The 72089-nt window shown below is 48.6% G+C and overlaps 1 protein-coding gene across 1 annotated transcript; it reads right to left on the minus strand.

Moving 5' to 3' along the window:
- Nucleotides 1-17016: 17016 nt before the first annotated feature.
- Nucleotides 17017-35790, minus strand: LOC147689204 (uncharacterized). The gene is made up of 2 exons (XM_086939891.1): nucleotides 34859-35790; nucleotides 17017-17386 (listed from the first exon to the last, which is right to left on the minus strand). The coding sequence occupies exons 1-2, from the start codon at nucleotides 35788-35790 to the stop codon at nucleotides 17017-17019; spliced, it is 1302 nt and encodes a 433-aa protein (XP_086796017.1).
- Nucleotides 35791-72089: the final 36299 nt, after the last annotated feature.

Here is a 72089-nt window from a genome sequence, read left to right on the forward strand (position 1 = left end):
CAATGACTCCCAGCTCCAACATTTTCTGTACTTCACTCTTGATGCAGTCTCTAACGTGATCAGGCTGCCGGTAGATTTTACTCTTGACGGGCAAGCTGTCACCAGTGTCAACCTCATGGGTGCACCAATCGGTCTGACTGGGGGTTAGAGAGAACATATGTCTGAAAGACTGAAGAACCTGTTTACAGTCTTTCTGCTGATGTTCGGAGAGGCTGCCACAAAAGACAACACCATCTACCGATCCATCGTCAGGGTTCTGAGTGAGCAGGTCGGGGAGAGGGTCACTCTCCTCCTCCTGTCCCTCATCTAGGGCCATGAGCAAACTCATGTCCTTCCTGTCGACATATGCCTTGAGCCTGTTGACATGAAGCACCCTGTGGGGGCTCCGGGGAGTTCCCAGGTCGACCAGGTAGGTGACCTCTCCCTTTTTCTCCAGGATGGTGTAGGGCCCGGACCATTTGTCCTTGAGTGCTGCTGGGGCCACTGGCTCCAACACCCACACCTTCTGTCCGGGCTGGTAAACAGTCAAGACAGCCTTTTGGTCATGCCAAGCTTTCTGGAGTTCTTGGCTGGCCTTAAGGTTTTCTGATGCCTTCTCCATGTATTCAGCCATCCGCGAGCGGAGGCCAAGCACATAGTCCACTATGTTGGCTGCAGGCTTTTTGAGAGGTCTCTCCCATCCTTCCTTCACCAAACACAGGGGTCCTCTTACAGGATGCCCGTACAAAAGTTCAAAAGGGCTGTAGCCAACCCCCTTCTGTGGGACTTCTCTGTAGGCGAACAAAAGGCAGGGGATCAGGACGTCCCATCTACGCCGAAGCTTTTCAGGTAGTCCATGAATCATCCCTTTCAGGGTCCTGTTGAATCTCTCAACAAGCCCATTGCATTGTGGATGATAGGGTGTAGTGAACTTGTAGTTGACACCACATTCCTTCCACATAGCAGTTAAGTAGCTCGACATAAAGTTTGCACCTCTGTCGGAGACGACCTCCTTAGGGAAGCCCACTCTGGAGAATAGTCCAACTAGGGCTCTTGCCACAACAGGCGCTGTAGTGGTCCTAAGGGGAATAGCTTCAGGATACCTGGTGGCATGATCCACTACCACCAGTATAAACTTGTGCCCTGATGCTGTTGGTGGTTCCATGGGACCGACGATGTCAATCCCCACCCGTTCAAAGGGCACCCCCACCACAGGCATTGGTATAAGGAGGGCCTTTGTCGTGCCACCTGACTTACCACTGGCTTGGCAAGTGACACAGGAGCGGCAAAACTCCTTCGTATCTTCGTTCATATGAGGCCAGTGAAAGTGTGAGACGAGCCTGTCCCACGTCTTCGTCTGGCCTAAGTGACCTGCTAAGGGAATCTCGTGGGCCAAGGTAAGTAGGAAACCTCGCTGAGACAAGGGTACAACCAGCCTCCTGGTCATGCCAGGCTTGGGGTCTCTTGACTCAGTGTACAGGAGTCCATCTTCCCAGTATACCTTGTGGGTACCTGTGGCGTTCCCAGCAGCCTCAGCAGCAGCCTGCTGTCTGAGGGGTTCAAGAGAAGGGCAGTCTAATTGGTCCTTCCCCAGGTCTTCCCTTGAGGGTCCCCCTGAACCCAAGAATTCAACTTGATCAAGTTCGAACTCTCTAGGCTCAGTTTCCCTCAATTCCTGTAGGTCAGCCTCCTCTGAGACTTGATCCACGACCTGGGGCAAGGGGGAAGGCGCAGCCTTAACCCTACCGCTCTTTTTCTTGGGAGGTGTCTGGTCCGTTGTTCCAGGATCCAGCACCTGTTCAGTGGGGCATTTCCTGACCTGTGACCTGGTCACAGCGAACACATGTGCTGGCAAGCCTAACATTTCCATGTGAGTCCGGTGCTCCACTTCTGACCATTGTGATGACTCCAAATCATTGCCCAACAAACAATCCACTGGGAGGTCTGAACTAACTACAACCTTCTTTTGGCCAGTTACCCCTCCCCGGGAGAAAGCTACAATTGCCATACTGTGATTGGTAGTGACATTGCTTGCATTGGTCACCAGGAATTCTGTACCTGGCATGATCTGTCCAGGGTCCACAAAGTTAGGTGTCACCATGGTGACACTGGCACAAGTGTCCCTATAGGCCTGAGCCATTTTTCCATTTATGAAAGGTGTCTGTCTGTATTTGCCCAAAGTATTGGGACTTACGTCAGGGGACACATCCACATCCCCTGTACTGACAAGGACAGCCTGAGTGAGTGTACCAACTAAGGTGTCACGCCCCTCAGAACCCAGGGTTAACCCTACTAAACCCTTGGGAGGTGCACTACCACTGCTGGCTGTACTAGGGGGCACAGGTGCCTTAGGGGCTGCAGTGGCAGGAGTCTGACCTCCTCCTTTCTTGGTGCACTCACTAAACCAGTGAGATTTACTTTTACAGTACTGGCACCATCTTTTGGATTGGCCTTCTTTCTTCTTTTGGGGAGCCTGACCCCCACCCTCTTTGGGTTGTTGGGGACCTGTCGAAGACTTCTGGTCATTTTGTTCCCCCTTAGAATCTTTACCCTTCTGGTCTGCTTTCTTCTGACCACCTTGATTCTGGCCCTGGTTCTGTTTAACTCTTGTACGAACCCATCTGTCTGCCTTCTTTCCCAATTCTTGGGGAGAGGTCAGATCCGAGTCGACAAGATGCTGATGCAACAACTGGTTCTGACAATTGTTTAAAATTTGTTCTCTCATCATCAAATTATACAATCCTTGGTAATCAGTAACCTTACTGCCCAGCAACCAGCCCTCAAAAGCCTTAGTGGCACAATCGACAAAGTCAGACCAATCTTGAGACTGTGTTTTCTGGGTATCCCTGAACAGCACCCTGTACTGCTCAGTGGTTAGGCCGAACCCTTCAACCAGTGTATTCTTCAAGACGTGGTAATTATTAGCATCCTCTACCCTTGTGGTGAGGAGCTGGTCTCTTCCTTTACCTTCAAAGGAGAGCCACAAGATAGCTGCCCACTGACTCTGGGGAACACCTTGCACAGTGCAGGCCCTCTCCAAAGCAGTAATCCATTTGTGGATGTCGTCCCCTTGTTTAAAGGGGGGCACTATCTTACCAAGGTGTTTTGTATCAAAACTCTTTTCCCTATTGCTAGGTACAATGCTGCCACCAGTGGGGACTACCCCACTTAACTGTTGCTCTCTAGCAAAGGCAAGCCTTTCTATGGCCAGGGCAAGTTCTTCCCTCTCAATCCTCAGATTAGCTGCCCTTTCCTTAGCTTCGTACACTCTCCTCTGAGGGGACGTCATCCCTCTTTGAGACGAGTTGTGAGAGCCATTGGTTTGAAGGGATCTGCCAGAGTCTCTTGACAGAGATCTGGCTCGTCCATTCCCAATGTTAAGCTGACCTGATAGTGGCCCCAGGGGTCCCCCAGTACCACTGTCATGTTTGCTTAAGTTGGACCTGCTTAGTCTAACGACTTCTACCTGTCCCTTATCTGCCTCATCCCCAGAGGGATCCTCATTCTCATCATCCTCTACATCTTCAGTCTCAGCTGAGAGGTGGATGAGGTCAGGATCGTCTCTGGTTCCCTCGAGGGGAGGCATGTCTCCTTCTGGATTAGAATGGCTAAGAAGCTTCTCAGCCTTTCTGGCATCATAAGTCTCTAGGAGACCAATCAGAAAGGAGGTAGTGGGGTTAGCCCCTTGCTTAATCTTCCTAGAGTTACATACTTGTCGCAACTCGCGGAAGCTAAGCACAGTATATCTTGAAGGGATGACCTGTGGAGGGTCAACTGACACGAGGGGAGACTCAGAGTTTCCTCCTTTGTCCGACATACTGTTTCTAGTGTGGTGTAAGTGATGCACCTACCTACACTATGTGTTTCCCTACTGATCCCTTGCTAAGAGTTGCAGCCAAGGTGTGCTAAGCCTTGAGGAGCTGCAACAGCTGGTTCAGTAGAACTCAGAGTATTCTAAGCTTTAGTTATATGTACTAACAGTACTTATGTGATCTTTCAACAAGATATTCTTAGGATACGTGTGGCAAAACAACAGCAAGCTCAAATCCCAACCGCTGCTCACCAATGTGAGAAGTTGGCCCGATATGCAGCGTTCGCTATTCTAGCGACCGCTATGTATCGTTCCAAACGACCCTTATGGTGATTGGTTGTAAGGCAACCTATAGACCAGCTATCCTAGTAGCGTGGATACGAGCAGTCTAAGGCTAAAGACTCGAGAGGGCGTGTTAAGCCAGCTGTTTACCACACATGTACCCCTTGAACACCAAGTGAAAGGACACCACACAAGTGTTATGAAAATAAACAGGATATTTATTAAGATTCACAACAGCCCTGTACTCTTTAGGAGGACAGGGTACTAAGCACAAACCAAATCTCTTAGGAAAATACTTCAAGTGCACAATTAAACAAGTGTCCGAGGACACGGAAAGTTTAGTGGTCTCGGGCGGACCCGATAAGGCAAGTCGGAAGCGAAGGGCTCGGGACCCTAGAGTAAAGAGGCTATGCAGGCACCGAAATGCCGAGTTACCTAGCCACGAGGGCTGCGGCTGCACAAGTCTTACAGGCGTTGGGGTCTTCGCTGACGAGCCAGGAGCCGGAAGAAAAGGAGTTGCTGGCCAGCGACCAGTGATGATTAGTTCGTAGAGATCCAAGCCTGGATCAGAGATCGATGATACCTGAAAGCAGAGGGGACCAAGTTCGTACTACTAGCCAGTAGTCAGAGGGTACCAGGAAGGCACCGGTTGGCCGTCACCTCGACCAGGTGAGTGGGCGACGCTAGGCTCTGCAGTCTCGCGGACCAGGAGGCATTGTCGGCGACCAGGATGGAGGTGCGAGCTGTCCCACGAAGGATGATGCTGTCGGCGTCGCTGGGCCCAGGATTGGGGCAACAAGCCTTGGCAGATCTCAGGGCCACGTGGTAGGCCTAAGATGGCGTCTTGAATGGACCAGGAGGGTCCGGGGTGCTCCTTTCCTCAAAGGGGAGCAAGGGCCGGTCTGGAGCAACCAGACCAGCGGCGTTGATTGCCGGATGTCGTCACAGGAGGGCACAAGCCAGCGGCTAGTGACCAGACAACGTGCTGAACAGCGAGCAGAAGGGCCCCACGCAGATCGTGGAGATGCTGGGAGACTGCACTTCGGTGCTGGAGCGGCTCAGGGTCGGGGCTTCTCGGACCCCAGAGCACTCACCAGAGAATTACTTCGATGGTCGTGCTGGTTTAAGAAAGCGTGCAGGTTTTGATGATGGCCGGTCCCTCGAGGTCTCGTCGCACCCACAGATCACAGCTGAGCTGATGACGTGGGTAGAGGTCAGAGGTGCCAGGGAAGCCGGTTCTCGTCGAGCTGGGCCGTCGGATCCTTGAGGAAGGACTTGCAGCAAACCGCAGAGTTCTTAGATGGTGCCCGCTGATGCAGGGTGACTACTCCTTAGTCACAAGGGAGAAATCTTGAGAAGAGTCTTGAATGTCCTTTCGTGGAAAGTAGTTCTTGATTCAAAGATGATCTAATTTGGAAGGGTCCCCGCTCCGGCCTTTATCCTAAAGAAAGGGGTGGGTACATGACTAGGTCCTGCCCTAAGGGTGGGACCAGGAAGGGGGGTAGTTACACCCCTCTCCCCTGCCGGACTTTCCCCAGGCCAGGGCTGGCGCCCCTGGAACTGGTTCTGACCGGCGGATGCGTAGTGAGCACCGGGGTGCCACTCCGCAGTCACCTTCTCGCAAAAGCCCTACCTACCCAGAATACACAAACCCTGTCTGGGACGGTGCGAACACCGCCCTCGACAGGAAACCCTTTGTCCAAGCGCTCCTCGCTGGAAGGACTCCCAGCAGCAGGAGGTCAGACTCGTGTCTGTGGTGGCAGCATCCATTTTGTGGAGCTGAGGCTTCAGTTAAATTTAACCGGGGTTCACAGTTACGTACATGTCGTGTCCCTCTAGAAGGGCGGAATGCTAACCTCGTCGCCAGAATTGGTGAGAGGGCTGCATCCCGATTCGTATGACACCTTACTCGACATGTCTTGATAACGCGATACCGAAGTTACCGATATGGTACGCGTTATCATGGAACAGCCATTGGGTCTTGATTCCGCAAGCTGCAACCGGGCTCGGCTCGGGCCAGAACACAGTTCATACGAGCCCACGCACTCTGCCTTCAGGATTGTCAAGGCCTGCCATAGGAGTGACTGATAGGAGCTCGGGTGTCCATTGTATGGTTAGATATAGAGCTACTATACCTAAAGCAAAGGGTGAGTACACGACTTTGCCCCAGCGGTCATGCAGCAAGTTGTGTCAAATTTAGGAGGCCAGCCAGGGGTGGCATAATACATGCTGCAGCCCCTGGCGGCCCTGGGTACACCTATGCCCTGAGTTACAGGGTCTGATAAGGTGGCCCAGCACCAATTGGTAAATGTACCTAGGGTACATATCGTAATTTAGACAGAGAACAGCCAGGCTGTGGGTCTGATTGGCAGGCCCACAGCCAGAGAAAGTCGTAAACCAGTGAAACAAAAGCAAAAAAATCTGGGTGATCATAGGATTGCAGACCCTACTCTCCTACAACGATGACGTACCTGGGGGTCACTCTGGATTGCCGACTGTCTTGGAAACCACAAATAGAGACCCAACAGTTAAAACTAGCTCAACTGACTGGATGCCTCCTGCGTGAGCAAAAGAAATCAATCACTAAAAGGGTCCCGGCCCTACAAATTTATGATGTCAAAATGAACGCTGCGACTCTTTATGGGGCAGAGTTATGGGGCTTCATGGACCTCACGAGTTTGTATAGGATTCAGTGCAGGTTTCTTCGTAACCTGGTGGGGCTGCCCCAATCAACCCCACTGATCCCACTTTGCCATGACATGGGTTGCCTACCAATAAGTGACATGGCAAGATATAGAGTAGTGTCCACTTGGAGGCGCATATGGACTTCGGAGGATTTGGCTCTTTTTGCAAAGGAGCTAACCGAGGTGAAGGCCATGGGGGGTTCGGAGCGAATCCCATGGCTTTGCTCGGTGAAAAAGAGTCTGTGTGACATGGGCTTGAGCCATCTGTGGGTCTCGCCAGGCACAAACAATTTCCCCTCGAAAAAGGAATTTAAGGGATTATTTTGGGCCTCAACTCGCCTTTCTTTAGCACACGCCTCTAGCTCCGAAGACCTGACGGGGCGCTTTTTAAGGTTTAAGCTGGATCCAGCCCGTGAGATATATTGGGACCTTATCTCCAGGCCAATGGACAAAAAATTGTACCACCAATTCCGGGTGGGCTCATTACCCCTTAATTCCTTCACCTCGTCTTGGGGCAATAATTCCAATAATCTTTGTAGTTGTTGCCACGGAAGTAAGGAAACAGAGGGCCACTTTTTGTTTGCCTGTCCTCAATACAGAGAACCCCGCTCAAAATGGCTAAAACCGATTTTTAAACGTTTGAAGTGTAAAAAATCCTCGGATGCTATATGGGCTTTAAAAACAAACACCTCTGATTTCATTGTGATATGTTTGGCCAAGTATTTAGGTTGGGCATGGGCAATCAGAGCTAGAAGGAATTTAACTGCCTCATAATCACAAAGTGTAAAGTGCATAGTGTTCTTCTGTATATGTCAAATCCAGTTTTTTCTATGATTAGCCATATTTAATGTCTAGTTCCTTTAGAACAATGGTTGAATAACTTTTTAATTGTCGATTTTACGCCTATTGCATATATGTTGATAACATCCTGACATTACTTCTTTTTTTAATAAGATTCCGTATAATGTGGAGACTATGAAATTGTTTTTGTTTGATTGTTTGTCGAAATTGTCTTTTATGATTTTATCATCGAAATAAAGACATTAAAAACTGAAACTGATCACTCAAGAGGTTACTCCACCATCAGTTGATTTATTTTAAGTTACGTGTTTCGCCTGACACACTCAAGATGGAAACATCTAAGTAGACACAAAAATCGACTAAATTATGTGAATGCCTGCCAGTATGGGAATGAATTATACAGGGAAGCCTTTATTAAGAAACCTGCACGCATGGTGCCAGAAATGGATGTGCATTTAAAACATCGGAGGTTTTCGACTGCTGATTCAAACAAATGAACTTTATCAATGCTGTTCACATGGGATCGCTGGAAAGAGGACTGTGGCATTTCGCCTCTCACCTGCACCACCAGCTGTTTGGATGCATGCCAACTAAGCCACACCATGGACTAATATATATGAACAAGCATGCATTGGTGGTAGTGGTGGTGTAAATAAATAAATAAATATATATATATATATATATATATATATATATATATATATATATATATATATATATATTCAATGAAAAAACCATTGGTTTTAGGCCATATATAGTTAGGGATTTGCATTTACAAAACCTTATTTTACTCGCATAAAACCATTGAAATTCCATATATAGTTAGATGCGCTAACTATATATCGCGCACCCGCAATCCACTGCTGATGATGTCACATATTACATCATTCATGACATGGTCAGTGACATCACTGATGACATCACTGATGACAACTCAAATGACATCACTGATGACATCTCAAATGACATCACTGAGGACATCACTGATGACAAGAAAATACGAAAATAGTGAGATGAACTGAGCTCCACACCATGAGAGCTGCAAGACAGCTCGACTCCGTCACCCACCCCGCCCAAAATAACGACAAACCCTATGCAAATATTAAAAATATAGACAACACACCAGCAAAGAAACAGGGTAAAACATTTTATTAAATAACTATTTACATAACTATTTTATACTTTTTATTGCCCGATCCGGCTAGCTCAATCGATCGAGCATGAAACTCATGCACTCTGATAGCAAGCGTTGCTACTGATGCTATGCAGACCAAAACTGGTTTTCAGTTTGTACATTTTTCTAGATTTTTCAATCCAAGGTTGGTTGACTTTGTAGAACGATGGCTTCAGATTTTCAACATACGGTGTGGTGGCGCGGACTGGGAGGGGGCGCTTCGCTCCTGCCCCCTCCCCAAGTAAGATTTTCATACGTGAAAGTACGTTAATGGTTTTGGTCCCTGAGTTGCTTCAATGTCACTGCCATTCTCAAATGGCATAAGTTCTGGATGTTGGGTGCCATAGTTCAGAGTTCTGAGCAGCGCTTGTAACACTGTCTGAAGCTTATTTCCACCTACTGCAGCTTCACTATTCTCAAAGTAAGTCAGTGTCGTTTGTGGACCTGACTGCATTTGAAAACAATGTGATATGAAACCTTCCTAAACAGCTTGACGGAGGCCCCCGAGGGGCGGTGTGATGGCCATGGACTCGGAGAAGACACTTGGCTCCGACCCCCTCCCCAAGTCTTATAGCACCGGTGTAGCCTGAGATCGCCCCCGACATAGGCGGCCGGCTCTCGGGGTCTGGCGGAACTTTTTGCCTTTTGATGACTCTTCTATTCTGGACCTTGTCCCACAATCCGTTTGACCTGAAGACACGCTGTAGTGGGGCGCCCCTTTACCGTTTCAGTTGCCATTCCGCCCGCTTTTGCTACACTGTGCCTCTTCCGCCATTCAGCTGTTTACCGCCCGCTCTTGCAACTACAGCGTCTCGCTCACCATGTAGTTGAGTTGCTCCCGCTCTTGCGGTGCAGCGATAGGCGGCTGCCACAGGACTCTCAAAATGGCGGCCGGCTCTTCGGTTTTGAGCCTGGTCCACTAAAATGGCCCTGGGACACCTTTGAACTCGGACGCTTCCCTGATAGGGCTTGGGTCCCATTCTCGAAAGCGTCCCCTCAGCCGTGAAGATTCTACAAAAGTCTTGGGGGCCCCCGACTCCCGCAAGCTTCTGGTGGGGAGCGGCTGCCATGTCTGCTCGTGGAATGGCCACGACGGAGCTACGAGATGGTAGTGCTCTCATGCTGACGCCAGCTTTAGTCTGAAACATCCAGAAACACTGTAGACTACCAATTCGATCAGTTCCGGTAGCGCCCCAACATGACCCGGAAGAGAAGAACTTGCCCTCCCCTCTTTGACTGATGGTTCTTGTTGCCTGTCCCCTCTGTTGTCATTTAACAGAACTTTTTGGACTGCTGAAAGGGGTTGTGTTCCGAACACTGGTTGGTGGAGACATTTTGACTATATTCTTGACCTACGTTGTCGCGTAATGCGTTATATGACACGCCGCGTTAGCGCACCCGGAAGTGATCCGAGGCGCGGCGCGCAGCGCGTAACGTAAGCATAACAGGTCATGTGACTTGTTAATAAAACTTTTCTTTGGTTCATTTTACTTTTGTTATTTTAATGATGAAAAGCTTGGTCATATGACCTAAAAATTACGCTTTTTATTGTTTTCGAACATTATTTTTTTTTAAACATATGTTATAATATTCCAGGCTAATGTACTTTCCCGGAAAATTTAAAACTGTCCTGCAAGTAAAATATATTCCTTTTTCAAGAAAAAGGGCGTTTCTTCGTTCCATGACGGAGCCGTTGAGTAAAAGAGACTCGGCCTGCTGTCTTAGTCGCCGATACGCCTGATTATCAGATTCTTATCGATCACTTTATGTTGCAGAAATGAAAAACACAACTGCCCTTGACCATTTATCTTTACTGCGTTCTTACATATTATACCTTTTATCCGTCATGTAATTGGACTGCTTTATTTCACTTGCCTTTTACTGATTCGAAAACAGTGACTAAAAGTAAAAACTTTACCAATGTAAATACTACTACCATGTTTTGTTTTAAAAACCTTTATTGTGAAAATGTCAGTATACAAATACGGGCCTATAACCACGTGGGCCGGCCACGGAGCAAACTGGAATCGTATATGATGAGGAGACATTTACATTATGGAGGAACGTAACGAACGAGCCATTAGGTTGCAAGAACTAAGGTGTCTAACAGTTGCGGAATCGGTGGACGTACATTTTGTAATTAAAATACGACAGCGCCACTTACAAAAAAGTTATCTAGATATACATTTGCGTGCAAGTACCATGGGTGACGTTAATTCGAACTTTCAATAGTACAGTAATCAATAACACATCAGAACTTAATATCAATAGGGATGTCGAAATATTCAATCAATTCTCGTCCCCGCCCGCCATGAGCATCAAAACTGCATTCATATCTCGTGATATCAAGGTTGTTCAACCAGTACACAACAAGGAGTTACGAGTCCCATTTATACCGGCGCCATTTTGGGCGAGGCCGGGCAGGTCCAAGATATAGTCAAAATGTCTCCACCAACCATCGGCCAGACCAGAACCCCTTTGGGCCCTTTATGCTACAAGATGGTGTCTTCCATTCAGAAAATATTATTGGCAGCATTTTGAAAGGAAACATAAACAGCCGTTCTCCTAGTGAGTTTCACATTGTTACATTTAGGAAGAATGTTGAAGAGTAGTATGTGGAAAATCTGAAGCCATTTTTCTACAAACTCTCAATCAGCCTTGGATGGAAAAAAAATCCTGAAGAATGTACAAACTGAAAACCAATTTTTGTCTGTATAGCATCAACAGCAACGCGTGAGTCAGCTTTGTGTCAAGCCGCCATTTTCATTCACTCAATAGCGTCCCCCTGCACACATTCAGGGACCTGGTCGTGTTTTCAGATGAAACGGATTGTAGGACAAGAAGCAGAAAAGAAAAGGAAAAAAGTTCCGCCGGACCTCGGGAGCCGGCCGCCTATGTCATGTGCGACCTTTGGCCACACCAGGGCAATAGTGAAGCTGCAGCAGGTGCAAATAAGCTTCAGACAGTCTTACAAGCACTGCTCAGAACTCTCAACTATGCAACTCAACATCCAGGACTTGCCATTCGGATCTTGGTGCCTTGTGCTGGTTCCGACCTATTCACACATCGGACCACTACTGACATCACCTCATAAGCCAACGGGGCACCCCACGCCGACTTTCGGCGCAGCATTGTAGGATGGCCACACCAGTGCGGCAACTTGCTGGACACCACCTCGGTGCCATCCGGATCTCGGCGCGTTCGAGTCACTGTACCGCAAGAGTGACCGCAACTCAGCTGGACACGCCGTCTTTCGGCGCAGCATTGTAGGATGGCCACACCAGTGCGGCAATTTGCTGGACACCACCTCGGTGCCATCCGGATCTCGGTGCGTTGTGCTGCCTTCGGCCTACTGTAGCCGCAAGTGCGGACGCAACTCAGTTTGACGGCCAGTGAAACGCTAAGGGGCGCCGCACTGCAGCCGAGGAGCCTCCATCTTGGGGGAGACGCACAGCCCCCACTGACTGACGCGACCTCACAGGCCAACGGGGCGCCCCACGCCGACTTTCGGTGCAGCATTGTAGGATGGCCACACCAGTGCGGCAATTTGCTGGACACCACCTCGTTGCCATCCGGATCTCAGCGCGTTGTGCTGCCTTCGGCCTATTCGCACATCGGTCCGCTACTGACGCCGCCTCACCTGCCAACGGATTTTCTACGCTTTTTGTAGCCCTATGCCGCATAACAGGTCATGTGACTTGTTTATAAAACTTTTCATTGGTTCATTTTACTTTTGGTTTCCTAAAGATGGAAGGCTTGGTCATATGACCTAAAAATAACACTTTTCATTGGTTTAGAACATTTTTTTTTCCCAAACGATGAAAGCCCCACCTTGTTTCTGGATGTTTCAGACTGAAGCTGGCGTCAGCATGAGAGCACCACCATCTCGTGGCTCCGTCGTGGTCATTCCGCGAGCAATCATGGCAGCCGCTCCCCACCGGAAGCCTGCGGGAGTCGAGGGCCCCCAAGACTTTTGTAGAATCTTCACGGCTGAGGGGACGCTTTTCGAGAATGGAGCCCAAGCCCTAGCAGGCAAGCGTCCGAGTTCCAAGGTGTCCCAGGGCCATTTTAGTGGACCAGGCCCAAAACCGAAGAGCCGTCCGCCATTTTAAGAGTCACGTGGCAGCCGCCTATCGCTGCACTGCAAGAGTGGGAGCAACTCAACAACATGGTGAGCGAGACGCTGTAGCCGCAAGAGCGGGCGCAACTCAGCTGGATGGCCGCCACCTGGGGAGGCCCGTTCACGCCGCCTCCCCCACGCCCCCCCCCCCGGGCCGCCCCACGCCAATTTTCGGAGCAGCATTGTAGGATACCAAAACCAGTGCGCCAGTTTACTGGACATCACCTGGGTGCCATCAACATCTCAGCGCGTTCTGCTGCCTTGGGACTATTCGCACAACAGACCGCTACTGACGAGGCCTCCCCCCGCACCACCCGGGACGCCCCACGCCAATTTTCGGAGCAGCATTGTAGGATACCAAAACCAGTGCGGCAATCAGGCGACATCACCTGGGTGCCGTCCAGAACTCAGCACGTTGTGCTGCCTTGGGACTATTCGCACAAAAGACAGCTTCTGACAATTGTTGCTTTTTTTGGTGAAAAATGTTTAAATGTTTTTACAGTTTTTGTTCCGTTTGTTATATTTAAAAGTTAATAAAGTTTTATAATCCCACTTTGTTTGAGTGCTTTTTTTTTTTTTTTTTAAACGGGTGAATGGGGCCTTGAATCGGGTTATTGTCATGTGTGGGCTTTGCAAGTGTACTGCTACAGGATCGGACATTTCAAACTCAAATGCACGTTCTTTTTCTTACCTTTCCGAAGCATGGAGCGCAATAGCAGGCAGAGAAAGGGTGATGCAAGTGTTGAACACTGCCTAGCCTGTAAGTTGCTGGCATTCCCCCCCCCCCCCCGCCCGCTCCTGAAAGAGGACACACACACACCGCCGCCCCGAGTACTTCACAGATCTTTAAAAGACCATGCGCTTGTTTATGAGGCTTAAATGGTTTATCAACCCTTCTAGAACCCCTGCATCGACCCTCTGACGTTTCCTGGAAGAATTACCACGTAACACAATACCAAGCCCTGTCAGCTGAAACCCCCGAGGAATCATGGGGCATATTATCAAGGGGGTTTATCTCCGCTTTTTTGGCTTTAAAAGCCAAGAAAGCGGAGATAAAATTATCTCCCTATTACCAAGCTGTCGCTAACACCAGTTAGTGACAGCTAAAAGGAGATAGCGACCATCGTGGGCCCCGCTTTGCATGTCAGTGATAGTGCCCTGAGCAGTTCTTAGCCATGTTATCCAATGGGAGGTGGATAACATGGCTAAGAGCATTTGCTAGATAATACATGAATATCGCTGACTTTTCAGCGATATTCATGCATTGCGGCCGTTTTTTATCGCATTTGCGATAAACCTTGCTAATAGCAAGGTTTATCTGCGATAAAAATCGCCGATGTGCGGCGATAATTTTTGTCTCTAAACAAGTTAGAGACAAAAATTATTGCTAGTTGTTGGTAATATGCCCCCGGGTTTTTGCTTGCAGAAATCGGGAGGCGGGAGAGTAGCACTGAAATCAGTAGTCTCACGCCTGAATCGGGAGGGTTGGCATGTCTGGATTCTCTACAGCTGGGGCCATAAACTACATCCGCAGGGGTAGGTGATAGCCTGGGACCAGCCTGGCATCTAAAATGGCTGCCGTGCACGACAAAATTGTGGCATTGGAAAAAAGGCAAGATGGCGCAGACAATGTTTATCAATAAGGATTCATTTATAACAAAATATTTTATCGCAGTGACAAATTGGCGGTCAACACTTCCTGATTTCCATCGAATCGAACGTTAACAGACGTCACGCAGCAAAAAAAATAAAAAGCTCACGCACAGCCGCTGGAAGACATGTATCAACATATATGAGCCTCCTCAGCCACCCTCAGAAAATATAAGGGATTAGGATACGTCTCCCGCACCCCCTTATACCTAGTAATTTAATTAAAACGAAGCACAAAATGGCGAATTCCCGTTTTGCTACCAGTTTGCGGCCCAGTTCGCGGCCCGTGAAGCGCTTCTACCGTGAAAAATCTTTTTTTTTTTATTTTCCTCACGGGACCCTTTAATAACCCCAACAACATTCCTAGGGGGTCAAGAGGGGTATACCTTGCCCCCTTTCATTAAATTCCCCCTTCGTTTTCCACCTCTTCTTCTCTCTCGATCCTACCGAGAGATAAGATGGCGGCCGCTCCGGACTGTTTAGAATGTTGACAGACACCGGGGAGCCAATCAGCTTTCTGCGCGCAAAGTTCCGTTTCGCGAAAAGTAAGCGAACCGGAGCGCAGCCCGGAGCGCTGTTACAGATATATATCTTGTTTTGAACGTTAATTTCTCAAAAACTACTGGAGCACATATATTGAGACCTAGCAAAGGCACATCGGGCTAACAGTCCCTACAATTTTGCCAAGTTTCGTGCAAATCCATTCAGCCGTTCGAGCTAAAAGTGAGTCCAACCGCCCTATGGAAATTAACATGGGAAAAACGCGTTTTGGGACCCCCCTTTTTTTCTCGGCCCCCCCTTGAGGAAACCCCCCCAAATTTTCAAGGGCTGCTCAGAAACAAAATGTGCCATTTTCCTGAAAATTTCTGCCGATTCCGTCCACAAACGCCAAAGTTATTAGACATAGAATTTTCAAAAGTTCCATAGACAAATAATCCTAACTATATATACCTACTGGCGATAGCCAGTAGGTAATATATATATATATATATATATATATATATATATATATATGTGTTTATATATGTTTATATATGTTTATATATACAGGTTGCAGCGTGATCAAGGGCATAATTTGCCAGAAACGCGTAGCTGCTTTCTGTGTACCGAATAAAATCATTATGATGCTGAATCTTGGTATCTTGGTGGTCCGTCTTCCTTCTGTTTGCTGGCATGCTAAGATGAAACGCCGAGAGATTCGGAGGAGTCACGTGGTACATATATATATATATATATATATATATATATATATATATATATATACACACATACATAAATGTTTGAAAATCATTATTTATCAATGATGTAATGTCACATGCAATGCAAGGTAGCTGCTTTTGACCAGGAGCAAAATATAGAAATTGCACGTTGTCAGTTCTCATGAAGGGACAGAACCATATCTCACTATGTAAACATGTGCTGTTTAGCATCAGTCTTAAATGGAAGGGGCAACATTATAACTTCACAACTCACACTTACTGAGAACTAGATACAATGGATCCAACACTGGCACGGGAAGCAGGACAATAACATAGGTCCACGTGCAGACCGGAACTCCTAAAGCAAACCTGAGCTTTTATTTTGGAATGAACTGCTCAAAGCAATGTTGCTGTAGCTAGTGTGTTTGGGTCTAGTTTATTTTGGGCATATATGTTTGTCTGACCCAGTTATGGGGTCCACAGAGCAAGCTGGGGCTAGTGGGCCTCAGCCGTTGGGGTTTAGGGGATGTTTGCCTTTGATGTTGCTGGGTCCCTTCTATTATGGCTGTTCATACTGTGTCAAGTACAACCCTTTCGGTACCAGACTCTAGGTGGTAGCGATGGCAAGGAGTCACAGGCTTTTCAGGGGGGGGTGATGTGGGAATGTGCAAGCTCCATGCTCCACAACCACCCAACAGTGTAGTAACTGACTGTCAATGCTAGTGGTTGACTTTAGTAAATGAAAAGAACTTTAATCTATATGATTAAAATGTAATACTCCGCAGAACACATAGGTACAAACAAGCCACTGATAATTGGGCTTCTGCGCCTTGCTTTATGCCCCACCTTGCCGCCTCCCATGGGTGTCCTCCCTTTGCTAATTAATTCCGGCAGGTCTCCCTTTAGATTTAGAGAATCTCTTGGGAATTTATCAAGGCTCAGGTGCAGACTCTGTTTCAGTTCAATACATAGCGCTCAGTCAATAAGCAAGGTCCTCTCTCAGAACCATCTCACCACTGTGCAGCAGCGGAGTATTATTGGAGCAGCCAACAGGGACCATCAGCATGTTACTCTCCCAACTCCCACTTTTGAGGAAAGACGTGCCAGCCGGAGGGACTGTCCATGGTCCCGAGGAGGGTAGCAGTGAAAGAACAGCAGACATCCTTGCAGATGGGCTTTGACTCTGTGCGAGAGGGGTTCTCCAGCAGGTAGTGAACCTTATTCTGTGTCTGGGGTGAAATGCAGCAGATGAGCTGCCAAAAATCAGGGGTCACAGAAGGACAGAAACAGCTGTAGCGAGATCTTTGGTTGCAGAGTCAGGGTTCAACTTGGCAACAGTTTTTGGTCACAGCAGCAAAATACACCTCTGGCAAAGCTCTTGATGATGGCAGCACAATCCACCCCAGGCGCAATTCTTGGTTGCAGTGGCATGGTCCGTCTCGGGCACAGTTCTTGTCTACCATGGCAATGACTGATGTCTGTGATTGCTGCATTGAGTCTGCACCCATGGTCCTCAGGACACGCAGATCACTCTGTAAACTCTTTTTCTGACGGACCCACAGACACTGAGGACAAACTGCTTCTTGCGCTTCCTGGACAGTCACACCTCCTGTAGGTTTGGCAGGTTTCTTCCCTCTCTCAGCAGTCAGGTTCTCTTCTAGATACTTCAGGTCAGAGAAACATCTCCTAGCAAAACAAGACATCAGGTGATGTCCCCTCACCTCTCTGAAGATGGATGTCAGGCAGAAACCAGCTCTAGGTGCACAGAATTCCTTTGAGTACTCGTTGGAGCACTGCTTTCCTTGGCCAAAGAGAACTTAGAACTGGAACAACAAGTAGGCCAGTGGCTCACACTTTTATACAGTCAAAATAAAAAGGGAATCTGAATTTTCTGTCTGAAACCTTCAGAACCGGTTTGTTTTACTTCTTTCATCAAGTGTCCTCTTCAGACTACTCTCCATACAAAACATTTGTGTAGAGTGATTCTCCTAGCAATAGTGCAGCCTCCACCTCGAATACCAACAGAGGCACAAAGATGTGTTAATGAATGAGACAACCGATAACAATAAAAGACTCTTGGAGTCCCAATGGAATCAGACATTTCTGCATAAGGAAACCTCATCTACTCTATTGTGGCATGCTTCAATATAGGTAACCATACCCCATCCTGCTAAGGTAGTACTGCTAATATGTACTCAAACTACTCTTTGAGGGAGTTCTTAAAGAGATGAACCAAATTAAAGTTATTTCAAATGAGGGTAGTCCAGGTAAGGTTAAAGAAGAGAGCGATGTCTAGTGAGTACTATCACTCATATTGTCACACCTGCCAACATGTTTCAGCCTATAGTATTGCCTGTATCGTTCAGAGGCCTCTATCAGGGCTAGGATGGATCCCTACCTAGCTAATACATGTGCTCATTCATACAGGGCATGATTTAGGGAAATATGTTGATATCTCACGAGTTCGAATAGGATGCAACCTGAATTGTGTTGTATCGTAATTGCATTTATATAGTGCTTACTACCCCTGACGAGGCGTCAAAGCACTTTTTCAGGAAGTAGCATGCTACTCCAGGACCCATAGAGGATTAGTGTTGAATTAGAAGAGTGAAATATGCAAGTCATTTTAAGTGGTGGATAGGTTAGTCAGTTATTTGGATTCGGAAGGAGCAGAAGGATAGAAGAGGGAAAAAGGTTTGAATTTATATAGCACTTGTTACCCTGATGGGGTGTGGAAGCGCTTTTTTTTGTCGAGTAGCACGCTACTCCAGAAACTCATAAAGGATTAGTGGTGAATTAGTATGGTGAAATATGAAAGTAATTTGAGTGGTGGATATAAGTCAGTTATTTGGAGCGAGGATAGCGGAGGGATAGAAGGGAACAAAGGTTTGCATTAAAATAGCACCTGTTACCTCTGATGGGTGTTGAAGCGCTTTTCTGGTGAGTAGCACGCTTCTCCAGAACCCATAAAGGATTAGTACAGTGAAATATGAAGTCATTTGAGTGGTGGATATGTTATTCAGTTATTTGGATAGAGAAAGGTAGGCGGCGGGATAGAAGAGGGAAAGAGGTTTGTATTTATATAGCGCTTGCTGTCCCTGATGGAGTTTTGAAGTGCTTTTTTGGCGAGTAGCACCCTACTCTGGAACCCATAGGGCACAGCTTTCCAAACTATGTGACGCAACACATTCCTGCGTTGCGCCACATATGTAGGTGTGTCGCATCGGCAGAGTCGAGCTGCAGGGGCTCTTAGAAGTGGCGAAGCAACAACAAAACCCTATTAACATGCAAAGTCTTTGAAGTGCTCGGGTGCGGATCCAAATGCCCCGGTTTTAGCATTCTGTTTAGATCCCCCACGAGCCTCCCAGCAACAGGCAGAGTGGCGCTGCAGTGGCTCTAATATGAATAACAACAAAACCCTATTAGCACTTTAAATGGTATTTTAAAGACCTGTGAAGTGCTTGGGTGCGGCTGTGTGTGTGCCCCCGGAAAACGTGCCACAATTCAATATAATGCTCTATAAGGACTATATTCATCCATTCCGTCTACATAGTACTAGAGTGGATAATGTAATAGTCCTTTTTAAATGTATACAAACCAATGCAAAAAGACCACTAGCAACAGTAGGTGAGACCCAAGATCCAGGTAATGGACTACCATCAAAATCCTTGTTAGTGATCTAATTTTATCATCTGGCCATCCACAGTACAGGACTGGAGCGTCTCTAGATCATTTGAGACTAATACCAGTGCCGTCTGGTAGGACTGGGGTCAGACCCACAATCACATGTCGACCATGCGTGGGATCACTAAATGGAAAAAGTGCAGTGCAAAAAATGTGAAAGTGTAAGAAAGGGATTTAAAAAGAATAGAGGAATTACAATAAGAAAGCTTTAATGTCTGCAAGCCTCTTTCTATTAAAAACCAGAACAGTGCAACATCCCAGTATAAACAAATGACTGTTAAGGGGCCAATATGTTTCTGCCTAAACGGGGTTACACTCCCTAGGCTTTCATCAGGGCCTCTGTTCTTATATATTATTGCTACTGCAAGTGAAAATGTGCTGTTAATTCAAAATAACAAAACAGTGACACATAAAGGATATAAATTCTTTTAGTCCTCCATGTCAGCTGGTGTATCAATCACCTAATATACAAATTGCATAGTGGTATGACTACATTGGAAATGTAACTCTATATATTAATATGAAAGGACTCCAAGAGTTCCTTACTCACCCTTCTTGATAGGGGAAGGCACTTCACCTCACCTGGACCAAGCTCAGAGTAAGGGAGGCCACGCTCTAAGAATAAGAAAGAAAAAGGGGGAACCAGAAATCAGTTCTAAAAAGAAGACTATGCTTATTCTATCTTGAAAGGGTCCCCTACGGATGTCTTAACTAAGAGGTATAAGTCTTTGCAACCTCTAACCCTCCCAGCTCACCCTAAAGCAAATGGGCCATATACTTAGACAATGCTATAGAAGTACAGTGTCCCTAAATGCCAGTACTTCCTGATCAAGTGAATAGGTCAGCATGAGCATGCAAACTGACTCACCTCTCCGTCGTTGCCCCAAACTACATCTGAGGTTTGGGGGAGGCAACGCCTTGATGGAGTGTCTGAGTATTTGTAGAGAGAAAGGTTGCCAATTATCCTATGGGCACGCGTTGCTTTCTTTTGTCATGAGGAGGGGCTCGATCTGTATCAGCCAATCGGAATGGTGAAGAGGGTATGCTTCGCGTCTTCTCTAGCGAGGCCCGATTCATGTGGACAATGATCCATATTGTGTGTTTCTTTACTACTTGCCTAGCGTTTTTTTCAAAATCAAAGTAACAATGTGCTGCGAGATCGCAATCGGGAAAGGAAGAGGAGAATCCCTCCTCCTTCCGTGTGTGTACACAATGCGTCTTCTCGTGAGGGTTCACTGTTCGCGCGAGACCGCGTCTGAACTACAGCAGGAGTTGGGAAAAGTAGTTCTAGTGTATTGAAAGTCTCGGCATGCACGGGAAGCGCTCGCACAGATAACTATCGCGCTCATTATTGAATTCAGTCCTACATATCGAACTACCTTGGCAATAGGAGTTTATGTAATAGGCTACCGCTCTAAAACGTATGTGTATTAAGAAGTGAATTAATGCCTATTTGTAGACTGATTTCTATTACACAGCATCAACATGAAAATTAGTTTTGAACATTTCTATATTCATTTAGTTATATGATCATCAATGAGGTAAATATTTCTACAGTGGGGCACGGCTTGATTTTAAATGAACGCCATCAGTAGTTAGAAAATTTGGTGCCTCATTGCATTTCATTAGGAGTCAGAAAAAAGAAGAAGAGATGTCACTCGGACCCATAAGATGTTTAGAACACTATAATGATAGTCAATGGTGTACATATCGCATAGTAGAGTACAAGCAAGTAGGAGCAATCTGAGGAGAGGCAGCTTCAATTGCTTAAATCTATGACGATGTTAGTGCGGCAACCCTTATTGAAAATATGAGACAGAAAGGGGGATACATCAATCAATCAATCAAAGACATTTATAAAGCGCACTACTTACCCGTAGGGTCTCAAGGCGCTTGGGGGGGGGGGGGGCGTTACTGCTCGAACAGCCAGGTCTTGAGCTTCTTCCTGAAGGAGAGGTGGTCTTGGGTCAAGCGCAGGTCGGTCGGGAGGGAGTTCCAGGTCTTGGCGGCCAGGTAGGAGAAGGACCTTCCTCCTGTTGTCGCTCTTCGGATGCGGGGGACGGCGGCGAGGGCGTGGTTGGCTGAACGGAGGTGGCGTTTGGGAGCGTAGAAGTTGACTCGGTTGTTGAGGTAGCTCGGGCCTTGATCGTGTAGGGCTTTGTGTGCGTGGGTGAGGAGACGGAAGGTGATTCTTTTGTTGACGGGGAGCCAGTGCAGGTCTCTCAGATGTCCGGAGATGTGGCTGGTTCGTGGGATGTCGAGGATGAGTCTGGCTGAGGCGTTCTAGATCCGCTGGAGTCTCTTCTGGAGCTTGGCGGTGGTACCGGCGTAGAGGGCGTTGCTGTAGTCCAGTCGGCTGGTGACGAGGGCCTGGGTGACGGTCTTCCTGGTCTCGGTGGGGATCCAAGAGAAGATCTTCCGTAGCATGCGTTGGATGTTGAAGCAAGATGAGGAGATGGCGTTGACTTGCCTGGTCATGGAGAGGGAGGAGTCCAGGATGAAACCCAGGTTCCGTGCGTGGTCCGTCGGTTTGGGTGCGGTGCCCAGGGCGGGGGGCCACCAGGAGTCGTCCCAGGCGGAGGGCGAGGAGCCCAGGATGAGGACCTCCGTCTTGTCTGAGTTCAGTTTCAGGCGGCTGGTTGTCATCCACTCGGCTACATCTTTCATCCCTTTGTGCAGATTGGCTCTGGCGGCGGCGGGGTCGTTGGTCAGGGAAAGGATCAGCTGGGTGTCGTCGGCGTAGGAGATTATATTGAGGTTGTGTTGGCGTGCGATGGCCGCGAGGGGGCTCATGTAGACGTTGAAGAGGGTGGGGCTCAGCGAGGATCCTTGAGGGACGCCGCAGATGACTTCGGTGGCCTCTGACTTGAACGGTGGTAGGCGGACTCTCTGTGTTCTTCCGTCGAGGAAGGAGATGATCCATTCCAGTGCCTTCTCCTGGATTCCGACGTTGCCGAGGCGCTGCACTAGGGTGGGGTGGCAGACAGTATCGAAGGCCGCGGAGAGGTCTAGGAGGATGAGGGCCGCTGTTTCTCCGTTGTCCATCAGGGCTCGGATGTCGTCGGTGGCGGCGATGAGGGCGGTCTCGGTGCTGTGGTTGGCTCGAAACCCAGACTGTGAGGGGTCGAGGGATCCGTTCGTCTCGAGGAAGGCGGCAAGCTGTCTGTTGACGGTCTTCTCGATGACTTTGGCTGGAAACGGGAGGAGCGAGATGGGGCGGTAATTCTTGAGTTCGGTGGGGTCCGCTGTGGCTTTCTTGAGTAGAGCGCTGAGTTCGGCGTGCTTCCAGCTCTCAGGGAAGGTGGCGGTGTCGAAGGAGGTGTTGATGATGTCCCGCAGGTGGGGTGCGATGACAGCGTCCGCCTTGTTGAAGACGTGGTGGGGGCAGGGGTCGGTCGGGGATCCGGAGTGGACGGAGTTCATCATGCGGACGGTGTCTTTGGTGTTGACCGGAGTCCAGGCGCGGAGGGTGGTGGTGGGCGGCGTTGCTGTGGTCGTGGCGTGCGTCGGTTGAATGCTGAAGCTGTTGTGTATGTCCGCGATCTTGTTGTGGAAGTAGGAGGCGAGGGAGTTGCAGAGGTCTTGCGAAGGGGTGATGTCGTTGCTTCCTGCGTTTGGGTTGGACAGCTCTTTCACGATGTTGAAGAGTTCCTTGCAGTTGTGTGCGTTGTTGTCCAGCCGGTCCTTGAATGCAGTTTTCTTGGCGGTGCGGATCAGTTGGTGGTGCTTCCGGGTGGCGAGCTTGAGGGAGGCCATGTTGTCCGGTGTTGGTTCCCTTCTCCAGGCTTTCTCGAGGGCTCGGCAGTTCTTCTTGGAGCTCTTGAGTTCGTCGGTGAACCATGGGGCCTTCTTGCTGCCGGGTCTGCTGGGCGGGGTCCTCAGGGGGGCGAGTTCGTCCGCGCAGTTGCTGATCCACTTTGCGAGGTTGTCGGCGGCCTGGCTGGGGTTCGTTGAGCTGGCCGGAGGGTGCTGGCTCAGGGAGGCGGCGAGCTGGTCCGCCGTGATCTTGTTCCAGCTTCTTCGAGCGGCCTGTTGCTGGTGGTGGTGGACCGTCGTTCTATCGAAGGTGAAGTGGACACAGCTGTGGTCCGTCCAGTGGAGTTCTGTGGCGTGGCTGAAGGTGATGTCTTTGCTGGATGAGAAGACGGCGTCGAGTGTGTGTCCTGCGAGGTAGGTGGGGGTGCCCACCCAATTAGTATATGATATTTTAGCACTTCTCATAGTGCAGTCCATCATGAGTGCTGGTGTAGCCTTGGTCTAGATTCTCTGGAGTGTTGGATCATAACGTGGTCCACGGAATGTCATCGTTTAGACCTCGGGAATCTGAGGATAGTTTAAAAATCCATTTTTGTTCTTTCACAAATAGATATCTCGATCTGTCTCCCACATGTGAAGGTATGAAAGGCTTTTCCAGGATTATCCAGGAGAAGTCAGTCTCATTGTGATTGTGTTCAATGAAATGTTTTGTGAGTTTCGAGACACTTTTCTTACAGCGAAAAGCACTTTTATGCTCTAGCATCCTAGTGCGTACTTTCCTTGTGGTCATCCCTACATACTGTTCATGACAGGGACATGTTATCAGATAAATTACATGCGAGGTGTTACAATTTGTGAAGTTTTTCAAGATCCAAGGACGGTCAGTGCCTATATCAATTTGGGTCGCTTTTGTAGTTTGTGGACAAACTGTGCAGTTACCACAAGGGTGGTGGCCAGTAACTGCTGCAGTGTCCCAAAGGGTACCGAGAGGCCTTTTGGGTCCTTCTCTAGGTCGTGTGTGTATCAGCCGATCTCGCAGATTGGTAGATATTTTGAAGGAAAATAGAGGAGGTTCTATTTTTTCTTTGCCAAAGTTTAAGATTTTCCAATTATGTCTTACTATGCGTTGTAGCTGGTTGGATTTGGCATTGTAAGTTGTCACTAGTGTAAGTCGGTCTAAAGGTGGTTTAACCACACCGACTTCTAGCAGTGCCTCCCGGTGATTGTTAGCTGCCCGTTTCCAAGAGCGGGCAATCAGCTTCTTTGGGTAATGCCGTGCCTGTAATTGTTTGGATAGACCCTTGGCATGTTTCTGAAAGGTAGTGGATGTGGAGCAATTCCGACGTACCCGTAGAAATTGACCATAGGGCAAATTGTCCCTTAATGACTTCAGATGTTGACTTTCATATAAAAGCAGGGAGTTTCTGGCTAAGGGTTTCTTGTAGAGCTCAGTCTCGAGGCCAGTAGTGATGACAAAAATAGACAAATCAAGAAAAGAGATTCTTTTTTCGTTGCTTTCCACTGTGAACTTCAGAAAGCGATTCTGAGTATTCAGCCACTGGTGGAATGCCATAATAGATTGGTGGTCACCTCACCAAATGACGAGGATATCATCTATGTAGCGTTTCCACCAGTGGATGTGTGCCCTGAAAGGATTGTTAGGGGTCAGGACACACTCTTGCTCAAAAGCATGGACTTATAGGTTCGCCAGGCTGGGAGCAAAAATGCTCCCCATGCTGGTGCCTGAGATCTGTAGGTATATGGTGTTCTCAAAATTGAAGAAATTCTCTTTCATAGCCATCTTTGCTAGGGACATAATGAAAGGCACAGGTGTCATTGACTCCAAATTGGTTTCTTCCAGAATCCGCATGACGGTGTCAAGAGTCTCATCCTGCGGAATGGAGGTGTAGAGAGACTCTACATCTAACTAAACCAGGAAATCAGTCTCTGCATTGAATACGATGTCTGGGATGGCTCGTAGAACATCCTTGGTGTCCTTGAGATAAGTGGGCATTGTCTGCACCAAGGGTCTCAAAAAGAAATCCACAAATGCCGATAGGGGCTTAAGAAGAGACCCCTGACCTGATATTATTGGCCGCCCTGGTGGTGGTCTTTGTGTCTTATGGACTTTCGGCAAAGTGTAGAAGTAGGGCATTGTTGGGTTGTCTGTTTGCAAAAACTGTCCTTCATGTGTGGTAATCCAGCCTTCATTAAGAGCTTCTTCAACTAAGATCTTAATCTCATGCTTGAGTCTCTCTGTGGGATCTATTGCAAGTGGAGCATATGAATTCCTGTCGCTAAGTTGACAGAGGCATTCAGTGCGGTACACCGAAGTGTCTTGTACCACTATCAAGCCCCCTTTGTCTGCTGGCTTGATAGTAATTAGGGGGTCTTTTGTCAAAGATTGTAGTGCTCTCTCTTCACCACACATGAAGGACAGTTTTTGCAAACAGACAACCCAACAAAGACCAGGTCAGGGGTCTCTTCTTGAGCTCCAGCTCCAGCTCCAAGTGACCTCGTGTCTGCACCGCTGCTGACCGCATCGACTTCGTGCCCTCTCGACGCCGTGAGCGCTGCTCACTCTTGCAACTTCATCATCGACATCGACGACGACGCCGTATCCTGCTTCGCCTCATGAGCGCTGCTCCTGCCTGACATCTGTCGACGCCGCTGCAGGTCGCCCCGACTCCGAGGCCGGATCGACGCCGAAGAGGCGACGCCAGACATCTCGACGCCGCTGATCATCGTGTGCTTCGCTTTTCCAAGGTACTGTGTGATGGGGGTCTGTGCGACTCCGGGCTCGACGTAGCGCTCCTCGCGGTCGACGCCAAACCCTTTGGATTAACTTTGCCTCGACTTCGTGTGACTCCCGTGTGGGTTACATTGTTGCCAAGAACTGTGTTTTACCGAAGAAGAGTTGCTTTTGACACTAAAGACTTTGTGCTAAGAAGAAACTACACTTGAACTATTATTTTTCCTTCCAAGAGTATTTATTAAGACTGTGGTATATTTTTGTCGTTATTTGGTCTTGTGCTAAGCCTTATATAAAAATACTTATTTTTATAATACTACTGTGTCGTGTCCATTTGTAGTGTATTCACTTTATTACTGTATGTGGTCATAAATGCTTAACACACAGCCTCTGAGATAATCCTGTCTGTTCTGCCAAGCTACCAAGGGGGTGAGCAGGGGTTATCAAAGGGTGTGATCCCCTTGCACTGACTAGAAAAGGTGTGTCCCTATTTGTCAGAAGTGCATACCTCTGCCAACTAGAGACGGCCGGTTCTAACACTCAGATGTGAGTCCCTTGCTCACTGCACCATCAGGATTCAAGCAAGCTGGGCCGAAGACGGCTGTAATGCCAGAAACCGGTCTCCGGAAGCTTGTTTCCTTTCCAGTAAAAGAATTGGCTTGGTAGTTTGGTCTGCCCTGTTCCCATGATGCACTGGGCCAGGGACAGACTAATTTGCATGTAGCCAGGTTCTGAGCTGGGATGGTGCAGTGAGCTAAAAAACGGTGATGGATCAAGCCCTGATCTGTTCACTGGGTAGTAGTATTCTGCTTAATTCAGATGCTCTGTCCATCACCACCCCCTTTTCTGAATCGTTTTGTCCACCACAAGCGTGGAAGGGTTTGCTCAGATGTGAGTCCCTTGCTCACTGCACCTTCAGGATTCAAGCAAGCTGGGCCGAAGACGGCTGTAATGCCAGAAACCGGTCCCCGAAAGCTTGTTTCCTTTCCAGTAAAAGAATTGGCTTGGTAGTTTGGTCTGCCCTGTTCCAATGATGCACTGGGCCAGGGAAAGACTAATTTGCATGTAGCCAGGTTCTGAGCTGGGATGGTGCAGTGAGCTAAAAAACGGTGATGGATCAAGCCCTGATCTATTGACTGGGTAGTAGTATTCTGCTTAATTCAGATGCTCTGTCCATCACCACCCCTTTTTCTGAATTGTGTTTACAGAAAAGCACCGTAAAACACCAGCGCAAATTAGGCACTTGATATGGGACAGAGAAAAGAGAGGCAGCGCCCTGAGGTGCACCTCAAGGGGAAACTGGGTACATAGTCCTGAGGCACCCCAAGGAAAGATGTGAGTGCACAGCGCTGGTGCACCCCCAATGGGAGAGCAGTGAGTAAACAGTGCAGGTGCACCCCAGGGGGAGCTGTGAGTACACAGTGCTGGTACACCTCCGGGGAAGCTGTGAGTACACAGTGTTGGTGCACCCTAAGGGGAGCTGTGAGTACACAGTGCGGGTGCATGCCCAAGGGGAACCGTGAGTACACAGTGTGGGTGCACCCCGGGGAGCTGTGAGTACACAGTGCGGGTGCCTGCCCAGGGGGAGCTGTGAGTACACAGTGTTGGTGCACTCCAAGGAAAGCTGTGAGTACACCGTGCTGGTGTACCCTCAAAGGAAACTGTGAGTACAAAGTGCTGGTGCACCCAAACAAGGAGCTGTGAGTACACAGTGCTGGTGCACTCAAACGAGGAGCTGTGAGTACACCGTGTGGGCGCTTCTCTAGGGTAAGCTGTGAGTACACAGAGTGGGTGCACCCGGGGGAGCTGTGAGTAAAGAGTACACAAAGTTGATGCACCCTCAAAGAAAGCTGTGAGTACACAGGGTGGTGCACCGCCATGGGGAGCTGTGAGTACACAGTGCTGGCGCACCCTCAAAGGAATCTGTAAGTACAGGAAGGTACAGTGCATGGGCACCCTTAAGGGGGGGTAGTGCGTACACAATACATGGGCACCCTTTCGGGGGTAGTGAGTACACAGTTCTGGGGCACCCAAACGAGGAGCTGTGAGTGCACCGTGTGGGTGCACCTCTAGGGTAAGCTGTGAGTACACAGTTCTGGGGCACCTGTAAGGGGGGCTGTGAGTACACAGTTCTGGGGTACTGTGAGAAGTTGGCCTGATATGTAGTGTTTCCAATTCTGGAACCACTGAGTATCAGTCCAAACAAACCCCAAAGATGTCAGGTTGTAAGTCAACCTTGTAGACAAGCTATCCTAATGGTAGCATGGACTAAGCAGCCTTAAAGGCTTAACTTAAGAGGTCGTGTTAAGCGAGCTGTTTTACCACATACAATCCTGTAATCAAATGAAAGGACACCACACAAGTATATATTGTAAAAATATATGTATTTATTTCTAAATTACTCCCCAGTACTCTTTATGAGGAAAGGGGCACAAGCGTTAAATCAAAAGCACTGTTAAACATATAAAGTTGCACAATTATGGATGAGGGCGGGTGGCCACTCAAACCATATACTAAAAAAGTGGTATAAGTAACACTTCTCGAGCAGTGGTTAGGCCTAGGGCCTAGAGATTCGCTGGGAGCAGTCAGGACTAGCAAAGTTGAAGTCGGGAGTAGCCCACAGGAGACGGGTGCAGCACGGAAAGTGCGGCTCGCACCAATGCAATGTCAATGGTGCGTAAAAGTCAGTTAAAGTGAATTAAAAGATACTTCCGCTGAACCTAGGAACACAAAACTTTAGACACAGACCCTAGAGGTGTGTACCAGTGTAAGGACACCGGCGTTGCAAAGTTACCTCACCCACAGGCCGTGGGTGCACAGGGTCGAAGTGGCGTCGGGTTCTGTCACGCAGGTTCTTGGTGCTTGAAGCTGTTGCAGCTGCAGGCGCTGTGAAGCAGAAGTGTCCGGTGCGATCCAAGGGTGGATCGAAGTAGAAAAGTACCTGAAAGCAGAGGGGACAGAGTCTGGGTCACTCAGCAGTGACCAGGGTGGAACCAGGACGGAACCAGGCAATGTCGGGCGCAATCAGGCGGTTGTCGATAGGCTTCTCTCCGCTGTCACGTGGGCTCTGGGGCATCTGCGACGTCCAGGAGCAGGTCACGATCTGTCCCACGTAGGCTCTCGCCGTCAGCACCGTCGGCTTCAAGATTGCAGCAAACAGCACTTGGCAAAAGCAATCCACGCGGAACCGGGAGATTGCTTATCACTCGAACCAGGAGGGTCAGAGTGGGTGCTCCTTTTCACAGGAGCTGGTGCAGATCTGGAGCAACCAGAAAAGCAAGTCGTATTTCAAGTTTCGTCGGCACAGGGGCCACAAGCCAGCTGGCAAGTGACCGGGCCAACGCGTCGAGCGCACACAAGCAGAAGGGCCCCACGCAGCACTCGTCGAGTGTGGAGGGGTGAGCTTTGGTGCAAGTGGAGCTCGGGGCTGGGGCTTCTCAAACCCCGGTGCACAGCTTCGAGGATCACTCGTGGGCTGCACGGTCAGCGTCTCGTGGCCTTTTCAAGATGGCGTGCCCCACGCTTCCGGTCGCCTCCACGGGTCTCAGCTCTGCAGGGACTGTGGATCGGGCAGGTAGAAGGCAGGCAAGCTTGATCTCGTTGATCTCTGTCGCTCGAGTTCCGGCGGGAACTGCAACAAAGCAAGGGTCGAGGGCTGGATGGTGCCTGTTTGCACAGGGTGGTCACTCCTTGACCACAAGGGAGATTCTTCAGTCTTCTTACGTCGTGTAGAAAGTCGAAGGGTCCAGATTTCGTTTCTTATGTTTCTTCAGGATGATCTGAGTTGCATTGGCACTGCTCCCCCTCTTATTCGAATCTGGGGGGTTGCACATCCTGCTAGGTCCCCTCCTATGGGTGGGACCCAGGAAGGGGGTGGTTACACCCCTTTCCTTTGATCCAGGCCGCGCTGGGACAGGGGCTGGGAGGCCCCAGAACCGGTTTGGCCGGATTATGCAAGGGGCAGCCTTGTGCTCCCCAGGCAGTGTCTGGTTTCTTTGAAACCTCCCTACTACAATCCACTATCTCCTGTCTGGGGTGGTTTGACACCGCCCTGCGACAGGAAACCCTTTGTCCAGGCCACCATATGCTGAGTTTCGGTCAGCAGCAGGAGGCCAGACCCGTGTCTGTGGCAGGGGCATCCATTTTGTGGATCTGAGGCTCATTTTAAATCAACCGCGTTTCAGTAAAGTAACATGTCTTCTCCCTCTAGAAGGGTGGAATGCTACCCCCGTCGCCAGAACTGGCGAGGGGGTAGTATTCCAATTCGTATGACACCTTACACGACATGTTTTGATAAAGCCAAACCAAAGTTGCTATATAACCGCGAGGATTATAAGGCGCTTAAGAGTATATGGTATGGCATTATCCCGGATCAGCTTAGGGAGTTGTTCCCGACAGCTGCAGACAGGCTCAGCTCATGCCAGAGCTCCATCTCACATAAAACCACGCACTCTGCCTCCAGGATTGATGAGGCCTTCCATAGGAGTGGCTCACAGGCTATATATGTGTCCAGATATAGGTTTAGATATAGGTATACTATATCTAAGCAAGGGGTGATTACACCCACTTGCCCCAGCTGAGTGATCAGCCAGTTGTGTCAATTTAAGAACCAGCCAGGGGTGGCAAAAGCTATGCTTCAGCCCCTGGTAGGCCTTGGTGGCACCTATGCCCTGAGCACCTATAGTGCATGGTACAGGGGCTGACAAGGAGTCCATTTCCAATTGTGGTATGTACCTATAGCACATGTATTATAAATTTAGAGAGAGAACAGCAGGCTGGGGGTCTGATTAGCAGGCCCACAGCCTCAGTAAGTCGAAAACCAGTGAAGCAAAAAGCAAAAATTGGGGTGACCATAGGATAGCAGACCCTACTCTCCTACATAACCCCCCCCCCCCCAAACGCAGGGACATTAAACTTAACCTTGACCAGATAAGTCTTCATGTTCTAAGTGGAAGTACCTGGAGAGACCATCTGCATTACCATGGTCAGTCCCTGGGCGGTGCTCCACTGTAAAGTCCATCCCCTGTAGGGAAATGGACCACCTGAGCAGTTTGGGATTTTCACCCTTCATCTGATTTAGCCACAAGAGGGGCTTATGGTCTGTCTGAATTAGGAAGTGAGTACCAAACAAGTATGGCCTCAACTTCTTCAGGGCCCAAACCACAGCAAAGGCCTCCCTCTCAATAGCTGACCAACGTTTCTCCCTGGGGGTCAGCCTTCTGCTAATAAAAGCAATGGGCTGGTCTTGACCATCTTGATTAAGTTGTGAAAGCACAGCTCCCACCCCCAACTCAGAAGCATCTGTCTGTACAATGAACTGTTTGGAGTAGTCAGGACTCTTCAGGATAGGTGCAGAGCACATGGCCTTCTTCAGGTCATCAAATGCCTTTTGACAGCTAACTGTCCACTGAACCTTTTTGGGCATCTTCTTGGATGTCAAGTCATTCAATGGTGTCACAATGGACCCATAGTTCTTTACAAATTTTCTGTAATACCCAGTCAGGCCCAAGAAGGCTCTGACTTGTGTCTGGGTAGTTGGAGGAGCCCAGTCCTGTATGGTCTGGATCTTGCTCTCCAGTGGTTGAACTTGACCCCCACCTACTAGGTGGCCCAAGTACACAACCTTGCTCTGCCCTATCTGGCACTTAGTAGCCTTGATAGTCAGGCCTGCCTTTTGCAGGGCCTCCAGAACCTTCTTCAGGTGGATCAGGTGATCCTCCCAGGTGGAGCTAAAGACAGCAATATCATCTAGATATGCTGCACAAAAGTCATCCAACCCAGCAAGGACTTGATTCACCAACCTTTGGAAGGTGGCAGGTGCATTCTTCAAACCAAAGGGCATTACCACAAATTGATAATGTCCACTAGGGGTCGAAAATGCTGTTTTGGCTTTTGACTCTTCAGCTAGTCTGATTTGCCAGTAGCCAGCTGTCAAATCAAATGTGCTCAGAAACTTGGCAGAAGCCAATTTATCAATGAGCTCATCTGCTCTCGGAATGGGATGAGCATCTGTCCTAGTGACAGCATTGAGACCTCTGTAGTCCACACAAAACCTCATTTCTCTCTTCCCATCTTTGGTATGAGGTTTTGGCACAAGGACCACTGGGCTAGCCCATGGGCTCTCTGATGGCTCAATCACTCCAAGCTCCAACATCTTTTGCACCTCAGCCTTTATACAATCCCTGACATGGTCAGGTTGCCTGTAGATCTTATTCTTCACAGGCAGACTGTCACCAGTGTCCACCTCATGGGTGCACCAGTTAGTCTGGCTGGGTGTGAGAGAAAACATATGTCTGTGGGCCTGCAACACCTGTCTGCAGTCCACCTGTTGCTGCTCAGTGAGGCTGCCTGCCAAGGCTACTCCATCAACTGAACCATCATCAGGGTTCTGGGAAAGCAGGTCTGGGAGAGGGTCACTCTCTTCCTCCTGTTCCCCATCTGTGGCCATGAGGAGACTCATGTCCTCCCTGTCAACAAATGCTTTCAATCTGTTTACATGGAGCACCCTGTGGGGGCTCCTAGGGGTGCCAAAGTCAACCATGTAGGTGACTTCTCCCTTCTTTTCAATGATAGGGTAGGGTCCAGTCCATTTGTCCTGGAGAGCTGCTGGCCCCACTGGGTCCAACACCCACACCTTCTGTCCTGGCTGGAACTCAACCATAACAGCCTTTTGGTCATGCCAAGCTTTCTGTAATTCTTGGCTTGCCTCAAGGTTTTTGGATGCTCTCTCCATGTATTCAGCCATCCTGGAGCGGAGACCAAGTACATAGTCCACAATGTCTAGTTTAGGCTTTTTGAGAGGTAACTCCCATCCTTCCTTCACCAAACTCAATGGACCCCTTACAGGGTGGCCAAACAAAAGTTCAAAAGGGCTGTAGCCAACCCCCTTCTGTGGGACCTCTCTGTAAGCAAAGAGCAAGCAGGGTAAAAGGATGTCCCATTTCCGCCTAAGCTTCTCTGGTAAACCTTTTATCATTCCCTTTAGGGTCTTGTTGAACCTTTCCACAAGCCCATTGCACTGTGGATGATAGGGTGTGGTAAACTTATAGTTTACTCCACACTCTTTCCACATTGCTTTTAAGTATCCAGACATAAAGTTAGTACCTCTGTCTGAAAGAACCTCCTTTGGAAAGCCCACTCTTGAGAAAACTGCAATGAGGGCTTTTGCCACCACAGGAGCTGTGGTGGTCCTCAGGGGAATTGCCTCTGGGTACCTGGTGGCATGATCCACTACCACCAGTATAAATCTGTGCCCAGATGCTGTTTGAGGATCCATGGGACCCACAATGTCTATTCCAACTCTTTCAAAGGGTACCCCCACCACAGGTAGTGGTATCAGGGGGGCCTTTGTTGTGCCACCTGACTTACCACTGGCTTGGCAAGTGACACAGGAGCGACAAAACTCCTTGACATTTTCTGACATGTGAGGCCAGTGAAAGTGTGGAACAAGCCTGTCCCAAGTCTTATTCTGGCCTAAGTGTCCTGCAAGGGGAATATCATGGGCCAAGGTAAGAAGGAAGCCCCTAAACTTCAAAGGTATAACCAACCTCCTGGTTGTGCCAGGCTTGGGGTCTCTAGCCTCTGAATAAAGGAGTCCTTCATCCCAATACACCTTATGGGTACCTTGAGCATTCCCTGCAGCCTCAGCAGCAGCTTGCTGTCTGAGGGGTTCAAGTGAAGGGCAATCTAATTGGGCCTGCCCCAGGTCTGCCCTTGAGGGTCCCCCTGTCCCCAGAAACTCAACCTGTTCAGGTTCAAGCTCATCTGAGACAGTCTCCTCTTGGACTGCAGAATCAGTTTCCTGTGAAACTTGATCCTCAACCTGGGGCAAGTGGGAAGGCACAGCCTTAACCCTCTTGCTCCTCCTCTTGGGTTGTGGTTGGTCTATTGTTTCAAGATCCACCACTGGTTCAGGAAGGCACTTCTTAGCCTGAGACCTTGTCACTGCAAGGACATGAGCTGAAATCCCTAGCATTTCTGCATGAGTCCTGTACTCCACTTCTGACCAAACTGAGCTTTCAAGATCATTGCCTAACAGACAGTCTACTGGGAGGTCTGCACTCACAACAACTTTCTTTAGGCCATCTACCCCTCCCCAGGAGAAGTTCACAACAGCCACACTATGTGAAGTAGTGGAGTTGCTTGCATTGGTCACTAGGTAACTTTCACCTAGTACAATCTGACCAGGGTCCACAAAGCCAGGTGTCACCATAGTGACACTGGCACAAGTGTCCCTGTAGGCCTGAGCCAGTTTCTCATTGATTAAGGGAGTCTGCCTATATTTGCCCAGGTTACTGGGGCTTACTGCAGTGGGCAAAGGTAAGTCCACATCATATAGGAGAACTGCCTGTGTGGGGATTCTGACTAGGCCAGATTCCACCTCAGTACCCAGGGTCAACCCTACTAAACCCTTTGGCTGTGTACCACCACTGCTAACTGTACTAGGGGGTGCAGGTGCTTTAGGAGCTGCAGTGGTGGGGACTGGATTTTTCTTAGTGCATTCACTGCCCCAGTGTGAAACTGATTTGCAGGTATTACACCAAGGTTTCTTTGGGCCATCATTCTTCTTTTTCTTGTTTCCATTTTGGGAACCCCCCTCCTTATTGCTAGTTTGGGGGCCTGAAGACTTCTGGTCCTTTTCTTTATCTTTCTGATTCCCACCCTTCTGGTCTGTTTTCTTCTGGTCACCTTGGTTCTGGTTTTTCTGCTTAATCCTTGTTCTGACCCATTTGTCTGCCTTCTTTCCCAATTCTTGGGGAGAGGTCAAATCAGAGTCAACAAGGTATTGATGCAACAGCTGGTTCTGACAGTTATTAAGGATCTGTTCTCTCATCATAAGATTGTACAATCCTGTATAGTCTGAAACTTTACTTCCCTGCAGCCAACCCTCCAGAGCCTTAGTGGCACAATCTACAAAATCAGTCCAGTCCTGAGTCTGTGCTTTTTGGGTATCTCTGAACAACAACCTGTATTGCTCAGTGGTTAGGCCAAACCCTTCAATAAGAGCACTCTTCAGAACAGAGTAGTTTTTGGCATCCTCAGGTCTAACAGTGAGGAGCCTGTCCCTCCCTTTCTCAGAAAAGGAGTACCATAAAATTGCTGCCCACTGATCCTCAGGGACCTGCTGTACCATGCAGGCCCTCTCAAGAGCAGTCATCCATTTGTGGATATCATCCCCTTCCTTGTAGGGGGGCACAATTTTTGTCAGGTTTCTATTGTCATAGGCCCTGTCTTTTTCTTTAGGAACTTTGCTGCCACCAGTGGCATCTAAGCCACACAATTTTCTTTCTCTTGCTAAAGCAAGTTTAGCTTGAGCCAAGGCTACCTCTTCCCTTTCTATTTGGAGTTGGACAGCCCTCATCCTGGCCCTATGCTCTTTTCTCTGGGAGGGAGTCATCCCTCTTTGAGATTCTCTTGAGGCACTAGAAAGATGAGAGTCCCTTGATTGAGATCTCACCCTCCTATTACCTGGGAGAATTTGGTTATGAGATCTGGGGAGGTGCTGGCCCTCTCCATTCCCATGTAGGTCTAGGTTGGCCTGGTTAAGCCTGGCAACCTGTACCTGGTTTACCCTCTGATCCTGATCTTCAGGCTCTTCTAGGTCTGAATCCTCCTCCTCTTCCTCCTCTTCTTCTTCTTCCTCCTCTGGAGTGGTATCAGTTACAGGGGGGTTTACTCCATCTCCTGACTCTAAGGGAACTTCATTCGCCTTTTCTAAGTCATCCTGTTCTAGAATGGCTATCAGGATAGGACAGGTGGGACTTCTGCCCCTTTTTAACCCTCTTGAGATGCACAAGGCAATCAAGTCTTTTCGGGTTAACTTGTCATAGCTGGAAGCTGCCTTGGTAAGGTCAACTGTCACAGGAGCAGACCCTGAGGCGTTTCCTGTGTCAGACATGACTGCTAGTGAGGTGTAAGTGATGCACTTACCTACACTAAGTGTTTTCCTACTGTACCTTGCTAGTGAGTTGTAGTCAGGGTGTGCTAATCCCTTTAATCTACAACTACTAAGTTCAGTAGAACTTAATATGCTAAGCTTTTGATTTATATGTACCTAGAGGTACTTGATGTGATCTTTCAATTTGATAAAGATTGCAATGGTAAAACAAACAGCAAGCTCAAATCTGCACCGCTGCACACCAATGTGAGAAGTTGGCCTGATATGTAGTGTTTCCAATTCTGGAACCACTGAGTATCAGTCCAAACAAACCCCAAAGATGTCAGGTTGTAAGTCAACCTTGTAGACAAGCTATCCTAATGGTAGCATGGACTAAGCAGCCTTAAAGGCTTAACTTAAGAGGTCGTGTTAAGCGAGCTGTTTTACCACATACAATCCTGTAATCAAATGAAAGGACACCACACAAGTATATATTGTAAAAATATATGTATTTATTTCTAAATTACTCCCCAGTACTCTTTATGAGGAAAGGGGCACAAGCGTTAAATCAAAAGCACTGTTAAACATATAAAGTTGCACAATTATGGATGAGGGCGGGTGGCCACTCAAACCATATACTAAAAAAGTGGTATAAGTAACACTTCTCGAGCAGTGGTTAGGCCTAGGGCCTAGAGATTCGCTGGGAGCAGTCAGGACTAGCAAAGTTGAAGTCGGGAGTAGCCCACAGGAGACGGGTGCAGCACGGAAAGTGCGGCTCGCATCAATGCAATGTCAATGGTGCGTAAAAGTCAGTTAAAGTGAATTAAAAGATACTTCCGCTGAACCTAGGAACACAAAACTTTAGACACAGACCCTAGAGGTGTGTACCAGTGTAAGGACACCAGCGTTGCAAAGTTACCTCACCCACAGGCCGTGGGTGCACAGGGTCGAAGTGGCGTCGGGTTCTGTCACGCAGGTTCTTGGTGCTTGAAGCTGTTGCAGCTGCAGGCGCTGTGAAGCAGAAGTGTCCGGTGCGATCCAAGGGTGGATCGAAGTAGAAAAGTACCTGAAAGCAGAGGGGACAGAGTCTGGGTCACTCAGCAGTGACCAGGGTGGAACCAGGACGGAACCAGGCAATGTCGGGCGCAATCAGGCGGTTGTCGATAGGCTTCTCTCCGCTGTCACGTGGGCTCTGGGGCATCTGCGACGTCCAGGAGCAGGTCACGATCTGTCCCACGTAGGCTCTCGCCGTCAGCACCGTCGGCTTCAAGATTGCAGCAAACAGCACTTGGCAAAAGCAATCCATGCGGAACCGGGAGATTGCTTATCACTCGAACCAGGAGGGTCAGAGTGGGTGCTCCTTTTCACAGGAGCTGGTGCAGATCTGGAGCAACCAGAAAAGCAAGTCGTATTTCAAGTTTCGTCGGCACAGGGGCCACAAGCCAGCTGGCAAGTGACCGGGCCAACGCGTCGAGCGCACACAAGCAGAAGGGCCCCACGCAGCACTCGTCGAGTGTGGAGGGGTGAGCTTTGGTGCAAGTGGAGCTCGGGGCTGGGGCTTCTCAAACCCCGGTGCACAGCTTCGAGGATCACTCGTGGGCTGCACGGTCAGCGTCTCGTGGCCTTTTCAAGATGGCGTGCCCCACGCTTCCGGTCGCCTCCACGGGTCTCAGCTCTGCAGGGACTGTGGATCGGGCAGGTAGAAGGCAGGCAAGCTTGATCTCGTTGATCTCTGTCGCTCGAGTTCCGGCGGGAACTGCAACAAAGCAAGGGTCGAGGGCTGGATGGTGCCTGTTTGCACAGGGTGGTCACTCCTTGACCACAAGGGAGATTCTTCAGTCTTCTTACGTCGTGTAGAAAGTCGAAGGGTCCAGATTTCGTTTCTTATGTTTCTTCAGGATGATCTGAGTTGCATTGGCACTGCTCCCCCTCTTATTCGAATCTGGGGGGTTGCACATCCTGCTAGGTCCCCTCCTATGGGTGGGACCCAGGAAGGGGGTGGTTACACCCCTTTCCTTTGATCCAGGCCGCGCTGGGACAGGGGCTGGGAGGCCCCAGAACCGGTTTGGCCGGATTATGCAAGGGGCAGCCTTGTGCTCCCCAGGCAGTGTCTGGTTTCTTTGAAACCTCCCTACTACAATCCACTATCTCCTGTCTGGGGTGGTTTGACACCGCCCTGCGACAGGAAACCCTTTGTCCAGGCCACCATATGCTGAGTTTCGGTCAGCAGCAGGAGGCCAGACCCGTGTCTGTGGCAGGGGCATCCATTTTGTGGATCTGAGGCTCATTTTAAATCAACCGCGTTTCAGTAAAGTAACATGTCTTCTCCCTCTAGAAGGGTGGAATGCTACCCCCGTCGCCAGAACTGGCGAGGGGGTAGTATTCCAATTCGTATGACACCTTACACGACATGTTTTGATAAAGCCAAACCAAAGTTGCTATATAACCGCGAGGATTATAAGGCGCTTAAGAGTATATGGTATGGCATTATCCCGGATCAGCTTAGGGAGTTGTTCCCGACAGCTGCAGACAGGCTCAGCTCATGCCAGAGCTCCATCTCACATAAAACCACGCACTCTGCCTCCAGGATTGATGAGGCCTTCCATAGGAGTGGCTCACAGGCTATATATGTGTCCAGATATAGGTTTAGATATAGGTATACTATATCTAAGCAAGGGGTGATTACACCCACTTGCCCCAGCTGAGTGATCAGCCAGTTGTGTCAATTTAAGAACCAGCCAGGGGTGGCAAAAGCTATGCTTCAGCCCCTGGTAGGCCTTGGTGGCACCTATGCCCTGAGCACCTATAGTGCATGGTACAGGGGCTGACAAGGAGTCCATTTCCAATTGTGGTATGTACCTATAGCACATGTATTATAAATTTAGAGAGAGAACAGCAGGCTGGGGGTCTGATTAGCAGGCCCACAGCCTCAGTAAGTCGAAAACCAGTGAAGCAAAAAGCAAAAATTGGGGTGACCATAGGATAGCAGACCCTACTCTCCTACAGGTACCTTTAAGGGTGGTTGTGAGTAATGGAGACAAAAGGCTCATTATGGGAAGGGCGGTGCCATAAATTGATGGATGTCTTTGCCCCACCCACTTCCCGGCTGCCTCATTTATAAATGGTGGAATCACTGGTCTGCATGTCACCCACAATGCACCGGGCTCCAGTATGATGGATTTTCATGTTACTTCGTAATGTTGCAGTAACCCCTTGCTTGTTTGCCTGTGGGAATAACCAAAGGCATGCATGGAAAAGACTGCGTGGTAAAGGCATATGTGTGGTAAAGGAAGCGTGGTAAACGCATGCATGGAAAATACACGTGGTAAAGGCATTTGCATGGTAAAGGAAGCGTGGTAAAGGCATGCATGGAAAATACGCGTGGTAAAGGCATTTGCGTGGTAAACAAAGCGGGGTAAAGGCATGCATGGAAAAGACACGTGGTAAAGGATGTTTTTCATCTGACAGAGGACTGCGGCTTCTAAATAAAGAGAGAGCCATCTCTGAACACTAGAACCCCCGCGAGGACCTCGGGATCTTTCATCGAGGCCTCCCCAGCCCCCAGGAGTCTAGACTCTGACACTAATCTGGGTGAAGATTGGAGGGTCATACTAGAGCCCTGTCTGACCAACCCTGTCCAATATCACTCTTTCAAGGCAGTGGTGCCCGTGTTTAAAGGCAAAGACATCTCTGCCTGTAGAACCGTAAGCAGCGTCCCTCTGTTAGGACCTCGTGTACCCCGCTCCAGCTGTACAGTAAAGCACGGGTCAGGGTTTGATTGGCTTTGAAAAAAGTTGGCCCGGGCACCCTGAAAAAAGTGCCCCACATTTGCGGATGGCGGGGAAGATTTACAAGGACTGGCGCATCACTGCACATTAGCAGGGATACGCCAGTAACGATGCGATTCGCAATTCTCCTTGCGCCACCACGGATGCGCCGCATTTACAATGCAGCACACCGTGGCGCAGGGATAGACAGATGCGTGTCGCATCTGATGGTGTAAGGTCGGAGCATGGCTGGAGTCATGTCGCAGGTGCAACGCAACTCCAGTAATGTTCAGGGACCGCCCATATCTAACGTGCTGCCCCACTCCTTACGCCTGCTTCAAGGAGGCGTAAGGTTTCGTCGCAGCAGCCTCTGAAAAATGACTCTGAAATCTTGTAGATTTCACACCGTCACTTTTACGAGGCTTTTTCCGACGGAACGCCCACCCTGCATACATTAAACCTGTCGCAGGTTTAATGTGGTGCAGGGCTTCACAACCTGACGCATCTCCCTAGGTGCGTCAGGTTGTAAATAAGTTGCAACGTGGTGCATGGTTTACGCCGCCGCTGAGTCACAGAAGTGACGCAACAACGGCGTAAATGTGACGCAATTGACTTGTAAATCTGCACCCGTCTTTTTTTAAAACATTGCTTCAGTGTTTTAAGTGTTATAAAAAGAAGTTGGGGGATTTCTATAAGAGAGGTGTGTTTTATCTTAACTTTACTAAGATTTAAAAAATGCGATGATTGTTGCTAGGACTCTGTGTTGGAATAGTTTACACTGGTGAACCACACCTGAATATAAGTGAGGCCACTTAAGCTCAGCCCCCCTGCCCCTGCTCAATCTGCATGGGCGGGGCCAGCCGGAGACTGGGAATGATACCTCCGCCCCCTTGGTAAAAGGGGGTAACGGAGGTCCATCTGCCTCCGCAAAGGCTGCTCAGGCCCCCACTGGGTGGAGCAGCATAGTCATCCCATATCGGCCACCACCCTGCCCAAAAAAGCGGCCCACAGCTGCAACTCAGATACCAGCCCATCGCCCATTGCCCGAGAGCCCCCTTACCAATCCGACCCTGGCACGGTTCCCTCTGATCACACTGGGGCGTTCATACATAGCAGCATGAACTTGCTCCATCCTGAGATATAGTTGTGACCCTGGTGCTGAGGGCGCCAGGACCTGTGTGGAGCCCGCGTTCTATCTACAGACTTTCTGTACTAAGACAACATCCCTGTGTCAGGACAGCAGTGCACTCCGATAGAGAAGTAGACAATTTGTCAACACCACTGAGTCAAGGCCCAAGGGCTTCAACAATATTAGCCTGCTGCACCCCTGCTTGTCTGGACTCTGACTCATTGTGAATGAATGCACCGTCTTCCATTCTGTATAACTCTCTCCCACATCCCTATGTCGCGACATTTAGGCTCCTTGGTTAACAGATGGCCTCCCCTGCTGTATAGTCCTGTCCCAGATCCCTATGTCACGACCTTGGGGCTCAAGGTAAAGAGATGGCCTATCTATCTCCCATGCTGTGGGGCCCTGTCCTAGATTTCTTATGTGATTACATTGGGGCTCAACAGTAGAGTATTAGCCCATCCCCCATTCTCAGCCAATCAGTGTTACAGCTCCAGGCTGTTGTGATGCATGCATTGACTATGGGAGTTTATCCATACCTGGAATAACCTGCAGGACACCATTCTCTGCGTCTACGTCATCCAGGGCAAGCCACACTGAGGCCACCGGGCCCCCCTCGAAGCCCCAATACCTGGAAGTAAAAGGAGGAGGACACTGTCAGCCAAACATCGGCAGACCCCGGGGCAAGAGGATGGCACATGAGGGCACAGGATGGCACATGACAGGATGGCACATGAGGGCATAGAATGGCACATGAGGGCACAGGATGGCACATGAGGGCACAGGATGGCACATGAGGTCACATCATAGCACATGAGGGCTCAGGATGACACATGAGGGCACAGGGTGGCACATGAGGGCACAGGATGGCACATGACAGGATGGCACATGAGGTCACATCATAGCACATGAGGGCTCAGGATGACACATAAATGTATAGGATGGCACAGGATGGCACATGATGATACAGAATAACCCATGAGAGAACAGTATGGCACATGAGGGCACAGGATAGCACATGAGGGTACGGGATGGTACATGAGGGCACAGGATGGAACATGATGGTACAGGATAATACATGAGAGCACAGTATGGCACATCAAGGCATGGATGCCACATTTTGACATATGAGGGCACAGGATGGCATATGATGGCACAGAACGGCACAAGAGGACACACAATAGCACATGAGGGCAGAGGGTGACACATGAGGGCACAGGATAGCACATGATGGCACAGGATGGCATACAAAGGGCATAGGATAACACATGGAGGGACAGGATGGCAGATGATGGCACAGGATGGTGCATGAGGGCATAATAAGCCACATGATGGCACATGAGGGCACAGGATGATACAGGGTGATGTGTGTTTGGTAGTGCATCCAGCCTTATGCCGTCATGTACTGCCTAGATGAAAGATGCTGTAATCTATGCTGTGTGTGCCCCCCGCACTGCCCTGTGTATTAAACACCACATGGTGCCCACCAAGTAGCCTGTTAATCAGACCTCACCAGGCTGAGGGGGCAGGAATGCCATCCTTTGGCCTTACCCTTGAAGTACAAACCGACACATCACCCCTGCTGAGCCCTCCCCTCCCCCACCCTGGAGCCAGCACCCCGCAGTCTGACTTACTTGATGTCCTGGTGCCAGGCCACGTAGGGGGCGCTGTTCCCTCGGTGGGGCACTTCGGAGGCCGGGTATTTACAGATGAACTTGGAGTCCAGCAGGACCACGTGGGGCCCCAGCACAGCGGTGATGGCCTGGAGGGTGTGCGGGTGGGTGGCGAGGCCCAGCACCCACGACAGGCGCAGGTGGGCGTTGTGCAGGCTGTACTGGGCGTGCTCCTTCCCTGCAGGGTGAGAAAGGAAAAGACACACAGATGATGGACGGAATGCAAAGCAAATCAAACATTCACTCCCAGTCAAGAGGTCTGGGTTCAATCCATCGTTCTTTTGCTCACCTTGCCACCCCAGTTTAGACCCAGCCTGCAGGGGACACAAGGAGGGGGGGGGGTTAGTCTCTACACCGAGAGGCCTCTAAACGGAGGGGCTTATATATGGGAATGGTGGCACCGAACAGGGCAGCAAAAAACATTCCTGCGCCGTCCTGCGCCACTGGAAAAGGGCAGGAACGCGCCGCATTTATCCAATACGGTGCATTGTTTTCCTTTCTCCCTGCGCTGGCGCTGTTTCTGCAGCCTAGTGCCAACGCTGGCACCCTTGCACCATGGTGCAGCACTGCCTGTGTTACAGCAGGATAGTTTTGTTGCAGGAAGGGACACATTCCAGCATATAAACAATCCATAGAGGCATTTTCATCTTTCTAAGTGAGCTGCAGAATGCAACACACATGGAAAGTTAAAAACAAGTAGAAATAAAGATATTTCTCCTCTTTACAGCCACCATACACAAGGCACAAGCAACATAAAGCAGATACAGCCACCATACACAAGATACAAGCAACATAAAGCAGATACAGCCACCAGACACGAGATAAAAGCAACATAAAGCAGGTAAAGCCCCCAGACACAAGATACAAGCAACATAAAGCAGATACAGCCACCAGACACAAGATACAAGCAACATAAAGCAGATACAGCCACCAGACACAAGATACAAACAACATAAAGCAGAAACAGCCACCATACACAAGATACAAGCAACATAAAGCAGATACAGCCACCAGACACTAGCAACATAAAGCAGATACAGCCACCAGACACAAGATACAAGCAACATAACGCAGATACAGGCACCAGACACAAGATACACAACATAAAGCAGATACAGCCACCATACACAAGATACAACCAACATAAATTAGATTCAGCAGTTATACTCTTGATACAGCCACCATACACAAGATGCAACCAACATAATGCAGATACAGCCACCAGACACCAGATACAAGCAACATAAAGCAGATACAGCCACCAGACACAAGATACAAACAACCTAAAGCAGATACAGCCACCATACACAAGATACGAGCAACATAAAGGAGATACAGCCACCAGACACAAGATACAAGCAACATAAAGCAGATACAGCTACCAGACACAAGATACAAACAACATAAAGCAGATACAGCCACCATACACAAGATACAAGCAACATAAAGCAGATACAGCCACCAGACACAAGATACAACAACATAACGCAGATACAGCCACCAGACACAAGATACAACAACATAAAGCAGATACAGCCACCAGACACAAGATACAAGCAACATAAATCAGATACAGCCACCAGACACAAGATACAACAACATAAATCAGATACAGCCACCAGACACAAGATACAAGCAACATAAATAAGATACAGCCACCAGACACAAGATACAACAACATAAATCAGATGCAGCCACCAGACACAAGATACAACAACATAAATCAGATACAGCCACCAGACACAAGATACAAGCAACATAAAGCAGATACAGCCACCAGACACAAGATACAACAACATAAATCAGATACAGCCACCAGACACAAGATACAAGCAACATAAATCAGATACAGCAATTCTGGGGATACACGAAAGTAGGTTGCTTGGAGGTGCAGAGGGAACCTCGTTCACATGAGGTGTGAGACACGCGGAAAGTGTTGTGTGGAGTGACCAGTCATTACATCTAGGCGCCTGACCTTTGTTGTTGCAGTTTGATATAGCGCGAACTCGACCCAAGATATTGGAGCCTTTTACATGAGCACCAGATACCTCACCGGAGGACGCATTCATTTTTGGGAGGCACAGTGAGGTTCAGTGATTTGCCCAGAATCACAGGATGCCGAGCCAACGCCGAGACTCGAGCCTGGTTCCCCAGCTCCCGTAGTCGGCAACTGTGGCCGTTACGCCTCATCCTTGTCATAAATACACAAACATTCCAAGAACAGGAACACAGCGTCCATCAAGAAACCCTTCAACCGATGGAGGAACACGAGACACGCATCTCCCCAGCCAGTGGGGGCTGTAAACTTGACCCCAGTGCCAGTAAGGCGTGGCCCAGGGGAAGGGCAGAGTCGAGGCATCCATTGCTCGAGACAGATGTGCTGTGAACCGCCTGGGGGCACGCGCCACTGTCCGGGTTCACGGCTGGGTGTTGTTTCCTGCTGTTAATGTCCATTGTGATAGCAACAGATTGAAACAATTAGCCACCTCCCCCTGCTATTAACAGGGGAGGGGTCCCCCCAGAATAGAGCCCCGGGGTGCACTGGCCACAGTGGTGAGTGGGACTTCTCCATGGCTGCTGCAGTGTGGGGGGTTTACACCTGCAGGAAAGTGACACATCCTCTCTGGGGTACAGTGGAAACCCCCCCCCCCGGCTGCCTTGGGGCGTATTCCCTCCAAACTTGTTGAAGAAAGGTTCTCACTCCACAACCCAAACCCCCTGCAGAGGGCGCTTCTTGCTTTTTATTGGTTGTAACATGGATCTGGTATAACACGCTATTGATGCCGTGACGTCAGTCCCGAAGAGGCTGATCTGGGTGATCGATCGAGTGGCTATGAACGGCGACCCCTGCTTTCTTTTTAAGGAAATGTTTCAGTTGAAAGGCGTGCAAAATGCTGCTGCTGGGCGGGGGGTTACTGTTACCACTCTATACCATAAGCCAGTAGCAATCAGAAAGGGACTGCTGTTGCCATGATAAAACAAGCAATGAAAATGCAATAGGGAGAGGATATGGCCTTATGGCTAAAGCTGCCGACGTTGGAGCTGGGGAACTGGGTTTGAGCCTCGGCGGCGGCATCCCGTGATTCTGGGTAAATCATTGAGTCTACCCGTGCCTGCCAAAAACAAGATGGCCGTCTAAAAGTGAAAGCGGGCATAGTGCGCTGCAAAAACAAAACAAGCTGTGGCCAGGGTTTAAGTGGGCCGGGTCTGATTGGTACTGAGCACCGGCAGTTTTTAGGTCTCGCTGAGCCAATGCACTTGTGCATTGCTGGCGAGAATATAGTAAGGGGAAAAGTAAACTCTACCAAAGACCTTGGAATGCGGTTTATGGCCAGTGCATGTGAGGCATTTAAGCGCGAAGCTGGAATCTGGCATCGACTTGAAAGCAGCAGACTGCTTACGCCGGTACGTGCTCGGCCTCACTTCCTGCTTCCCCCCTTACTTGCGTTATCGCTCATACCCCATATGCTCGTTCCCTCCCACCCTTGATCTATGCGCGTGCACGCCATCGCCAGCCACATAACAAACCACCATTTGTCTGTGCCTCGGCATCAGACTTCAAAGGCTGCCGCTCCCCCGCCCCCCACGTGCACATAGCACACCACCATTTGTCTGTGCCTCGGCATCAGACTTCAAAGGCTGCCGCTCCCTTATACCACTATTTTAGTATATGGTTTAGTGTCTGTCCCCTCTGCTTTCAGGTCCTCTTCATCTTCGATCCACCCTTGGATCCACCCGGACACTTCTCTCCTAGTCGCCTGCAGGATCTTTCTTCCAGGCTCCATAGGATTCGTCGACGAAACCCGACACACTTTGACACCTATGCACCCGCTTCCTGTGGGTGAGGTAACGAGAGTACTTCGATGCTCCTGTGGGTATTGACTATCCAACTGTCTAGATTTTAAGTAACTTTCACCAAGTCCAGTTAGAAGTGCCCTAAAATAACTAGTTTTCTTCTTTTACGTTCCCATTCATTCTCCATGGTAACTTGCGTGTGTGTTTAGACACTGCACAACCATCCCATGGGTCTCCTGCTTCCTAACTCTTGGTAGCTCAGCATAGCCCCAGCGATACCCTAGGCCTATTCACTTTCCGTGTAGTGGTCCTTATACCACTACTTTAGTATATGGTTTAGCATGCCCCTAGGGCCCTACTGTACTTTGTGCAACTTATTGTATTTTAATTGAATATCTTGTATTGTGCTTGTGCCTCTGACCTCATAAAGAGTTCAGAGGGTTGGTCTAGTAATAAATAACATATATGTTCATTTGGTATTAAAGGGGTTACATATGGTAAAACAGCTGGCTTCACATGCCCTCTTGAGTTTAGCCTAAGACCTAAGACTGCTTTGTCCATGCTACCACTAGGATAGCTGGTCTGTAAGGTTGACTTTACAACCATCACTATAAGGGTTGTTTGGACTGGTGCAAGGTGCTCACTAGAATAGTGAACATCATTTACCAGGCCAACTTCTCACATACTGTTCATTCATCCCCTTTCTATGCTCATCCTTTCGCTCGCCATTTATTTATTTATTTATTTTATTTATTTATTTGAGCTTGTACCGCGCACAGCTACCCACAATGGGTTTCCCGGCGCCAGGGATAGACTGTAGAAGAAGAGGGAATGTCACCTTGACTTGAGGCCTCAGCCGACTATTGGTCACGCTTAGTAAAGAGCAGGGTCTTCAAAGCCTTACGGAAGCGGAGTAAGTTGGTCTCAGATTTTAATGCCAATGGGAGGGAGTTCCAGTATTTAGGACCAAGAGTGGAAAAGGAGCGGCCTCCCATTTTTGCCAGCTTCCATCTTGGTACTGTGAAATTGCCAATGTCCGATGACCTTAATGAGCGCAGGGGTCTGTAGGGTTTTACCAGCCCCTGAACATATACTGGGGCGCTACCCTGCTTAGCCTTGAACATATAGCAGAGTGCCTTGAATTTAACGCGTTCTGGGATGCTCAACCAATGGAGGTCACGCAAAGCGGCAGTCGCTGAGGTGCGTCTGGGGACGTTCTTTAGCAGGCGCGCGGCCGCATTTTGCACCACCTGCAGCACATGTATAGTGGCTTTATCTGCACCCAAATAGAGAATGTTGCCATAGTCCAGGCGTGATGTTACAAGTGCCTGGACTACAGTTCTGCGAGAGGAGAGGGGGAGCATCCACAAAATCTTGTGAAGCCATCGCAAGGTTGAAAAGCAGATGGCTGAGACCTTAGTAGCCTGTTGTCTCATAGTTAGCCTGTCGTCAATAATGACGCCCAGGTTGCGAACTGCAGTAGATGGTGTAGGCGCATTTTCCAGTTCGATGGGCCAATGGCGAGGACCCCAAAGATGTTTGTTCTGTCCCAGAATGACCACCTCGGTCTTCTCCCCATTCAGCTTGAGACAATTTCTCCGCATCCAATCGGCCACAAGAGTGAGGCCCGACTTGAGAGCGGAGATGTTGTTTACGTCTCTCCCTGATAAGGAGAAGACAATCTGGGTGTCATCTGCGTAGGAAAACAGGGTTAACCCAGCTTGTTCGACTATGGTTGCCAAGGGTTTAACGTAAATGTTAAATAATAAAGGGCTAAGAATTGAGCCCTGGGGGACGCCGCGGGTGGATGGACAGATGGCGGAGGCAGCTTTAGAAGAAAACACTTGGAAGCTTCGGTCGTTAAGGAAAGACGCCAGCCAGGCCAAGGCCTGGCCTGCCACACCTAGAGATTTCAGAGAGTCAATGAGGATGGAATGTGACACGGTGTCGAAAGCTGCGCTCAAATCCAGCAGGATGAGCGCCATGGTGTTTCCCTGATCGACACCGTGCCTAAGACTCTCTGTCACCCCCAGGAGGGCTGTCTCAGTTGAGTGCCTAGGCCGAAAGCCCGACTGAGAAGGATGGAGAAATCCAGTGTTTTCAACCAATTTGGAGAGCTGAGAATTTATATGTCTCTCCAGTATCTTTGAGAAGATTGGCAGCAAAGATATAGGGCGAAAGTTAGCAGGATTTGAAGGATCTGCACCCAGTTTTTTTAATAACGGTACAACCATGGCGTGTTTCCAAGGTTGTGGGACATGGGCCTCGCTCAGAGAAGCGTTGAGTAATTTAATGATGGGGGGATGAGTGAGGGGGTCTAATTGTTTTAGTATTTTGGCCAGGAGAGCGTCCTGTGGGGAGCCCGATCTCACACTATTTAAACAGGAGAGGAAAGAAATGGCGTCTAAGGGCTGCCAAGTAGTGACTACTGCATCAGTGTCATTGTTTTCCAATTCCTGGACTATGTCAGGGGCAGTGTACATAGTACCTGGAAGTGTAGTGAAATTTTCATAGATAGGATCAACTTTATTTATAAAGTAATCCGCTAAGGACTGACACTGAGTGCCATCAAGTGCCGGGGGAGGAGGGATCGAGTTAGCACCAGTCAATTTTTTGACAACAGAGAATAGCACCTTTGGGCAGTTTTGTGCATCAGTCACAGTTTTTCTTGTGTAGTCTGCTTTAGCAGTTTTACAACTGTTGTGGTATTTTTTCAAGGCTTCTGCCTGTGTATGCTCAACAGGTTGTTGCACTTAAACACCCCCCACCCGCCTCGGTGGTCTGTGTTTTCTTTCACTACTGTGTGACTCTTGATTCCTTCTGTTTGCTTGTTCAGCCCTCCACACTCTTCTCCTCCCATCTGTACCTGGCTCCCCACGGTCACTCCTTTTGCTTTTTCTCTGGACATGCTCTGAGAGTGAGGCTCTGTTTGCTCACTTGATCTTCGGCTGCGCACAGTATGAACTCTGCTATGCGCCACAATTGAAAATATATTGACTTACCTTTTGAGGCTATTAGCAGTAAAAATGCAAAACTTGATTTGTACTGTGTGAAATACATCTCCTACAGTGTAGCAACTCGCAATGTGTCTTGACATCTGCACAACTAAGATTTTCTTTCTAGGTTAGCCAATCAGACTTGTCAGGACACCGAAGTACAGAAACTTGCAGTGTTAGGTGTGTGCACAAACTAGTATGGGTTATGAAGAGTGGGACTCTCATACTTTGTGCTAGCCCAGGATTCTTGTTTCCAGTACAGGGAAGACATGGCTTGGCAGTTCGCCCTCACTTTATCTATCTATCTCCCACACTCTATCTATTGCCCTCACTCTATCGGCCTCACTCTATCTATCTATCGGCCTCACTCTATCTATCGGCCTCACTCTATCTATCGCCCCCACTCTATCTATCTATCTCCCACACTCTATCTATTGCCCTCACTCTATCGGCCTCACTCTATCTATCGCCCTCACTCTGTCTATCGCCCTCACTCTATCTATCTATCGCCCTCTAGCTATCTATCACCCTCACTCTATCTATCTATCGCCCTCACTCTATCTATTGCCCTCACTCAATCTATCTATTGCCCTCACTCTATCTATCTATTGCCCTCATTTTATCTAGGCATCACTATCAGAGGCATCACAGAGCTGCTTGCCTTTAGGAAGGCCCTGAAAATGTGGCTATTTAACCCTGTGATTAGGCCATAGGAGGATATCTTACATAGTGCCAGGAAGCCCTTGGGCAGCAGTGCGCTCTATAAATATCACTAGCATAACATAACATAACATAACATAACATAACATCCATCTATTGCCCTCACTCTAGCGCCCTCTATCTATCGCCCTCACTCTATCTATCGCCCTCACTCTATCTATCGTCCTTATTCTATCTATCGCCCTCATTCTATCTATCTATCACCCTCACTCTATCTATCACCCTCACTCTATCTATCTATCACCCTCACTCTATCTATCGCCCTCACGCTATCTATCCATCTATCGCCCTCACTCCATCTATCTATCCCACTTTCTCTATCTATCGCCCTCACTATATCTATAGGCCTCACTCTATCTATCGCCCTCACTCTTTCTATCTATCGCCCTCACTCTATCTATCTATTCCCCTCACTCTATCGCCTTTGTAGGAGAGTGGGGTCTGCAATCCTATGGTCACCCCCGATTTTTGCTTTTTGCTTCACTGGTTTACGACTTTCCCTGGCTGTGGGCCTGCTAATCAGACCCCCAGCCTAGCTGTTCCCTCTCTAAATTGACAAGCATGTACCTTAGGTGCATTTACCAATTGGTACTGGGCCACCTTATCAGTCCCTGTACAGCATACCTTAGGTATCCAGGGCATAGGTGTACCCCGGGCCTATCAGGGGCTGCAGCATGTATTATGCCACCCCTGGCTGACCATCCAAATCTGACACAACTGGCTGCACGACAGCTGGGGCAAGGCGGTGTAATCACCCTTTGCTTTAGATATAGTATCCCTATATCTAAACCTAAAATGGACACATATATTCCTATCAGTCACTCCTATGGCAGGCCTTATCAATCCTGAAGGCAGAGTGCTTGGAATTATGTGAGATGGTGCTCTGGCATGAGCTGAGCCCGTTTGCAGCTTGCGGAACCAAGTCCTAATAGCTGTTCCATGATAACGCTATACCATATACTCTTAAGTGCATTAAGAACCTTGGGTCAAATGCTAACTTTGGCATTGCATTATCAAAACATGTTGAGTAAGGTGTCATACGAATTGGAATACTAACCCCTCGCCAATTCTGCCGACGGGGTTAGCATTCCACCCTTCTAGAGGGACACAACATGTATGTAACTGCGAACCCCGGTTAAAGTTAACTCGAGACTCAGCATCCGAAAATGGATGCTGCCACCACAGACACAAGTCTGACCTCCTGCTGTTGGGAGTCCTTCCAGCGAGGGAGGCTCGGACAAAGGGTTTCCTGCCTTGGGAGGTGCTAGCACCACCCCAGACAGGATTTTGTGTATTAGGTAGGACAGGACTCAAAGGAATGAGACATGCCTGGGGCACACAAGGTGCCCTGTGCATACACCGGTCCAAACCAGTTCCTGGGGCACTCCAGCCCCAGAGCTGGCGCAAGACCCGACAAAGGAAAGGGGGTGTAACCATCCCCCTTCCTGGTCCCACCCAGAGGAGGGACCTAGTCGTAGTGCTGCCCCCTTTAGCTGAATAAAGGTAGGAGCTGGTCCCATTCCAAATCAGATTACTCTTGACAACTTCCACGAAGAAACTCTTGACCTTCGACCTCCTGAACATCAGAAGACTGAAGAATCTACCCTATGGTCAGGGACTGACCATCTTGCTTTGCGGGCACCATCAAGCTCCTGTGCGGTTTGCTGCAGAGTCCTTCCATCCCAGAATCTGACGACCCAGCTCGACAAGACCCGGACCTCCAGACCTCTCTGACCTCTACCCACATCCACAGCACAGCTGGGACCCATGGGTGCGACGAGCAACGTGGAGACGGCCATATTGAGAAACCTGCACAGCACTTCCAGCACGACCGCCGAGGGATCCTCGAGTGAGTGCATCAGGGCCTGAGAAGCCCTACACCGATGCAGCTTCTGCACCAAAGACCAGCCCCCCAGCATCCACCAGATCTGCGTGGGGCCCTTTTGCCTGGTTGCTGCTTGTCCTGTTGTCTGGTCACTTGCCGGCTGGCTTGTGACCTCCGAGACGACAACCTGAAGAATCCATCACCTCTAGTCTGGTCCCCCAGACTGGCCCTTGCTTCCTTGTAAAGGGTAAGCACCCCTGACCCTCCTGGTCCGCACTAGACGCCATCTTTGTTTCACCGCGTGGCTTGCATTAGCCAAGGCCTGTTGTCCAGATCGACGATCCGACACCGCCAACAGCAGCAGACTACGTGGGACAGCTCGTGCCTCCAGCCTGGTCGAGAAGAGCAGCTCCTGGTCCACGCAGCTACAGACAGAAGCGACCCTTCTTCCACCTGAACGCGGCAACAGCATCTGGTTCCCTCCTGGTTCCAGCCCCGTCACTGGCTAGTGACCGAGACTCTGTCCCCTTCCTTTTCAGGACTTCTTCCTTCCAGTTCCATCCTTGGAACCACCGGACTCCTCCATCTGGCTGCCTGCCAGCAACTTCTTGTTTCAGGCATCACCGGGGACAACACAGCAAACCCGACGCAACTTCAGCCCTATGCACCCGCAGCCTCTGCGTTAGGTAACTAAAGCTTCTAGGTGCTGAAGCCTGTGTCCACTATCCTAGTGTCCAGGTCCACTGTTGTTTTCCCTCCATCCAGCCGGGTTCGTCCGGAATCCGTAACATTCTAAACTGTAAGATCCGTAGACCTTGGTATGCATCCCGCGTGAGAGTTCCCACTCTGCACGTGAGTCCCGTGGGCCTCCTGCTCCTTACTTACCTAGTTTGTAGCATAGTCCCAGCGATCCTCCAGCCTCTGGATCTCCTTACAGTACTTTTCTTCCTCGCATTCCATTGTTTTGAGTATATGGTTTGTCGCGCCCCTAAGGCGCACTTGTAAATATTGTGCGAACTCGTATTTCCTTTTAAGTATTGTCATGTGCTTAGCCCTCTGACCTCATAAAGAGTTCAGAGGTGTATGTTAGTTAATAAATAACTGTTTATTTTCATAACAACCTGTGTGGTGTCCTTTCATTTGGTATTCAAGGGGTTATATGTGGTAAAACAGCTGGCTTCACATGCCATAAAGAGTTTAGCCTAAAGACTGCTTTTGTCCACGCTACTAGGATAGCTGGTCTATAAGGTTGACTTTACAACCAATCACCATAAGGGTTGTTTGGACTGATACAAGGTGATCACTAGAACTAGTGAGCATCATATATCAGGCCAACTTCTCACAGCCTTCACTCTATCTATCGCCCTAACTCTATCTATCGCCCTCACTCTATCTATCGCCCTCACTCTGTCTATCTATCGCCCTCACTCTTTTTATCTATCGCCCTCACTCTTGCTATCTATCGCCCTCACTCTATCTATATATCGTACTCACTCTATAGCATCACTCAGGGGCACCACAACATCAGTATGGGCTTCCACAGCATCATTGAACACGACAGCATCACTCGTTGCAACCACAACATCACTCAGCGCCACCACAACATCACTCAGTGCCACCACAGCATCAATCTGTGCAACCATTCAACAACAACTGGTTCAAATATGTTCTCTCAAAGTTTCAATCTTTATTACAAATGTCACAAAGAGATGTAAATATTTCACTTCTGTTCTTGGGTTTTCATCACAATAAAATACACTCAACATAATCTTCACAAAAGTTATTTACAAAAGTTTAAGCTATTGCCATTGTAAATTACAATAACTTTTATTTAAATATTAAGTATTAAAAAAAATTAGAAGCCCATGTTATTTGTAATAGCAATACATCTAAGTCACGTAAATAGAACACATTTATTTATTTAGAAAGTTTTATATACCGTGAACAAGACCCTTGCGGGTATTAGAGCGCTTTACAAGGTAAGTGTCTTAGATACACAGGTACAAGGTAAATAACATAAAGCTCAATGCTAGTCAATGATGGTGTAAACACCCTATCGTAGATATGTAGGTATATGGTGCAAAACAAAACGTTCCATGAAGAACTTTTCTCTAGGCTCCAGATATTGCAAAATACTGCCGCAAGATTGCCCCTGAAGGGTCCGGGCGGAGGCTCCGACGATGGTTCCGCGGGGGAGGAACCGACATTAAAAGACCTCATGACGGCTATCACTGGGGTCTGGACGTCCCTGGGCCAGAAGATGGAGACTCCTAATAACAAGCTGGACACTGTTTCAATAGAAATGGGGCTGATCAGGGGAGACCTTTCGAAGGCGAACGAGAAAGTTAAATCGCTGGAAGTCAAAACAACAAGCCTTATTGATGATGTGAACCAGCTGCAGCAGGAGGTGCGTGATCTTAGGTCCTCTAGGGAGTCTACTGATCGTCGGCTTGATGAATACAAAGGGCGGGCTCGACGCAACAATGTTCGCATCCTGGGAGTGCCAGAGAAGGCGGAGGGGCAGGCAACGGATCTGTTTATGGGGAACCTCATCCTCAATCATCTTAAACCTAAGGGCCTCAGTAAGTTTTTTATGGTGGAACGTGCCCACAGAGTACTGGGTGGCAGGCCTTGGGTTGGGGTGAACCCAAGACCGATCATTGCTTGAGTCCTTAACTTTCGTGACCTGGATGCTATCCTGCAAGCGCCTCGTGCAGCGGATCCCCTGGAATTCGGAAATGCGACGCTTCTGTTCTTTCCGGACTTTACTCAGGCGGTGCAGAAGCAAAGGCAGAGGTTCTTATCGATCAAGAAGAAACTGAGCGACAAAGGCATGAGGTACGCCATGATGTTTCCTGCCCGCCTTTGAGTGGAACTTTATGGGAAGGCCTGGTTATCTGATAATCTTGATGTGGCTGCGGACTGGTTGGATAGTGTTCAGTGGCCGGACCGGGAGTCCCGCGATCAGGGGGAAGCCGATGAACAATGACTTGGTTTAGCGTGAGGTCATCTGGTGGCTGTAGATAGTTGTTTTGGGGGACGTTTCAGTGGGGGCTAGTGATAGGAGTTTCTGCAGATCTGTGCTTATATTGATTTGGGGATGCTTTATGGTGCGGGTATATCCACAAAGAGTTTGGGGAGGGGGAGATGGTGGGCCTGCTCGTAATCCCTCCTCTGTTTTCTACTTTTAGATTTTTGTAGATTAGCTGGGGGCGACAGGCACACTGCTAGTTGGGGATGAGCGTAAGCTGTATGCAGGGGTGCAGGAGTGGGGAGTGTGGCTCACTGTTTAGAGCGGCAGACCCTGATGCAGAGGTCTGGCCTGGGACCAGGGTTCAATTCCCGACGCTGCAGGGTCCTGAGCCCAATAATGTCCACGGACTCGATAATTCTCGCCTCGGTGCCTACTCTAATCATGGGGTCCCACGCTGCAACTCTGGGCAATAGCTTGCTTAATCTCCACTACGGCGGCCAACCCGCTGCGGGATGCCTGGCTTTCACCTTGGGGATGCCCAGTAGGGGTTATCTCACAGGGAAAAAGCCAGGACGGGTTCCCAAGGCAAGCGCCTTGATGCCTTCGGGTGATACGTGCGCTATATAAGTCGCAATACATTTACATTTACAGGGAGGGGGGATGGGGGGTTTTCGGGGTTTGTTTTCGTTTTACTATATGTTGTTTTTTTTACACTGGGTGCCGTCAGTCGATTCTGTAACGTCTTGGTATTGTGATGTCCTCCGTTAAAAGGGTGGTTGGGATTTCTGCTCTGAGTTGGAATGTGAATGGGCTTGGGGATGAGATCAAGAGAGGAATGGTTGGCCAGTTGATCCTGAGGCACTCCCCAGATGTGGTGTTATTGAAGGAGACTCACCTCATGGGAAAGCGATGCATGGCACTACACAGAGGGGGATAAAATTGGTCGCTCATGCTGGTTTCACAACTAAGTCTAGAGGGGTTGGGATTTTGGTCAAGAACTCCTTCCCGCTGGCCATCCAGGCCACATGGACCGATAATAGGGGTAGATATGCTGGGATTTGGGGGCTATGGGAAGGGAGGACTATGACCTTTTTGTCTGTTTATGTCCCACCGGCCCTTCAGACCGATACTTTTCAGGACCTGTGCAAGATGTTTTTTGATGTTGCCTGTTGGGGTGTTGGTTGGTGGCGGTGATTTCAATGCAGTTATGAATGGTGAAGCTGATAGGTGTCCGGCTCTGGCTTTGTTGCCGTCCCGGAGATGGTTGACCGACTTTGTGGAAACTACTGGTCTGATTGATGGGTGGAGGCTTAAAAATCCTGGTGAATCTCAATATACACACGTTTTGACAGCACACAAGTCCCTTTCCAGGATAGATTATGTCTTGGTGCCGGCGGCACAGGCGGTTTGGATCCGGGAGGTGTGGCACTTGGCTACGGGGGTCTCGGATCACTCGCCGGTCTGGATTGGTTTGGACCTCGGCGGGCGTGACGTGGCTAGAGTTGCACCTATTAGCGCTTGGCGGTTGCGGGACCCTGCAGCTAAAAAGGAGATTGAGCGTGTTGCTGATAGTTATTTTCAAGAAAACGTCGGTACGGTGGACTCAAAAGTTCCTTGTGGGAAGCCTACAAAACTGTCCTCAAAGGGAAATTACTATTGTTTATTTCCGGGAAGAAGAGGGAGGGCCGTGCTGAGGTTGACAGAGTGGAAGCACATCTGTTAGCGCTAGAACGGGAGGTGTTGCTTGACTCCACCCCGGAGGGATTGCACCGCCTGCGCCTCCTTAGAGATGAGTATAGGAGCTTGGCTCGTGATAGGGCGAAGACACAACTGGCGGACACCCAGAGCAGGGTGTACGAGCATGGAGATATGGCCGGGAAGTTGATAGCCTGGCTAGAAAAGGGGGAATGGGCGTCGCGGTTGGTACCGGTACTGCAGCCCGTCGGCTCGGATAAAATTCCGGACCCGCAGGAGATTGTGGATGAATTTGCTGGCTACTACACAGAGGTGTACGCGGCCAATTGTAAGTACACGGAGTCCTAAAATGCAGAAATGATTCGAGATATTCCAATGCCCACTCTCTCCGATGAGGACAGGGATTACCTAGACTCTCAATTTACGAATGACGAAGTGGCGCAGGCCATTAGAGGGGTTCGCTCTTGAAAGGTCTCTGGCCCCAATGGGCTCCCAATAGCGCTTTATAAAGTAAATGCAAACAAACTGGCTCCCTTTGTTAAGGATATGTTTAGCGAGAGCAGGGAGAGGGGCCAGCTTTCTTACGATCAGCGTGTCGTGAATATCATAGTCCTGCACAAGGAGGGCAAACCGAAGACGGAATGTTCTTCATACCGGCTGATCTCCTTATTGAATGCTGAGCCGAAGGTCTTAGCAAAGCTGCTTGCGACTCAGCTGGTTAAGGTCATCACGACACTGATCCATCCGGATCAGTCAGGTTTTATGCCCCACAGCAATATGTCCCTTAACTTGCGCAGACTGCATGGGGTCCTGGGCGGTGCTTCACAAATACACGAGCCGACGGTCTTGTTGTCCCTGGATGCCACCATGGCATTTGATAGAGTGGAGTGGCCCTATCTCTTTGCCGTCTTGAACAAGTTGGGCATTGGTCCGGAGTTTGCTTCCTGGGTCCGTCTTTTGTATTCCGACCCCCTAGCTCGGGTCGTAGTAAATAATCATAGATCTGATGATTTTGCCTTGGGGAGGGGCACCAGGCAGGGATGTCCTCTAGCCCCGCTGTTATTTGCCTCAGCGCTGGAGCCGCTTGTGGCGTGGGTTCGTTGGGACGGATCGATTAGGGGGCTTAGGTGGACATCCGAGTGGGAGGATAAGATATCACTCTACGCTGATGACATTTTACTATATTTGTCCACCCCTCGGACTTCGCTGATAGTGTTTTTGGACGTCCTGGTGGTGTTTGGAAGATATTCCGGTTTCGCCATTAATTGGGCGAAGTCGGTCCTTTTTGTCTTAAGTGGTGATCCCCCAGATATACCTGCGGGCTGCACGGTTAGATTGGAAACGGCAGGGTTCAAGTATCTTGGCATTTTTGTGTTCTTAGATACCCAGAGTAGGTATACCAATAACCTGTTGCCACCACTGGCCAGACTCCGGAGGGATGTGGTGCGGTGGAAGTCGCTTCCGCTCTCCCTGCTGGGACACGCTGTCCTGTTTAAGATGATGGCTCTTCCCCTTTTCTTGTACGCGCTCCAGAACTCTATGGACCCGGTTCCCCCGTCGTACTTCAAGGAGATTGAGTCTCTCCAGAGGCAACTCTTTTGGGATGGTAGGCCGTGAATCGTGTTTGCTAAACTGACGTTGCCGTGGTATGAAGGGGGAATAGGCTTACCAAATATCCGGAAGTATTATTGGGCGTCTCAGCTGGCGGCAGTTAAACATGCCATTTATGGATCGCCGCTGGATCCCGGCTATGCTATGGATCGCAGCCAGATACCCGGTGGAGAGTTCTCCATGGCATTGTATGCCAGATGGGGGCGCTTTCCCCTGGTCGGGTCTACGGCAGTTGCTGTTCAGGTCTGGCATGAGGCTACTCGTTCCCTTAAATGGGATGGGAAGATAACTTATGCTATGCCACTATGGAATGCTGAATGCCTGGGTAGTTTATGAAAGTCTAAAGGTTTTGATTAATGGGACCTCATTGGGATTTCCCGGGTAGGAGATATGTGGGGCAAAGACAGGATCCTTACGTTTGAGACTCTGCAGGAACCGTATCAACTGCAGGGGAGTGACTGGTTTTGTTAATTGCAGATTAGACACGCACTGCTAGCTGGTATTCCCCAGGGAGTGACACCCCCGGAGGCTTCCCCGTTGGAGGATCGGGTGTTGGACGGTCATATTCTGACAAAAACGATCTCCTTGATTTATAGAAATCTAGTTAATCACATGGAGGATCCCCTTGGGGCTCTTAGAGACCAATGGACTGCAGACGGGCTGATCTTTGACGATGAAGTTGGAGGGAGGCGGTGGCTTCTCCAAGGGTCATTGCTGTCCAAATGAGACTCCGGTTGGTGCAATTGAAGGTCCTCCACCGCTGCTATGGTCCACGATTGGTGCGTATGGGTTTGGCTGCAAGTGGTGAGTGCAGAAGGGGATGTGGTGAGGCTGGAACGTTCATGCATATGCTATGGGACTGTACCCTCATCCGGGGGTATTGGGCCGCAGTTCATGGTAAGGTGCGCAAGGTGTGGGGAGTGGGCTTTGAGTTGGAGGCACTTCATTGTCTCTTGAATGTCTGGGAACCAACTGATCTTACGTCTCACGGAAAGGTGTGGGTCACGCTGGCATGTGCTATCGCCAAGCGTAATATCGCTCAATTATGGGGGGCGAATCAGCCGCCTACTATTGTAGTGTGACCAGATTCTCAAAACAAAAAACAGGGACAGGTCATAGACATAGAAGGAGGACTACGGTTTCCAGTAATCATCAACATAAAAGTAGGACTATTTGATAGCTGTCATAGACAAAGAAAGGGGACTACAATGTCAGGTACCTCCACAGACCGAGTGGGCACTAGCTATGAAGAACCTGTAGGTTGTGAAGGAAACTCACACTGTCACAGGCTGCTTGAGCAGGACCCTGGGTGTACATACATCTGTGAAGGAAGCTTACGGTGCCACTGTCTGTGCTGAGCCTGTACTGTATAAGAGAAACGCGCACTGCCACAGCACATTCTGCCAGGCAAGTGTGCGTGTGTGTGACGCTTGCATTGGTGCTGCGTGCATTATACCTGCTCTCTACAAGACAGGATTTTGCCCTATCACGGCCTGTGCTCTTTCGCTGGTGTGTGTATGTGGTGTGTCGCAGCCTGAGGGGGGGCATCTGCGTAGTTCTCACAAATGCACCTCAGGTGATGGGGATTACTGGATATGTCACCTGTAGGATTAAGAAGACCCTTGTTGTTATCCTGGCTGTCCTCACTTGACCGGATTGTGGGATACTACGCATGACTTGCTCTTACGCACTTTTCAAGAAAAGGGCAGGATGTGAGCAGGCACAGCGTTTGAAAATAAGCGTGATGGAAATTATACAAGACGCAATCTAATTCCTCCCGCATACTTTGGAAGCAGAAGACTGGCGCTGACAAATGTAACTTAATTTCCTTTCTTGTGCCTCAGTTCACAATGTGGGCTACTCGAGAACATTAATTAATTAATTCAAGGGGTTTACACTGCATGGCACATAGGGAATTCATGGGTGTCCCGTATACAGGATATGTAAGAAAGAAAGCCAGTTTGTCTTGGTGTCACTGAAGGTGCACTCATGAACTTGCAGGGTGTTCTCCATACAGGTGTATGCCTCGGCTCAAGAGTGTCCCCACTGGTGAATCCCTCATGCATTATATTAATGTGCAGATACATTCCTCAGGTGGTAACCATGTTATGTTATGTTATGTTATATGTGGTTTTGTAGCGCGCTCCGATAGTCAAGACTGTCCTGGCGCAAGTCAAGACTGTCCTGGCGCGGGTCAAGACTGTCCTGGCGCGGTAAACCATGTTTAGGTTGAATTCGTAAAAGACAATTTTGGTAAATGTCCAAAGGAAGATGCCCAAAACTTTAAAAGGAGCATCGGTTTGCAGCACTTTTTTTTAAAGCACTTCAAATCATCACTTTATTCAGTTCGACCAGATGAAAGTCATTTGTGGGGCTGCAGAATACCTCCCCGAACATCCCTTAAGCTGAGCAAGTATACGTTTTAAAGGGGAACATTAGTGTACTTAGTAGCGGCCTGCTGTTTGAAAGACTATATTCCAAAAAAGGCAACACCTACTCGCTCCAGTAAATTAAATCTGACTTTTTTCTCCTAAAAACGGAGAATGGCTGAGCAGTGTATTTACAGGTTTGACTAGACATTTGTCGATTTCCCCCTCCTCTAATGTGCACATGAGGCCTGATTAACATCCTTGCAACACGCCTGTGCGGGCACCTCTTGGAAGTCAGCAAAAGTGTAGGTGGCGCTGCTGGACAAAGAAGGGAAATCCCCAGAGAAAACGTCTCTTCAAAGGATTTCCCTTCCTGCGACAGCGCTCATCTCAGTGACGTCACAGGCAATGAACAACCGGGACATTTGTGTGTTTAACTCGGACACCTTTCGAAAACGGGGACATTTGACTCATTTGGAGAAAAATGTCGGGACACTTCTCCAAACAAGCATTTGCAATGGAATAGGCATTAGGAAAGTTTGAGCTATTGGTATTGTAAATTACACATTTTTAGGTCTCGGCTAAAAGACGCGCGTAAGCGCGTCTCCGCCGAGATCTTATGTCAGCGAGTAGCAGTCCCAGGAGACACTCCTGGCCGCGCGCAGGCGATTCTAAACTGGCACGCGCATTAGTACGAGCGCTGCGCGAGGCTCCCACACAACACACGCATACATAGAAACAGAAGCGCTCACGCACGCACATACATACAGAACCCCCCCACTCATACACACACACACACACACACACACACACACACACACACACACACACACACGCGCGCGCGCGCACCGGCCCCCCCCTCTCCCCTTTAACTTACTGCTCCGCACCGGCAGGGAGAGTTGACGCTGCGGCTCCTATCCCGGGACTCCCTCTTGGTCAAGGGAGCCCCGCAACACGCGTGCAACGTCCTGTTGTCGGCCCCGGGGGCTCTCCACGCTCGCAGGAGCCCCGGGCCGCTCCACGCATTTCCTCCGCCTGCCTCCTCTTCCGGTCCGGACGCGGCTCCGCCCCCGTCACAGGCGACCTTGCCGGACTTCCGGTGCGGCCGCGGCGGAATTCCGGGGGCAGTAAGTTATTGTATATTTGGCTGCTAAATGAAAGCGTGTCCATCTGCCACTGACATTTAAATTTACTAAAAATATGTGAATATGCCCTAAATCCAAATGTAAATTTAATTTAGCTAAAAACTATTATTATTTTAAGTGAAATTAATGTTTTCATGTAAATCAGAACCCATGCTGAACAGTTTGTTTCGGCATTACTGTTTGCATGTCATATTTTTATCTTTTTGAAGGAAATGTACTACTTTTGAGTAGAGAAGTAGTCTAAAGCGTGATTTAACACATGCTGCTCGAAATGTGAACTTGGCGTGGTACAGACAGCTTCAGTGTGTTTCCTTGTTTTCTCTGTTTTGACATTATGCACTAGTTCTAGCTGTGGAAGGAAGCTGTAGTGAGTGCAGAGTAGTGAGTGCAGAGTAGTGAGTGCAGAGTAGTGAGTGCAGAGTAGTGAGTGCAGAGTAGTGAGTGCAGAGTGCAGAGTAGTGAGTGCAGAGTAGTGAATGCAGAGTAGTGAGTGCAGAGTAGTGAGTGCAGAGTAGTGAGTGCAGAGTAGTGAGTGCAGAGTAGTGAGTGCAGAGTAGTGAGTGCAGAGTGCAGAGTAGTGAGTGCAGAGTGCAGAGTAGTGAGTGCAGAGTAGTGAGTGCAGAGTAGTGAGTGCAGAGTAGTGAGTGCAGAGTAGTGAGTAGTGAGTGCAGAGTAGTGAGTAGTGAGTGCAGAGTAGTGAGTAGTGAGTGCAGAGTGCAGAGTAGTGAGTGCAGAGTAGTGAGTGCAGAGTAGTGAGTGCAGAGTAGTGAGTGCAGAGTAGTGAGTGCAGAGTGCAGAGTAGTGAGTGCAGAGTAGTGAGTGCAGAGTAGTGAGTGCAGAGTGCAGAGTAGTGAGTGCAGAGTAGTGAGTGCAGAGTAGTGAGTGCAGAGTAGTGAGTGCAGAGTAGTGAGTGCAGAGTGCAGAGTAGTGAGTGCAGAGTGCAGAGTAGTGAGTGCAGAGTAGTGAGTGCAGAGTAGTGAGTGCAGAGTAGTGAGTGCAGAGTGCAGAGTAGTGAGTGCAGAGTAGTGAGTGCAGAGTGCAGAGTAGTGAGTGCAGAGTAGTGAGTGCAGAGTAGTGAGTGCAGAGTAGTGAGTGCAGAGTGCAGAGTAGTGAGTGCAGAGTAGTGAGTGCAGAGTAGTGAGTGCAGAGTAGTGAGTGCAGAGTAGTGAGTACTGAGTGCAGAGTGCAGAGTAGTGAGTGCAGAGTAGTGAGTGCAGAGTAGTGAGTGCAGAGTGCAGAGTAGTGAGTGCAGAGTGCAGAGTAGTGAGTGCAGAGTAGTGAGTGCAGAGTAGTGAGTGCAGAGTAGTGAGTGCAGAGTAGTGAGTGCAGAGTGCAGAGTAGTGAGTGCAGAGTGCAGAGTAGTGAGTGCAGAGTGCAGAGTAGTGAGTGCAGAGTAGTGAGTGCAGAGTAGTGAGTGCAGAGTGCAGAGTAGTGAGTGCAGAGTAGTGAGTGCAGAGTGCAGAGTAGTGAGTGCAGAGTAGTGAGTGCAGAGTAGTGAGTGCAGAGTAGTGAGTGCAGAGTGCAGAGTAGTGAGTGCAGAGTAGTGAGTGCAGAGTAGTGAGTGCAGAGTAGTGAGTGCAGAGTGCAGAGTAGTGAGTGCAGAGTAGTGAGTGCAGAGTAGTGAGTGCAGAGTAGTGAGTGCAGAGTAGTGAGTGCAGAGTAGTGAGTGCAGAGTAGTGAGTGCAGAGTGCAGAGTAGTGAGTGCAGAGTAGTGAGTGCAGAGTAGTGAGTGCAGAGTAGTGAGTGCAGAGTAGTGAGTGCAGAGTGCAGAGTAGTGAGTGCAGAGTGCAGAGTAGTGAGTGCAGAGTGCAGAGTAGTGAGTGCAGAGTGCAGAGTAGTGAGTGCAGAGTAGTGAGTGCAGAGTAGTGAGTGCAGAGTAGTGAGTGCAGAGTAGTGAGTGCAGAGTAGTGAGTGCAGAGTGCAGAGTAGTGCGTGCAGAGTGCAGAGTAGTGAGTGCAGAGTAGTGAGTGCAGAGTAGTGAGTGCAGAGTAGTGAGTGCAGAGTGCAGAGTAGTGAGTGCAGAGTGCAGAGTAGTGAGTGCAGAGTGCAGAGTAGTGAGTGCAGAGTGCAGAGTAGTGAGTGCAGAGTAGTGAGTGCAGAGTAGTGAGTGCAGAGTAGTGAGTGCAGAGTGCAGAGTAGTGAGTGCAGAGTAGTGAGTGAAGAGTAGTGAGTGCAGAGTAGTGAGTGCAGAGTAGTGAGTGCAGAGTAGTGAGTGCAGAGTAGTGAGTGCAGAGTAGTGAGTGCAGAGTGCAGAGTAGTGAGTGCAGAGTGCAGAGTAGTGAGTGCAGAGTAGTGAGTGCAGAGTAGTGAGTGCAGAGTAGTGAGTGCAGAGTAGTGAGTGCAGAGTAGTGAGTGCAGAGCAGTGAGTGCAGGTGCAGAGTGGTGTGTGCTGTTTAGTGCAGAGTGCTGTGTATTGGCAATGTAAATGACAATGCCATTTATTTATGATTTAAAGAAAAAAAAAGAAATGTCATGAGCAATGCCAATTGCTCTACCTTTAATGATGCCGAGACCATTGCATTGCAAATGCTTGTTTATTTATGTGTTGGGTTTGAAAATAGCGAAATTAGTAGCTTTGTCATTTACAATGCCAATAGTTTTAACTTTTGCAAATGTGACACCTGTAGCATTTGTAATGCAATATGTGTTGTATTTACGTGACTTACATGTATTGATATTACAAATAACAATGGCTTTTAATTGTTTTTAATAATTAATACTTAAATAAAAGTAATTGTAATTTATAATGGCAATAGCTTAAACTTTTGTAAATAACTTTTGTGAAGATTATGTTCAGTGTATTTTATTGTGACGAAAATCCAAGAACAGAAGTGAAATATTAACATTTTTTTGTGACATTTGTAATAAAGCTTGAAACATTGAGAGGACATATTTGAACCAGTTGTTGTTGAATGGTTGCACAGATTGATGCTGTGGTGGCGGTGAGTGATATTGTGGTGGCGACGAGTGATGCTGTGGCGTTCAGTGATGCTGTGGTAGCGCACAGTGATGTGTGGTGACCCTGAGTGGTGATGCTGTGGTGGGGCTGAGTGATGCTGTGGTGATGCGATAGATAGAGTGAGGGCGATCGATAGATAGAATGAGTGCGATAGATAGATAGAGGGAGGACGATAGATAGATAGAATGAGTGCGATAGATAGAGTGAGGACGATAGAGTGAGGGCGACAGATAGAGTGCGGGCGATAGATAGATAGATAGACAGGTAGATAGAGTGAGTGAGGGTGACAGATAGACAGATAGAGTGAGGGCGATCGATAGATAGACAGATAGATAGAGTGAGTGCGATAGACAGAGTGAGGGCGATAGATAGATAGAGGGCGATAGATAGATTGAGTATGGGCGATATATAGATAGAAAGATAGAGTGAGGGGGATAGATAGATAGGTAGATAGAGTGAGGGCGATAGATAGATAGAGTGAGGGCGATAGATAGATAGAGGGCGATAGATAGATTGAGTATGGGCGATATATAGATAGAAAGATAGAGTGAGGGAGATAGATAGATAGATAGATAGATAGATAGATAGATAGATAGATAGATAGATAGATAGATAGATAGATAGATAGATAGATAGATAGATAGACAGAGTGAGGGCGATAGAAAGATAGAGTGAGGGCGATAGATAGATAAAGGGCGATAGATAGATTGAGTATGGGCGATAGATAGATAGAAAAATAGAGTGAGGGAGATAGATAGATAGATAGATAGTTGATAGAGTGAGGGTGATAGATAGAGTGAGGGCGATAGATAGATAGAGGTAGAGTGAGGGCGATAGATAGATAGAGTGAGGGCGATAGATAGATAGAGTGAGGGCGATAGAGTGAGGGAAGTAGAGTGAGGGCGAAAGATAGATAGAGCGAGGGCGATAGATAGAGAGAGTGAGGGCGATAGATAGAGTGAGGGTGATAGATAGAGTGAGGGCGACAGATGGATAGATAGATAGATAGAGTGAAGGCGATAGATAGATAGAGTGAGGGCGATAGATAGATAGATAGATAGATAGATAGATAGATAGATAGATAGATAGATAGATAGATAGATAGATAGATAGATAGATAGATAGCGACAGTAAACAACCCGTATTCGAGGAATTTACTGTGAGTAATTTTAATTTTGATTTAACGTTTCAATGCGTCCCCTCGAGCACCTGGGTTGTGCTACTAATATAAATGAGTTTGCAGATGTTAATCACTGTAACCAAACAAAAGGAGGCGGACATGAGGCCTGAGGCTTCAAAGGCACAAAACCTGGGTTCTGATCTTAGTTCCTGCACATAGGCATAAGGCTTATCTGACAGTTTAGTGCTATCTGAGCGGGCGGGCACAGTGAGTGCTGAGAACCCGGACTACCAGTGTGCTCATTGTTTTGACTGCCTCTTTACAGTTTTTTTTCTATCCAGCCATGAAGTGAAGGCACCTCAGCAAGTTAACTACACCACATATTTCTGCGTGCAACAAGAACTATCTGGGGTCTGATTCCAGTCGGGGCAAGTTAGACGTTTACCTTTTTTTGACCAACAAAGTCAGTTTGAAATGGACAGTAAAATAAATAAAACACACTGCACGCCTTCTGCTATGGGCTCAGAGAAGAGAATGGAAAGGGAAGGAAGGCCCGGCAGAAGAGTTGTTATGTCTGAGGCTTGTGGATGGCTGACGCTTGTGGATGTCTGATGCCTGATGTTTGTGGATGTCTGATGCTTGTGGATGTCTGACGCTTGTGGATGCCTGACGCTTGTGGATGGCTGGTGCTTCTGGATGGCTGGTGCTTCTGGATGTTTGTGGATGTCTGATGCTTGTGGATGTCTGATGCTTGTGGATGTCTGTTGCTTGTGGATGTCTGTTGCTTGCGGATGTGTGACACTTGTGGATGTCTGACGCTTGTGGATGTATTATGTTTGTGAATGCTTGATGCTTGTGCATGCCTGATGCTTGTGGATGCCTGACGCTTGAGGACGCCTGATGCCTTTGGATGTCTGATGCTTGTGGATGCCTGACGTTTGTGGATGTCTGATGCCTGATGTTTGTGGATGTCTGACGCTTGTGGATGTCAGACGCTTGTGGATGGCTGATGCTTCTGGATGTTTGTGGATGTCTGATGCTTCTGGATGTCTGATGCCTGATGCTTGTGGATGTCTGATGCTTGTGGATGTCTGATGCTTGTGGATGTCTGTTGCTTGTGGATGTCTGTTGCTTGCGGATGTGTGACACTTGTGGATGTCTGACGCTTGTGGATGTCTGATGTTTGTGAATGCTTGACGCTTGTGCATGCCTGATGCTTGTGGATGCCTGACGCTTGAGGATGCCTGATGCCTTTGGATGTCTGATGCTTGTGGATGCTTGACGTTTTTGAATGTCTGATGCCTGATGTTTGTGGATTGAAGAACCGAGTTTTAGAACCCAGCGGCGCCAGGGCCACGCCCAAAGTCTTCGGGTTCACCTGTCTTAGAATACAGAGACACTGGATACTTCATGGTGACGTCAAAGATCAAATTTATTGGCTGCAACCAGGAACAGAAGTCTACGAAGTACGACACAAGTAGGTTCGTCAGAGACTGCTCAATCTTCGTAGAGCGAGACATCGTCTTTTATGCTAAAAATCACATTCCGAACAAACACCCACTAGTTACAATTTGTCCAATCATAGGAAAGATTGCAAAAGGTATCGCATGACGACAAACCCACTTTTCAGTTGTCCAGCCCACCATCAATTACACGGGAAAGCCCAACATTCTTTCTCGAACAGGCCGGACAAACCCATAATAAAAGACCCCAACCCATACCATAAATAGGCCATAAAAGAAGGAACAGAAACATATGAGAAGTACGATAAGGGGTGTGTGCGTGTGCAATAAACTCAACAATGTCCTGTTCTTTGATCCTTAATCTCGATCAGCTACCGGGCAAGGAACTGGCTTAACAAGGTCAGCTTAAGGCAACGAGGTCAGTTCGCTCAGGTCATTCAGAAGTCAGCTAAAGTGTATGTGTACTAAAGACTCGTTCGGCCATAGTCATCGGCCTATGTGAGGGCAACCAGAAAATGGCTGCCATGCACAAAATGGAACTCAGGGGTTCAGAACGAAATCCCTAAATACGTAGTGAATCCATCGGTCTAACATGGCGAAATCACTCGTACTTGCCACACTCAATAGTTACGGTTCGCTACTGTCAAATTCGTAACAAAACCATGACCTTCATGAAACGGGTTCAGATTTCACGGATACCTCAGACCCTCCTTTTGCCCTTGCATAGGCAATAACCTAAACTCACGTCAATCTGAATCCAGGTCTATATTCATAAGATCTTCAAGATGTTGCTGGAGCATAATCCTATTACTTAGTAACTCTCTCGAGACAGGTCTCCTTGCACACGTAGTAGCACAAAGGCCACATATAGCAGGAGCACACTGTACACAAAGACAGAACAGGAAAAGAATAGCTAAAGCCATCCCAATGATCATCAGAATCTTCCATCCCCAGGTGGATAACAATTCCCAAAACCATCCCATCAATGACCAATCTCCTTTGTCCACATGTACAGACTCGGAGATCTTATGTAGCTTGGAAATGGCCTGGTACACTGTCGGAGCATTGTCTGGAATGAAAACGCAGCAGCTCGATTGATTCATTTTACATACCCCTCCTCTATCTGCAAGTATGACGTCTAACGCAACTCGATTCTGCAACGTCATAAGACGATCCGATTGGAGCTCAGCAGTCAAATTACTAAGGGCACCAGCAGTCTCAACTATGGTGGACTCAACCACTCTCGTCAATTGCCGTATGTTCCTACTGTTAGCCATAGGTCCCCAAAACGGCAGGAAACCCTTAAGAAAATCTCCCAATTCTTTTCCCACAGTATCTTCCTTACTGAAGACACCTCTAGCCACTCTCGTTCCGTGATAATCTGCGGCTGCAGTATACGTAGGGGGCAACAGAAACGAAACATAACATGTTCCCGAAAAATCAGGGGGCAACCATGTATATGCTCTATCATAGCAGACAAAATACGTACCCTTAGCTGCTAAAAACGGTAGGGAAGTCTGGGGCGCAAAAACATACGTCTCAGTACAAACACTCTTCTCTAACTGAGCTCTTGGATTCTTGCCATTACCTTGCAGACAAAAATACCCGCGATGGGGTACGATTCAAATCAGGGATGACCTTTTCCCTCGCTGCTTTTCACTCAGACTAACACCATATCCAGTGACGTTCCATCCAATATAAGCTAGTGACTCATCTTTTGGAATAGTCTCATAGGAATCAATACCTCTAATCATATCCACTATTCCCTTCACTAGAGCACTATTACTCGGACTATCTTTCATAGAACGCAGGGGATAGACTTCATAGGCATAAATGAACATCGTCCTATACGCCCACACAGATCCGTTATAGCTAAATGGCAGTACCAAATAAGGAATACCTTTATTCGTAGTATGAGGCATAAGCCCACACACCCAGCAATTAGTGGTGTTCACTACTAACTGATGCTGATGCAGAAGTTGCACAAAGGAATTAATAATGAACTCTGATCTTCTAATAGATTGATGTTCAGGCAAAGAATGAAAAGAATGCGAAGAAGGAAAAGACATAGGTTGTGTGGTGGGTGCAAACGTCACTTGAAAAGAGAAAACAACATATCCCACCAAAAACATCGTCATGCTAACTAACATTAAAAGACACGTTATCCAAAAACATTTACCACTCATTAATTTACAAATTTTTCTTTTAAAGTTCATTTCTACAACAGTTCTCTCAATCTCAAAAAACTCCATCCTCTAACCGTGCTGTTCACGGCATGTGGTTCTCTTCACTCGGATGTACGTCTGTAAGTCCCAGGGAACGCCCTAGAACAAACCAGAACCGTCGACCTTGTGTCTTCATGGCTGAACACTCCAAGGCTTTATACCGCGACCCTACAGCTGAACCCGGATGGCGGTTCGAAAAAGAAAAATAGGTCAAAACAGCTTTTTGGTGGGAGAACGCAGTTTTCAGAAGCAAAAAGGAATTACTTCTTTATTAGTCCATTATTTCTCTGTCGTAGATTATAGCGGCCTTTACCAGGCAATGTCTGATCACGAAACAACAACTCAGGCTCAGTGGTGTCTAGTCTCAGAGAAGGAGGAACAGCTGCTTGCAAAATATCGTTGTCCTCACGCTCAGTACTTGTCCCAACCAAACACGCGTCACTGAATGGAACAAACTTTGGCACAGTCTCAGTCTCTGAATCGCCAACACCCTCCTGGACCCACTGGTCATACGGCAGAGGCAAAGAAACCCTCTTACAATGTACGCGGTGGATCCAGTTCTTCTTGCCGTGCACTCTCACTGCGGTACGCGTCGATAGAAGGACCTGGAATGGTCCAGTCCAGCGGGGCTGATCGTTCTTTGTCCGCTGAAAGTTGCGCACCAACACCCACGAGCCAGGGTCAATGGCGTGTCCTGGATCTTCAGATGCTTGTGGAAGTGTATCGTAAACCTCTTGGTGTAAGACACTCAATTTAGCCGTCAAATCATACAAATAGTCAATCAGCACAGGATGTTCAATCTCGCTAAACTTTGTCGGCCTCCGCACTCCCCATACATTAGCCGGGTGACCAAAAATAATTTCATAAGGGCTAAGGCCCACTCGAGAATGAAATGTAGTTCTAGTTGACAAAAGTGCCAATGGCAAAGCATCGGGCCATTGGAGACCAGAACTCGCCTGAATCTTGGCTAACTTCAGCTTCAGAGTGCCATTGTAGCATTCGACTAAACCAGCTGATTGGGGGTGATTAACAGCATGAAATTTCTGCTTAATGCACAAACCTTCACACACTCTCTTCATGACTTGGCCCACAAATTCACTTCCATTATCACTCCACACCATCCTTGGCCATCCATATCTAGGGAAGAATTCCTTGAGTAGGGCTTTGGCTGTGGACAAGGCAGTATTATCTTTCAGGGGGTATGCTTCTACCCATCTCGAAAAGGCACAAACAACTACAAGGACATATTTTAAGTTGTTACATCTTTCCATGTGTATAAAATCCAATTGCAGCACCTCGAACGGATACGTCGGAGGCGCAAAGTGACCAGCTGGAGTTGGGGTTCCCTTGCCAGGATTATACATCAGACAAACCATGCAATTTTTTACCAGATTCTCCGCACACTTAGGAATTCCAGCATTCTGCCATACTGGAGCCAACAACTTACAAATCCCTTTCACACTGATGTGAGCCATTCCATGCGCCATCGTAACCACTGCAAGCACATACGCATCAGGTAACAACCATCGCTGATGTTCCGACAACTCAACCCAGCAACCAGTCGAATCCAATTTTCCCGTACTCTCTCTCCACACATTCAATTCTTTCGCCGTAGCTTCAGCCTGAATTGACTTCACACTCTCTATCGTATCCTCACACATTCCTCTATCCGGAACCAATCTTGCTGGACCCGCAACATACATTCGACTCGTCACATCTTTCTCCGCTTCTTTCGCTACTTCATCCGCAAACGCATTACCACGACCAACGTCATCGGTAACCTTCTTATGTGCACTACATTTCACGATCGCAACTTGCGTCGGCAACGTAAGTAACTCAAAAAGCTCATTCACCAACTGACCATGCTGGATCTTCGTACCATGAGAAATAAGAAATCCACGTTCTTTCCACAAGCGTCCGAAGCTATGAGCAACACCAAACGCATACTGGCTATCGGTATACATAGTCACTCGCTTTCCTTTCGACAACACACACACTCTCGTCAGTGCAATCAACTCTGCTGCTTGAGCTGAATTCTGCAGTATACGTGAAGCTTCAACAATCTTATGCAAAGTCGTAACCGCATAGGCTGCAGTCGTATCACCATTCGGAAGCTTAAAGCATGATTCATCTTCCCATAAGGTACCATCAGACTTCGCAAGAGGAGTATCTTTCAGATCAATTCTACCCTTTGTTTCTTCCTCTGTCCTAAGAAAGCAATCATGCTGTTCCTGAACATCCGTCTCTACAGAAATCGGCAACAACATAGCTGGATTCAACGTGTTGCATCGCTTTATATGCACATGACTCGCCAAAAGCGTCAACTCGTAACCTGACAATCGAGCACTAGTCAAGTGCTGTGTTTTAGTCCTGTTTAACAAAGTATCCACTGCATGTGGAACCATCACAATCAACATATTATCCATTACCAAACCAGCAGACTGTCGAATAGAAACAGCTGCTGCCGCTGTAGCTCTCAAACAACTCGGCAACGCTCTAGCTACCGAATCCAAAGTCGATGAGAAATACGCACATGGACGCTGCTTATCGCCAAACTGCTGTGTCAGGACTGACAATGCACATCCCTCTCTCTCATGGACATAGAGTGTAAAAGGCTTACTGTAGTCGGGGGTACCCAACACCGGAGCTGAACACAATGCATTACGTAATTTAGAAAAACTTTTCTGGCAATCGTCAGACCAAGGAAGAGGATTCGGAGTATCCTTAAGAGTAAGTGCTAACAAAGGTTTCGCAAGTAGAGAAAAGTTCGGAATACATTGCCTACAGTACGAGGTAATACTCAAGAAAGCACGCACTTCTCTCTGTGTGGTTGGCACATTCATTTTCGCAATCG

Source organism: Lissotriton vulgaris, chromosome 10 (genome assembly GCF_964263255.1).
Source record: "Lissotriton vulgaris chromosome 10, aLisVul1.2, whole genome shotgun sequence".
Taxonomy (NCBI): Eukaryota; Metazoa; Chordata; class Amphibia; order Caudata; family Salamandridae; genus Lissotriton; species Lissotriton vulgaris.

Coding starts and splice junctions, on each gene's coding strand:
- LOC147689204 (XM_086939891.1), bottom strand. CDS start 35,790: ATGTCTGACACAGGAAACGCCTCAGGGTCTGCTCCTGTGACAGTTGAC. Junction 17,387..34,858: donor CTAACCACTGAGCAATACAG/GTTGTTGTTCAG, acceptor TTGTTTTGCTAG/GAGATGTTTCTCTGACCTGA.